This window comes from Taudactylus pleione, unplaced genomic scaffold (genome assembly GCF_031769625.1).
Source record: "Taudactylus pleione unplaced genomic scaffold, aTauple2 ptg000318l, whole genome shotgun sequence".
In the NCBI taxonomy this organism is placed as follows: domain Eukaryota; kingdom Metazoa; phylum Chordata; class Amphibia; order Anura; family Myobatrachidae; genus Taudactylus; species Taudactylus pleione.
The window spans coordinates 1442556-1514644 of record NW_028284719.1 but is presented as its reverse complement, the minus strand read 5'-3'; the positions used below and the strand labels follow the sequence as shown (position 1 = coordinate 1514644).

Here is a 72089-nt window from a genome sequence, read left to right as displayed (position 1 = left end):
TCTCACTGTTATGTGCAGGCTGCTTGTTCGGGTGATTTGGCTGCAGTCAGACTCAGGGCTTCATTCAGAGCCGCTCGTAAGCGTCCGCTCATTTGTTCCGAGCGATGGTCGCACATCTGCGCATGCATACGGATTGTAATACGCATGCACGAACCAGTCAGTGCGGCCGAAAATCATGTGCTCGCTAAATAGCGAATGACTGCTAATTTGAGTGACAGGATGAGGCGTTTGTGGGTGGTAACAGGGGAAGGTGCTTGAAAACGGGGGAGTGGAGATCTGAACGCAGGCGTGCCAAAAGGTCAAAACGGGCGTTTTTAAGGGTGTGCATAATTAATAAAGCAGCGTCATCGATCACGTCACTTGGTTGTTTTATAGTCAGAACTGCTCGCATGATTGCGGTAGGAAAATCCAACCACAAGAATAGCGAGTAGTTCATACGCCATTTGATGTACTCGATTAATCTAATAAATAGCGGACATGACGTATGATGCGAGCGGCCAGGGGGCGTATTTTTCTAAATTACGACAGCATGTTTTGTTCGCTCATTCAGACATAGAGGCGTGAACAGACCGCAAAGAGCGAACGGTTAATTTAAATAGCCACCCCCTTTTTCTGAACGAGCGAGCGCAAATAGCGTCCGGCTCTGAATCAGGCCCACAGGGAACTTGGCAGAGAAAACTCTATCATCGGAAAACACAATTTCAGCAATCACGATTCTTGGTAAATTTAGAGTTTCAGCAGACAAAAGTCTCCCGTGTTTCAGTGATGCTAATCGAGTTTCAACTCTGCCAGTCTTGGACCAGACACGATTCTTAGAAAATTTTCCACCTATTTTATATTCTGTCTTTTTTGACTTTCAAAATCAGTTCTAAAAGGGGTCCCAGGGCAGGAGAGATAATTTGTTAAACGCTGACTGTTCACCGTATCCTCTTGTACCATTATCATTGCTTTAGTTTTAAAGTATAATGTAAAGTGATTTAGCATCATATGGTGTTGACGGGCTTATTTACAAGTGTATACCTACAATATTATTGAATTAACATAGTCAAAAATTAAAAGTGCCATTTTAATTATTGATGATGTTTCTTTTGAAAAGTATTAGAGGCTTTATATTTTTTTAACAACTGTTGTAATTACTCCTGAGGGTTGTTAATCAGTGTTTGCATATTCTGGAAGCAGAGATTGCCCCTAGTACGCTATCTAAGGTTTCACGTGCTGTAAATCTGCTTGTTTCAATAACTATTTAAGAAGAGTTGGATGTATCATTAAGTAACATTTTAGAATGACTTCTGGAATTGATGTTAATATGTTATTTAACATTTTGTAATCAATGGAATCTTTCCCTGCAGGTCACATTACTGGAGAAATTGTTACTGACATAAGTGTTGGTCCCTTCATTCACCAACTCTATTCAGCTTGTGAATTTTTCAAAGAGATCTATGTACTGAAGTGCACTGAGGAATGCACTATGGAGCTGAACCGATGGCTGAACACACGTACAGGAGCCTATGATTGGAATCATACTTCATCATATGCTACAGAGTTAGAAGGAAACTGGTTAAGTAACAAATATCTCTCTTTACTGACTGTAATTACACATTGAGCCCTTTTCCAAATGTGTTACAACAGTGATCCCTAATACTGTAGTTTAAATCATTTGGAAAAGTATCTGGATGTATGGATAATAACTTTATTATACAGAACCCTGTAATTACACATTGACCATTTTACAAATGTGTTACACGCCAAAAATAAAACAATGAGCCCTCATGGATAAGTTTATTATACAGATCCCTAAATATAGATAATCCCTTTTTGTTAGGATGGAATATCCCAATGCCGGCAGCCTGAAGGGAGAAGATCCCAACAGGGCAGGCAAGTACTCTATCCCTACCCCTCTGGACCCCCTAACTCTAACCCTCCCTTAGTGGTACCTAACCCCAACCCCCATTACCACACCCTAAACCTAACCCTCCAGGGGGGGTGCCTAGCCCTAGCCTCCCCCTGAGGGGTGCCTAACCCTAACCCTCCCCCTAGGGGTGCTTAACCCTAAACTCCCCCCCAAAAACCTAACCCTATCCCTGCTACACTCCCTAAAGCTAACCCTCCCCCCCGTGGCTAATGCTAAGGGTGTCCAGACTAACCTCGATCAGTCCAGTGTCCTTCGTCATTCTGCCATCGGGATTAAGATAGGAGTTGGTTTTTCAATGCCTATTTTAAATCTATTGTTGGGATTCGGATGTTGGTATCGTATGTTGGTATTGAGACCGGTGGCCTTTCGCCCGCCGGTCTCATAACTACATCCTGGTTGGGCATTTAAGAAAATGCAGCATTCACACATATCTAAACACCAGTTTATATTATAATAATAATAATACATATTTCATTTACAGTATATAGCACTTTTTTCTCAAAGTTGCTTTACAAGCATCAAAAGATAGCACAGAGGTTTAGTATTACAGTAAGAAGAAAACAAACTACTAAACAATGAGCATAGTGAATTTAATGTAGGGTTGGTGCAGGCATTTTGGGTAATAAATTCCACAAGAGAAGACACAAAATGGGGAAGTTGCAGCATGCTAAAGTTAGAAGCAGAGGCCCTGATTCAGAGCCGGTCGCTCAGACCAGAGCGCTCGCTCTGAATCAGGGCCCACCTCCATTAAAATGGAGCGTCCTCCTGGACGCTCGTATAGCTGTGGGTCACCACCCACAGCATATACGAGTGTCCAACAAGATGGTCGCGATGGTCTTGACCATCGCGACCATCGGACTTGCGAGTGAAACCCTGTGGTCGGGTTTCACAACCGCAAGCCCTGGAGTAATTTTGGCTCTATCAGAGCCAAAATCACTCCCACTGACATCACTAGTGATGTCAGTGGGGCCGGCTTCAGACGGTAGGCGTTCCCATAGGAACGCCTCCGTCTGGCTGGCACGCCCCTGGCACGCCCACCAAAGGGGGCGTGCTGTCAATCAACATCGACAGCACGCCCCCTTTGATGCGAGACTCCGAGCGAAGGAAAGTCCTTCGCTCGCCGGGTCTCGCGCATGTGCACGACGGAGCTCCCTCCGTCGTGCGCATGCGCAGTGGGGAACATCGACCCACTTGTGAGCGTACTGCCGCTCGTGAGTGGGTCTGAAAGACCCCCAGAGTCTTTTCATTGTCATCAGTTCCAAGTATTTTTCACCCCAACCATGGGCATACCAGTTGAGGGTGCACTATGCAGGTTACAATGCCTGATATAAGCCATATAAGAAACTAAGACATATACAGGTAACTGAAACATGTGTAATATGATGTGTACTGAATGAATAGATCCACGTGTTGTTCTTTGCTGCCAAAGAAAACCATTTGAGGTGGCTATCTAGGGTGCACTATGTAGCTCACATCTGGCAGGGTGTGCAATTAGTGGAAAAAAATAAGACAAAAAAAGAGAAGATGACTACAAAGGCAAAAAATGTCAGTATTAAAACAATGGTGACAGCATTATAAAAACTATGGTAAAGTTAATGAGAAATTAAAAATAGAGGAGTAAATTCAACACGCAGCATTACTCTGCAAGAGTAGCCAGCGGGAGAGATTTAAAGTGGAATGCCAGGGAAACGTTGACATGGTTGCCTATGGGGAGAAGCAGGGCGCTGACATCGGGAGAATGGCGAGCAGCACTCTGAACTGCCACCGCACCAGTTGCTTTCTGACAGTGAGCAAAGACAGTGGAATGGGCTGCAGCTGTAGATGATGATCAAGAATGTCGATTTCCCACAGCAAGCCAACATGTACTTCTAACAGGCAAGTGGTGAAGTCTGGTACTGGGGTCTCTGACAAGGGTTGCGACAGTACCCCCCTCTTATGAGAGGCCTCTGGACTCTTCTTGGGTGTGTGACGGTTCTTGAAATGGGAGTTCTTTACCACCTGAACTTTCCAAGAAAATGCAAGGCCTCTCCTCAGGGCATTATCCTCTCCAGTGTAAGAGGTACTGGAGATGACATTAGCATAAACAGGAGTCCAGGATCATCTCTATCTCAAATTCTACACCCCATTGGGTTTGTACCCTGAAGGGATATATTAACAGCTGGGATATCCAATACTGGTAAAGATTGGAATTCTGGAATCCGAGGATGAAGACCAAAGACTGTTTAGAATGGTGTAGAACCAGAAGAGGATTTGTATGTGTTGTTATGAGCAAACTCTGCCCAAGGAAGTAGCTCAATCCAATGATCTTGGGAAGAGGAGATATAAAACCATAGGAACTCTTCCAAGACCTGGTTGACAAGTTCAGTTTGTCCATTGGTCTGGGGATGATAAGCTGTAGAAAAGTTTAATTTGATATGAAGTGCAGAACAAAGAGACCTCCAAACTGTAGCCACAGACTGAACTCCTCTGTCAGATATTATCTCAAAAAGAAGACCAAGAAGCCAAATATCTCAGAGATAAAGAGCTGAGCCAGTCATATAGCTGAAGTTCACCCTACCAAGGGTACAAAATGGTCCATTTTGAAAAATGTATCAATAATTACCCAGATTGTAGTGTATCCTTTGGAAGGTGGAAGGTCAGTGACAAAGTCGATTGATATGTGCATCCATGGATGGGTTGGCATGTACAAAGGATGGAACAAATCTGCAGGAGGTTGATTAGAAATTTGTGTTGTGCACATTTCATGCAAGAAGCAACAAAAGATGGTACATCAGATTTCATGGATGGCCACCAGCAAGATTTTTTGATAAGTTTGAAGGTTTTCTGTACCCCGAGTGACCTGAAAATCAAGAAGCATGGGCCCAGGAAAAGAGTTTCTGTCATAGTTCAGGGTCCACTAAGGTTTTCAGGGTGGAAGATCTTTGGGAAGTTGAGTAGCAGCAAACACAGTTGGATTTAACTACGAATAAGGTTTAGTCTCTATTGAAGCCTTCTGAGCACATTGAGTGAGAAAGAGCACCAGCATTCCTGTTTTGATAACAAGGCCTTAAGATCAATTTGAAGTGGAAGTGGGAGAAGAACGATGCCCATTGAGCTTGGCAAGGAGAGAGGCACTGAGAAGTTATAAGAAAAGTAAATTTCGATGGTCGGTATAGACTGAAATAGGAAAGTTTGCTCCTTCCAAATAGTGCCATTCTTCAATGGCCAAGTTAATGGCAAGAAGCTCCTTCTCTCAAAATTGGTAGTTTTTCTCAGCTGGGGAGAATTGTTTAGAGAAAAATCTGCATGGATGGATTTTGTTGTCACTAGATTTTTGATACAGAATGACCAACTCCTTCTCTAATCCAAATTAAATTATAAGATTCCCAGAGATCCAACTTTGTACAGATGACTGACTCCTTGACACGGTCAAAGAGCTCAGTAATAAGGGGTAACAGATAACTTTTTTTATTGTAATGTCGTTTAAGCCTGTCCCTGCTGGCAAAGTGGATGGTTGGATAAATCCCTTTTCCAAATTTTCTTTTATGTAGACAGACATGGCTGCCATCTCTGGGACAGAAAGAGGATAGGTATGACCTTGTGGCATTTTCCCAGAAATTAAATCAATGATGCAATCCTACTCTAGATGTGGGGGAAGCTAATCTGCCCCTTGCTTATTAAACACATCTAGAAAAGGGTGATATTGAGATGGAAGTGTCTCCTTTATGGTCTTCTCCATGTTGTGAATGGGAATAACTTTTTGAAACAATGACTGTGGCAATATTTGCCTCAGGATATGATTTGCATGGTGGACCATTCAATTTGAGGATTGTGCTTTTGTAACCATAGATGTTAGGATGAGTGGTTTTATTAATGACCAGGAAAGGAATTTCTTCTGAGTGCAGGGCACCAATGAATATCTTCAAAGGAGAAGTTCTGGCAGACACTATACCCTGAGTTATCAAGCTGCTTCCCACAGTGCCAAGATAATGTGTTGGGGCAGATTTTCAATGGGTATCTAGAGTTGATGAATGTAGTCAGAGGTAATGAAATGCTCTGTGGCTCCAGGATCCAGTAGGACAGATATTGCTTTGGTATCTAGATTCCCCAAAGAAACAGAAATGACAGAATCAGAACTATGAGGAGAGCAGGACAAGACTCCTAATCTGGCCTCTCTTTTGCAGATTAGGAGCAACCATTTCCTGGCCACTTAGTACCAATGTCCAAGACATGGTCAGCAGTTCCACAAGAGAAAGAGGTTTGCTTGGCACCATCTAAGGCTTTCCTTAGTAGAAAGCTGGAAGTGATGCACTTGCTTAGGTTCTTTTATAGAAGGAGAAGAAGTTGGACAAAAAGAAAAATTAACCCTGAGTCACTCACTTCTACACTTTTCTGAGGAACATTCTCAGAATCTAAGGTCACTTATATTGCAGAGCGACGGCTGTCAGGCTAGTCTCAGGTGGTCAACTCATCTCTCAGTTTATCTAATAGACCAATCTAGAATGCAGCTACATGATCCTCATTATTCCAATGTAACTCCAAAGCCAAGGTTTGAAACTGGACCATGTACTGACCCACCAATATAGAGCCTTGCCAAAGTCTCATGATTTTCATGTAGGCAGAGGTGGGTGTCACTGGTTCAATGAATATTCAATGGAAGGTTGATACAAAGTTGGAATAATTGTAGAGTAGTGGTTCAGATCTCTCCCAGGGAGGTTATGCCCATTCAAGAGATGAGCCAGTAAGTAAGAACACAATGTTTGCCAACTTGGTCTTATCAGTGGGAAAATTTGCTGGCTTTAGGGTGAAATGGACATCACACTGATTGAGGAACCCACGACACAACTTAGGACTCCCATCAAATTTATTTGGAGTGGGTAGTCATAGGTTAGGGATTGATTAACACAAATCAGGAACTGGATTCCTGGAACAAGATGGTGCAGATGTGGGAGGAACCTGTAAACCTGAGACCTTAGTCTGAAGACTGTCTTGGCAAGCCAAACTATCTTGCAGAACCTACACCAATAGTCACTGAGATGACTTGAGCCCATCAAGGTGACCTACAATTTTTTGTAGGATGTCTTCTCCACTACCAGGGCAGCTTGTTTGACCCATTGGGCCAGTGCAAACTGTCACACTCATGAGATTTGTTTGTGGATCCAGTTGACTGAGAGTAGAGGTGCGAAGTCTAACCCAATGGTGGTATTCACCAGTGACCTCCTGTGGCCGGAGGCCGACCACACGTGATTAAAATGGCTACAAAGGCATTGCGCCATTTTTAAAAGGACAGTGTAAAAGCACACTGCACATGCTTTATAATAAACTGTATTAAAGTATATATGTATTGCTGTAATGCTGCAGCTGATCTGCAATGCATTAGTGCATGATGCAGAGTATATTTAATAGGCTATGCACTATATGGTTTAAATGTATATTTTGTAGAGAAAATGCACTTATAAGGAATGTATAAGTTGTGTTAGAAGGCTGTAGCTATAAGTGAAATGGTTATGAGACCTTCTCACCTCCTGACATAGGCAGTGATATGTTAATCATCCTGCGCTATGATAGTGGCCAGAGCCATTGTGTATTCCAAGTGACCTCTGGCTGGAAGGTTTCTGTGTGAAGGTGTGAATGGTGTCATATAGACAAACACTTCAGATACAGAACTTCCTTTTGAAAAGACAATTTGTTTTTAAGGAGATCCTTTTGGATGCCACTTCTAAAAGCTGAATGTGTTAAGGTTGGAAATGCCAAACTGATAAGGATGAATGTCATTTACCATTTCCTGTGACATGTTATATCAACATTTTAGGAGACAGTATAATGTATGATAAATCAGTTTTGTGTTGGTGGATTAGGAAGGAGGATATTGAGTGACTCCTTTGAAATGTAATATGTTGTTAATTTATGTTTTCTGAGCTAGAATGATTGGCTAGAAGGAGCACAGGGTGGATTTGCCCCCCTGTGATGATGTGTGTAAGAATGACATAAAAAAGAGGGACTGTGAGCCCTGTATGTGTACAACCCTGTAACTTCTGTGTGGAGAAGACCTGCTGATAAGATTCCTGTATGTGGTACATCTTTGAAAATCCTTTGTGGAGAATTGCTGTTTGATTTCTGTGTGATATTCCCCTTCAGATGGAAGGGAGGGTCTTCTTTAAGACTGAGAGCAAATAAACACTGTTTGCCTTTTACTTCAATTGCCTCAATCCTGCGACCAACAGAATTGCGCAAAAACGCTATTCCGTTCTCCTGCTGTTCTGGGTAAGCGCTCCGTGTCTCCAAGTTCGAGCCCTCTGCCAGCTACCGTGCAGACCTGGTCCATTGCGAGGGATCAGGTGGGAACAGCCAACACCAAACAGGAGGTGTGTCCGCAGTTAGTCAAATGCATATGCAGCAGAAGTGGTTCCAGGTTCCGAGGCAGGAGCCTGAGTGTACCTAATAAGCGGTTCCAAACGCCGATGGTAGAGTTTGGTGGTGGCAGCATTGTTAAACGCCCACGGTGCAGTGGGCGGAGTCAGTGACAGGCGGTCACTGACGGTGAGTGGGAGTCCAAAAGCGCTAACCCATGACCAGGGACGGCCTAGGCGAAAGGCGTCCGGTCACACCTCCGCAAGGGGATTTTGGCTTGACTGCGCACAACAAGCAGATTGCAGTCCACTACTTAGGTTTCCCTGTACTGGTGGATGATAATGGAATTCGGAATGAAACTGGACTGGATTCACTGGAATAGAACCAGACTGGATTCACCTGATTAGAACTGGACTGGATACACCAGAATGAAACTGGACAGGATTCTCCAGAATGGAATTGGACTGGAATCTCTGGAATGGAACCAGACAGGGATTCACCGGAATTAAACCGGACAGGAACTGAAGCAAGCGGTGCAGCAAGATGGAAATCTGCACTAAGAACAGAGAATACTGCAGGAACTCAAATGGAATCAACAGGTAGACTGAAGACAACATTGCACTGGCAGCTTGCACATTGCAAGTGACTTCCTTAAATACCCTGGGCTGGCCTGGGATTGAAACACAGAGTCAGTTGATGGTGGTTGGCATTTTGATTTGACTGACAAACAGGATATGAGTTCTAGTGATGGAATGCAATTCGTTTTGGCACCATTATTAAATGTATTGCTGATAAATGCTGGGGCCTAGAGAGGCAGTGCTGTGAGGATTGTTTAAGCTGGTTGTCTGGTGGATTGCTGTACAAAATTAGTTTGTTTGGGATATCTTGAAAAAAGTTAGTTTGAAGAACCAAAATGTTGACAAAGCCTTTGTCTTGCTACGACTTGTTTGAAATAAAGGAAAATGGGGGGGGGAATATTGTGCACTGGACTGGAGATAAATGTGCGGGGTAGGCTGCACTTATAGAAGGATGTCTGACCTTCTGGGGTTTGGAATTTATGGTATGGTAACTGTAGTACCAATAAATGTGCTCTATACCCCTATTGGTGATAATATGTGCCAGGTATCAGTTGGTATCTGGCTGCAAAGGTGTAGGTGTAAATATGGAGCAACTCGTGAATAAATGATAGAAGGCAAAACTTTACTGATAGATGACAAAATATACAATAAGACATATATACGATGTAAGCAGAGCTGGGGTATTGGGCTAAAATCAATGAGTCAAGAGGAGGAGACTGTACTCAATATATAAAGTGGACTGTAGCAAAATGAAACTGTAAGTTTCAATAGATCAGACTCAAAAACAAAAACAAAAATCAAGTCCAAAGTAAATAGTCAATGAGAAAGTGAGGCCTGGAGACCCTAGAGTTCGTTATGAGGGTAATTACAAAATGAAACTGTGTGTTGACTAGTGCTGCGTCCCGCACTAGAGAGCTAATAGATGCTGCAGAAGTGTATGTGGTTGTCGTGATCACCCTACAAGCATGGACAAGTGGAAATTCAAAAATGGCTGGCAAATACTGGATGAACTCACTATTGGAATACTTGCAGCAGGGCAGGTGACTTCTGGCAGGACAAAAGCTACAGTATAACCGGCAATGCACCAAGGCCCTGACTATGCTTTAACTATTCGGGGAGCCAATCAGAACCCAATAACAGAGAAATGCCAGTTCATTACACTGCATTTGGGTAGCCTCACACAAAGAGACAGGACCCTTACAATAAAATACACTGCAGCTGAGTAGCAAGAACCAACAGGCAGTATAGCCACAGAGTGTCCCAGTTGCCTAGCAACCATAAGAACCAAAGGCCATTGTGGCTGGCATGACACAGTGTCCTGGATGCTTAGCCATGACCAGGACCCACCAGACCTAGGAGCCACAGCGACTGGTCCTAACACATGGTCTTCATGTACCCCACAACAATGGCATATTCCAGCAGGATAATGCATCTTGTCACATTGTGTCCCATGTTGCCCAGAATTAGTTCAAGGAGCATTCTGGAGAGTTCCAACGAATGGTGTTGCTTACATGTTCACCCTTCATGAACCCAATTTAGCATTTATGGGACACGGTGGAGTGGTCCATTAGCAATAAAGATCCTGCACCAGAAATATTATAGAGCACAATATATATATATATATATTATATAAGTTTTCTTACTAATCAAATTACAGTTTTTTATTTATTAGGTGTCTTTAAACCTTAAGTTGGCAATGCATTGCAATATACACTACCTCTGTTATAGACTTGTCCTTTATAATTAGTTGTGAGAGTGATGCAATGCCTATGAGATGGTCAATGTAGACAGAACCTGCCAGGGTACATATGGAGTAATTTTTCACTACTGTAGACCTACTCACTGACATACACGTATATGGGGCATATTTCTTAAACAGATGTTTTGGGGGGGTACCCACTAAATTTGAGGATCCCTGGTATTTAAAATGGAGGTACTGCAGCAGATATCTACACAGCAGATATCTCCACAAGGCCTCTGAAGGTGTCCTGTGCTATCTGGCACCAATATATTAGTATCAGAACATCCTGTAAGTTGCAAGGTGGATCTTTTATTGCTTTTTTCAACATATCCCATAATTGCTTGACTGGATTGAAAGTTGGGGATTTTTAGGCTAATTCAACATCTTGAACTCTTTGTTATGTTCCCCAAACCATTCCTGAACAATTTTTGCAGTGTGATAGGGTGCATTATGCTGCTGAAAAAAATAATACCAATCAGGAAATATCATTGCCATGAAGGGATGAACTTGGTCTGCAACAATGTTTAGGTAGGTGGTATGTGTCAAAGTAATATGCACATGAATGCCAAGATCCAAGGTTTCCCAACAGAATATCACCCAGAATATCACAATGTCCCCACCGGCTTGCCTTATTTCCATAGTGCATCCTGGTGCCATCTCTTCCTCAGGTAAATTATGCACACACACCCAACTATCCACATGATGTAAGAAAATGTGATTCATCAGACCAGGTCACATTCTTCCATTGCCCCATGGACAAGTTCTGATGCACACATGCCCATTGTAGGTACTTTTGGCAGTGGACAGGTGTTAGCATAGTCAATATGACTGGTTTTGCAGCTACAGTACACATACGCAACAAGCTGTGATGCTCAGTGTGTTCTAACACCTTTCTATCATAGACAACATTAACCTTTTTCAGCAATTTGTGCTACAGTAGCTCTTCTATGGGTCGGACCAGATGGTTTAGCCTTCACTCCAAACACTCATCAATACACCTAATAATGTCAGCAATATCTATCCCTCTTCAAAACAAGTCCCAACATTCCAGGATAAAGGCAAGCTGTGATAAGGCTTAAGACACCATCAGTAGGTAGTCAAAGTTGAAAGAACACAAAAAAGTGTAGTCTATCAACTGTTCCGTCCCAATTTTGGGCAACTGTCCCTCCGAGACTCCCACTTCTCTTTACTCCAATGTATCCTCATTGTTGCTGCTCGGCTCATCTGCTTGTAAAATGTTCTACATCTGCCTCTCCTCTCCTTCAAGCACTGCACTGGCTCCCCTCATCAAGGCCCATCTGCTCTCACCCTAACCCACTATTACATGCCCTTTCCTCCCTGTCTACCCCATCTGTGTGAAACATGTTTGTCTGCCCCCCTTCCCCTTTAGAATGTAAGCTCTCAGTAGCAGGGCCCTCTTCCCTCATGTGCTTCTTCTTATACTTTCTTCTACTCCTTACTCCCCACGAGGGCACCTAACACTTGATTGCTGACTCCCTGCTGCTTAATTTGAGTGTTATGATCGCTAATGCAGAAATAAGTACAAACCATGTCCTTGTCCTGTATTGTATTGTACTGTAAGTCACTGGTTTATTGTTCACTTATTTGTTTATGTACTGTACTTTGTAAGGCATGCGGAACCCTTGTGCCCCCATATAAATAAAGGATAATAATAATAATGTCTTTTATGTTAACCCCATGATCTCCTTGTAATATATTTTCACCCACCATTCTTCCTTTGATATTGGTGATAGGGGAACCCAAGCTTTAATGGGCTGATTTTGAGTTGGACATCACCAAGGCCATCTGTGCGTCTATTGCTGGTCGCATGTTAGCAACTTTATGCTAATGCCTCTACAAAGCTCTTCCTTGGTGTACAGCCATGTGTCTGAATGTTCAAGGATGCCCACTTCCAGATGTTGCAATCGTGCTTGATGTATCTTTAGTTGCCACTATTGGTCGCACCTTTGTAACTTGCACCCCTATGCTAGGAGCTTCATTTATAGTATAGAAAAAATGCTTAATCTTCATATTGTTTGACAATTTTGACAAGAGATTGTCCTTGTATTCCTAGGAAAACAAAGGATGTCTCTCTAAATGTGAACGCTCCACCCTGTAAATGGATTAAATAATCCTGATCCACAAAATGAAAATGTATAACAAGTAAAAACATTCCCAACCACCAATCTCTCCCTTCAGAAGATAGAACATGTTTCACTGCCACCAACTTCTAAAAAACCTGTACATGGCTCTACATTGGCAAATTTGTGCAAAAACAAGTGCATAAAACTTTGTCAATGTAGGACCTGTACTTTTAAACATTTTTAAATATATTGTCCATTGTGTTTGTATTTTTCAGTGGCCAGCATGAGGAGAAAGAAATAAGGCTGAAGTCAGCAATAAAACTGATTGTGAAATGTGACCTTGAAAAGGAAAATATCACAGACCCAGTGAAGATACCACTAGCAGACTGTGTCATCAGTGCAATGCTCCTGGAGATCACCAGCATAGATGAAAATAGTTACATAAGAAATATAAAGAAAATGATTGGACTGTTAAAACCTATGGGAAATTTGATATTAGGTGCTATTGTGAATGCAACTTATTTCACAATTGGGCCGGACCGATATAATGTATTTAAATGTGATGAGGAATATACAAAAAAGATTCTCATAAATGAAGGATTTACTATTGATTACTGTGATGTTCTCAGAAGAAAGTCAGTGAGTGACCTTATTGACCATGAGGGAGTTATGATTATGGTAGCTCACAGAGAGAAATAGGGATGGGAAGAAACTGAAAAATTACAGATCTCTATATCAATTTGCTAAATTGAAGCCTTTCGAAAACAATTTAAGAATGCGATATAACTGAAAATTTGTGTTAAACTGATCACTATTGGATTCTTTTCTGAAAGTTGGGTTTTAAAAAAGCTTTAGATTAAGATATCGATTTAGAGTAGCTTATAAGTGCAATTGCATAATGTAATTTTATGTCACATATAACTGACGTGCAGAATTATTATTATTATTATCCTTTATTTATATGGCGCCACAAGTGTTCCACAGTGCCTTACAAAGTACATAAAGAAATAATTTGACAACTGAATTACAGTACAAAATAGGACAAGGACATGGATAATATACATTGATACATAAGTGCCCATAACACCTAGATATGCAACAGAGCTTAAGCAACCAAGTGTTAGGTGCCCTGGTGGGGGGTAAGAAGTAGGTGAAAGTAAAGTAAGGAGAAGCACAAGAGGGTAGAAGCCCTGCTTCTAAGAGCTTACATTCTAAAGGGGAGGGGCAGACAAACAGGTGTGACACAGATGGGTTAGACAGGGAGGAAGGAGCATGTAGCAGAGGGTTAGGATGAGAGCTGGAAGGCTTTGATGAAGTAGTGGGTCTTGAGAGCCTGTTTGAAGGATTGTAAAGAGCAGGAGAGTCTGATAGGGAGAGGGAGAGAGTTCCAAAGGTCAGGAGCAGCACGGGCAAAATCTTGGAGGCGGGAGTGGAGGAAGTAATCAGTTGGCATGAGAGGCGGCGTGCATTAATTATGCTCTAGTAGGAAGATCAGGATTATTCACACATAAGTGTCATGACCTGCATAAATTCTGTGGTGAGTTCATTTCAGTTACTGATGTAATGGTTAATGATGATGATTGTCATGTATTTACTGCAAACACTTCTATTCACTAGATTTAAGGATGAATAAATCTTAAGATGCATGTAACTCAAAATACAATTACTTTTGGCTTTATTTATAAAGCAGCAGACTTTGCAAGCAGGTGCTTCCCAGTGGGTTGCAGGTAAAAATGTAAAAAGTTACCTGCAGTCAGTGTAAAGCACGTCGGGGTTTACACTGACTGTGGGTGCTGTTCTATAGAGAAATAAACTCAAAGTTTAAATACTGTCACATTCACAATGAAAAAAATGAAGTGGAAAATCCACTAATTAATCACATTTTGTTTAGCTGTGCGAAAGATAGATCAATAATACAGGAAATGTCTACAGAGAGTGGGAGAGTTGTATCAAACCTTGCAGGGAGTTAAATTGGAGAGAGATAATGTTCAACAAATCAGATCCTAACTGTAGTTTTTCTAGCAGCCTGTAAATGGCATTTAGAAGCTGATTGGTTGAAACATTAACTTTCTCCATTTTATATCTCTTCAAGGTTTGAAACATCTTCCCCAGAAAAAGGGGTCAATTTGAAAAACAAAATGAAAAGTGTCACAAAATAATTGCCACATATCACTTTGGGGTTGAATCAGCAGAGGACGGAATTGCAGTGTTGCAAACAAGCCTCTTTTCAATTCCATCCTTGCAAATAGGCAAATGAAACAGGAGGTGTCCAACACCCCCTGTTGCATTTGTAATCCCACCACTGCAACCAAAGTCGCAGGCTGGGATAACCATTGTGACCATTGGTCATGATGGTGGACGGTGCTGGCTGGCTTGCAAGACCTGGAAACTGCAACTGTGGATGCAGATCTTGGCCTGGCCACTCCTAGAAAATAGGGGCAATATGCCCCCATTTTTGGAAACAACAGCAGTCCTCATCCCTGCACCGCCCTGTAAATGACTCTGCCTGTCAATCAGGCAGAGGCATAGCAGGGGCTGCATATGATCATTCAGATCCTGTTTTGCATACGCGCAGAATGGGTAATGAGTATGTGCAGATTCCCAATAATCAGGAGTCTGTGTTTAGCACTGTACTTATGTGCAATGCTGAATTAGCCCCTTTGTCATTATCTCCATATTTAGATTTTTAAATGCCAGGACAGCCCTTACACTGGAGTTGGGCAGTGAGCTCAGCTCCAGCACTGCCCACATGTGTTGCAGTATCTCAATTATTCAAGGCATTATTGTGCATGATTGTGATGCACTACATCCCCCCACTACAGCTCAGTGAGTGTCCATTTTAAATAAAAAGTGGGGGTGGCATGTGAAAAACACAATGGTGTTGCAACATTTACAGGGCATGTCTCAGCCTGTTACTGCATCTGTGTACATACTTGCAGAAGTACTGCCGGCTGACTACCATTGGACATTCTGAGCAACGATACAATAGTTTAGAGGAACGATGGTGTGGCCAATGTCGACCGATGTTGAGTTTATTGCCTGAATCAGAGATGTATGCCAATCCAATGTTTCTGGATCTATGCAAGTGCAGAATGGGTCATGCAATCATGCTAGCACACTCTCCAAAGCCACAGCATGGTTAACATGCTGCAGCATGTGGGGGAGTAGCGGGGGCATACCTGGTCACCATTCCCACAAATGGGGAGTATCACTCCCATTTTCCAGGAGGGATGAGGCCAGATGCAGATTCCCAGCCTTTCAAGTGACCAGGACCCAACCATACTTCAGGAAGCTTCAGCTCCCACAGCCTGACCATAGGAGCAGCCATTGCAACCATCGGTCATGTTGTTTGCAATGGTGATCCATGGCTGTGACCTCGGAATCAGGCCCTATGTATGCTGGATGGATATCTCTACAATTCTCCTCAGCCGTGATATTGGAATATTTTGGCAAATCCGCTGTGTACAAAATGGCAGCCATGATGGGATTTCCATGTACCTCTAAATTAGGCTCATATCTCCCACAAACCAGATCCTATAGAAATCATAGGTACTTCAAACCCTAGTTCCAACCATCATGGCTACTGAGAATAACAAGATACAGTTCTTCTTACTTTCACCCAAATTTAATACATTTATAATTTACTGGTCCTATGGGTTCTATTACCTCATAGGCCCTTTGCCAGTGAGACAAATCTTATCTCCTGTGTTGGAAGTAATACATTTGAGGAGTGGTGTCCACATGCATCAATCCAAAATTGCACCAAATGGCCCATTGGGCACACCATGGACTTTGCGATTTTGCTGCATGAAACTTGTCAGAGATTTTTTACTAAATATATGTCTTATTAGCATAACTAGTGTGACAAAGTACAATGCAATGGTACACTAAATACTGATGCTGCAATTTCATGTACTTCCATGTGCAACTCATCTAGGTAAAAATGTAAAGACAGAGGTTTGGTAGAAGCGACCTGCACATGCCTCATGCCAAGTAACTTTATGCTTAATCTGCGACTTTACACCAATTCCTATGTGACAAAAGTACTATTTTAGGGCCTGATTCAGTACAGATCACTATTGCAGCTCCATAATCGCATGCAGGTCTGCTGCAAAAATATGCTAAAGTTTGAAGGGAGTTGGAGTATGTATGTAGTTGAAGGCAGGGAAAGGAAGATTTGATTAGTAGTAAATTTTATAAAAAAAATTTATTTTGAAGCAAATTTTTGAGGGAAGAGGAAGGCATTTACAAAAAAAGTTTAAATCATTTACATCAGTCCTTGCCCCAGAAGAATTCTTGAACACTATGCCTGCTGCTGAGAGTGGAGTTTTATCCCAGAATGTGACCAGGACGACTACTAGTAGTACTTTAAAAAACAATTGACTATTAAACAATCCTTTGCAAGGGGGAGCAAGTATGACAGCAGTCACGCAGTTGCACAGTGAATCACTGATGCCATAACATTGATGCTGGTCTTAGATGTGCATCCAATATCCACCAATAATGCAATGGGTTTTAGACAGTTAATTGAGGTCCTGTGTCCCCACTACCAAATCCCATCTAGATTCCACTTCACTAGAAAAGCCATTCCCAACCTGTACAAGGACATTAATAAAAACTTAGTTGCTACCAAAATACTGTTTTATCCAATGTCCACTTAACCACAGATATGTGGACAAGCTGAGAGAGCAAATGTAAGATTTAAGATTTAAGGTTTAAGTCATATGTTGTGTCTTTCTTCCCATTGGACATAGATCTGAAGAGATACAAAGAGCTGTTGGTAAGCAAATTGTCAGGTCAAGTGGCACGTGATGCAGCAATGGCTTCTCCTTCAGTTTCTCCAGCAAGTGCATCTGCCAAGAAAAAACTAAACTTTCCTAAAGCACACACAGGTGGTGGAGATGAGTCAACACAACCAAGTTTTGACATCTGGTTGGGTCTAAAAGAATTGCCTACAATTAATGAGACCTCTCCCTTGACTCCATCTGATATGGTCACCATTCAAAGAATGTGTCAGGATTCAAGTGGGGTTTCCCCTGTATGATCAAACTTGCATTAAAAAATGCTTGATATAGATGAATTAGTAAGATTTATTGTCATACATCGTGGTGCAATATTTAAGCAGGAAGATAAGCAAACAGGTAACAATGTTCACATAGGCATTTCTGAGTAACTGGTATGCAATGGCAATACAGTCCAGGATAATGCAGGGAATAGAAACAGACTTTAGTATGAGGACAAATGATGGATGAAGTATACAGATACACAATGTCCTGGTTGACAAATAAATAGAAGTGTTGACTGAATTGTCCAGAATATACTGTAAAGTGCAGGTACACTAGGAACTTGACTAATCAGAATGCACACATGAAAACATATGATTGAAGGCTCTGATCTAGAATGCTGCAGAGTAGTGCAAAGAATCTGGAAAGCACCAGTAGTTCAGAAGATTATGCCTTGGCAAACACACTGGATAGCAAAACAACACAGTCCCGGATTGTAAGTGCAGTTTGTCAAGCAGGTGAAATAATAACTGGACAAGTCCTGGATAGCGGAGCTCTGGTGAAGCAGATAAATGTTACTCTGACTTTACAAAGGGTACAGATGGCTTGACAATTGTTGTCTGGATTTGGGTAGAAATAATTCCACACATAAGAAGTGGATCTTTTTGGGTTGTGCCCAAGCATGACAATGGGCTTTTCCTTATCATGGGCAACAACTGTTTCTTCCACTGGTGCCTGATTTACACAAACAACATCTTCATCAACAACATCCTTACAACAACATCAGTTACACAAATATCCTGCTCATCCTGCTGCACCCACAGAAGTATCCTCGATTTCTATGTCAGCATGTTCACTTGTGCTTCCATCATCATAAGAGGCAGAATCACCAGTCATAAATAAAGGCCCATGGCCTTAGCCTTTCCTTGCCACTTTGTGTAGTGAAAGCCATATTGCTAATTTTATGTCTTTCTGCAGCTAACTTTCACTTTGTTTGTTTTTTCTTTACCACTGTAAAAGATTGGTTCTTGATTTTAGATGCCCTGACTTAAGTCCTGTATGCCCTTGGGCACCGGCTTTAGTAGATGATGTAGATGAACTGGTATGTGGATCCTGCTCTCCTCTCAACTGATCATTTTCCATATCAACAAACACGAATGACGTGGGGTACAGCACACTTGTCAATTTGTACCAATTTTAAATATTACACTGTGGTATCAATGACCTACAGTGTCATAATATTTTTTATGGATAAGATAAGAATAACACATTGTGCTACCACTTACAGTACAGTGCCATGCGATTTTTTATGAATAAGAAAATATTAACACTCTGCGCTGCCACTTACAGTGAAGTAATTATATTTTATACAAATTACGCTTTTTATTTAGCACTTTGTTGTAGTCTTGTAGTCGGCGTGTAGACTAACCATTTATTCATGATTGAGGAAAGAAGTGAAAAGTTGAATATTACACTGTGCTGCCACTTACAGTGTCACAAGATTTTTTATGAGAAAAACACTGCGCTACCACTTACAGTGTCACAAGATTTTTTATAAATAAGAAAAGAATAACACACTTCACTACCACTTACAGTGTCACAAGATTTTTATGAATAATAAAAGAATAACTCACTGCGCTACCACTTACAGTGGCACAAGATTTTTCATGAATAAGAAAAAAATAACACACTGCGCTGCCATTTACGGTGATGTAATTAAGTTTTATATATTACACATGTTATTTTGCACTTTCTTGTGGTCTTGTAGTCGACGTGTAGACTAAACATTTATTCACGATTGAGGAAAGAAGTGAAAAGTTGAATATTACACTGTGGTGCCACTTACAGTGTCACAAGAGTTTTTATGAGTAAAACATTGCACTACCACTTGCAGTGTCACAAGATTTTTTATGAATAAGAATAACACACTGCACTATGACTTGTAGTGTCACAATACATGGAAGATAAACTGCGGTCTGGCCGCCCGTGTCACTGAACACTAACAGTGCAGCTAAGTTGCTAACACACACACACACATAAAAAAGAAAAATATATTTATTTTTTATTTTTTGAGGATTGATAATTTTATTTAACTTTTATTTTTTTTACACTGGATGAGGCAGCAGCCTCTTGATGAACAATACAGCACCTATTTATGGACAACAAAGCACCCCTGCGGAGCAGTGGAATGTGGACAGACCACATGCAGAGTCACAAATACGTGGATGATAAACTGCGGTCTGGCTGGCAGTGTCACCGAACAATAATATCATAACTAGTAACTACCTAGCACACACACACAGAAAAAAGAAAAATAAAAGAGATTTTAATTTGAACTTTTATTTATTTTAACACTGGTAAAGAGAAACCCCTGGACAACACAGCACCTCTTTATATACTGCAGCCCTAGCCCTTTGATGGACAGGACAACACAGCACCACCCCTTTATGATATACACAAAAATAAGTTGGCAAAAGGAGCTACACCTAGGCGCTAGAATGTACACTTCTTAAATGTAATAAAAATGTAATAAAAATGTATACGTCCCTTTAAGAATTGGAAATTTTCTTGTTCTTCTTTTCCAAGCAAAGTGGGGATTTGGTATTAGACTATCTTCTCCTCAAAGGTAGTATGACATATGAAAAAGATATATATCCATGTGTAAATACTCAAATGTATGTATATTCTAATTATAACTTTAGAAAGGGAAATCAATCTCCCCAAAACCCTCGTGACATCAGCGTACCCCAATCACAGAAGGGACCCAATGTATAATCCTCAAAAGGTATCTCTATGAAGTGCCATCACCAAGAGTTTTCAAAGAAATAGAAACACAGAGTATGTCCTGCTTACCATAACTCACATTGAGTACAATGACAACACCACATATAAAGGTTTCTTTAGTGGAAAGCTACAAAGAGCGTACCAGGACTCACAATCAGGGATGGTGGTCATATGCCCATAACGGTTTCTTTTCCTCGTGATTTCACACATGTAGAATATTCTACAAATGATGGAATTGGTAAATACCAGATCATGAAAAAATATTTATTACAAAAAATTAACAAGTATAAAAGATGGGGCCTGATTCAGAGCCGTTCGCTATTTGCGGTCGTTCGTTCAAAAACAAGGGGTGGCTATTCAAATGATCCGTTCGCAAATTGCAGTCTGTTCACACCTCTAAGTCTGAACGAGCGAGCAAAACATACGCTTGTTTATTTGTTAAAAACGCCCCCTGGCCGCTCGCACCATACGTCATGTCCGCTATTTATTAGATTAATCGAGTACATCGACCAGCGTATGAACTGCTCGCTATTCTTGTGGTTGGTTTTTGCTACCACAATCTTGCGAGCAGTTCTGGCTATAAAATAACCCAGTGACGCTGCTGTATTAATTATGCACACCCATAAAACGCCCGTTTTGACCTTTAAGCACGCCTGCGTTCTGATCTCCACTCCCCGTTTTCAAGCCCCTTCCCCTGTTACCACCCACATACGCCTCATTCTGTCACTCAAAATAGCAGGCATTCGCTATATTGCGAGCACATGAATTTTGGCCGCACTGACTGGTTCGCGCATGCGTATAACGATCCGTACGCATGCGCAGATGTGCGAACATCGCTCGGAACGAGCGTACTGCCGCTAGCGAGTGGCTCTGAATGAGGGCCATGGTTCCAAAAAAAATACATATATGTAAAACACAAAAATTGTGAATAAAAAACAAAACTGAAAAAACTACAGCAATGGAGTAAAAGATCCGATCCCCCTTGTGAGAAATGTCAAAGTGAAAAATGCTTTTAGCTAAGTTTTTTAAAAATTTATTCCAGAAGTCAATTAAAACATACCTCAAAAAAGGGGATCAAAAAAGAAGTCACACTTCCTGCTGGAGGACGCGTGTTTTGGCTCGTACAGAAGCCTTTGTCAAGACAAGTCCCTTTAACAGCACAGGAGCAGTCCTTTATGTACTGCAGCCCCTTCCCCTTTATGAAAAACACAGCAGCACCCTTTATGTACTGCAGCCCCTGCACCTTTATGGACAACACAGCAGCACCCTTTATGTACTGCAGCCCCTGCCCCTTTATGGAAAACACAGCAGCACCCCTTTATGTACTGCAGCCCCTGCCCCTTTATGGACAACACAGCAGCACCCTAAGGATATTGAATTAGAACCTCTATACCCTCCTGCCTATACCTTTGTAATATCCTGCCTATACCTTCTAATATCCTGCCTATAAACCACTAAGGGTGACGCTATTTTGCGTATGCAGTCATATAGTAAATAGAGACTCCAGACCTTTTACCTGTGGTTCCAAAGCACAAAGTGATATTTCAAGTAAAAGTACAGTCAGTTACACGCTATGATCTAAGTACAATTTAGCGCAAAGAATTATACAGACCCAAGTACAGTTATACATACGCAGCGCTCTGGACCAGATGGAGGCTTCAGCAAGAAACCCTCGTCTATCAGCATTCAGCAAGAAGACTCAGACTGGGGTCACAACACACACGTTTATACTCTCACAGAAACAGACAACACAATAGAGAGGCTTGTCGCTGATGCCATTGGTTCCCAGGAGGATGCATCTGTTGCAGAGAATTTAACAGGTTGATTCAAACAGACACAGTCCAGCCTCTAACAACTGGTTGTCTCTGGTTTCCTGTTCATGCACATCCTAACAGTTGGTCATATAATATAATGGTCATATATATATAATGTACATTTCGGTGCTACTGACGTGGTCAGTTTTGATGCGAAAGCAGCCACCTATACTTCAGCTGTCAAGGTGCGACCGCACCATCCGGCTGTATTTTTGAAGAGAAAATTTGTTCTACACATGTGCAGAATGGATTTCTGACTACCTGGACTTTCCTGCAGACCAGGCAATTTCTGACCGGTTTTGCTGGTAAAAATCGTCAGTTAAGTGGTTACGTCTCTGCGGTCCATAAGTTGAGAATGCATGTTGTGATCTTCACACTGACGATATCAAAATGCTGTTGAAAGAGTGTAGATCAGGTTCCCAGGAGGATGCATCTGTTGCAGGGCATTTAAGAGGTTGATTCAAATAGACACAGTCCAGCCTCTAACAACTGGTTGTCTCTGGTTTCCTGTTCATGCACACCCTAACAGTTGGTCATATAATGTACATTTTTATTTGCTTTAAGTCTCTGCGGTCCATAAGTTGAGAATGCATGTTGCGATCTTCACACTGATGATATCAAAATACTGTTGAAAGAGTGCAGATCAGTATAATATCAAACATTACTTACTTATCATGTATTAAACCTTAGCTACCAAATAACCTTTATTTCTCAGCAATTATAATAAATGAACAAACTTGAATCTTTTACTTTAAAGCTTATGAGACCTTTTATGTGAATATGTACTGTGTAAGTATTTGGGGTTTGATATAAAGACGCTAGTTAACTTGGGCGTGCGCATGAAGCTAATAAACAGCTTTTTCAAACAGGATCTTATGCATTCGCTAATATGGGACTAGTTAACAGCGCAATTGTGCGTATTAATGTGTGTATGAGAAATGGTGAAAGATGCAATCGCATGATGCTAATAGCAATTTCGCCATATGTGCTTAAGTGTGAGTTTACCTAAAATGGTGCTTGGACGGTCATTCGCAAAATGGCGTCTTGCAATCTCATTTTCTAAAATGGCGTCTTTATGATCTAATTTTAAGCTGATCTTGTCTCAGCCAACTATCCAGCTTCGACAGTCCACCCTTTGATAGCGAACAACATGCTATCACAATCTGATTTAAAAAATTAATTTAGGCTTACATTTATATATTATTTAGTGTATTATGGGATGGCACAAGGTGGTTCTTAATCCATCAATAATGTGTCTCTGAGTGGGGACATAAAACTACTATTATACGCACACCGCGGATCTTGGAACATCATGTGAAATGTGTGGGGATACACCAGTCCTGTAAAGGCAGTCTTGAAGGGGAATTTGAGACTACATTATCTGAGGTGTTTTAAAAATAACATTTCAATAATACATTCTATGCAGGTCTAAATATAATACATTAAGTGATGGTATTTCCTAATTCAGGGTTGTAATGCAGTTCTATATTTACCTCGGTATTCATATTGTCATTACTGACCACCATCATAATTTCGTTCTTTCGTTTTACTTTATTTTTACATTTTCCACACTTCAACACAATAGGAACACACCGGACACATATGCCAATTATTATGATGACAATCAGTATAAGGATCAAGAATTTGCCTATGCTGGCAATTACTTCCTGGACCCATTCCCCTAGACCTGAGAACCATTTCACTGGGTTCAGCCATGAAACCCATCCTTCTATCTTCTCCCCTACTTCAGCCACTGAACCATTATGGTTCTTACGAAACTCCCATTTTAGCTGCAGAATTTCATCCATCTTCCGGTCTATCACCTCCTTGGGGTCGCTGGTATCATTGGTGACATAGGTGCAACATTTTACTCCAAATTGGGTGGCCAAAGTTATGCAGTACCCTCCAGTAACAGCAGTTAAATAATTTAACACTAGCCTGTGTTGCACCAGTTCTTTCTTGTACGCTTGCAATTCTCTCCCTGTATACCTGAATGTGTCATCATACATCTCGGTGATATTATCTATCAATTTAGCAAGTTCCTGAATATATCTAAAATTTAATGTACCCTGAGCGATCCTGGTGGGATCCAGTGCGACTAAAATTTGGAAGCCAGTTGTCTCACTACTTAACTGAGTGGCTTTATGCACGTCACCAGGTATCATATTTTGTTTGCCTCTGTGTTCATACTGCATGTGAAGATATGGTGATGGTGTGTTTTTATGGATACCGAGCATTTCAACATGTGTGAGGGTCATAACTTCTGGGACTACTCTTCCCAGGTAACACAAACCTTCAGAACTCAGGGAGAGCCACTTATATGCCTTTCTTCCACATATAAAATACACATTATCGGGGAGAACATAAGGGATTGTATGCATCATTATCATTAAACACATTTCCCTTGCAAACAATCCTATCTCAGGCTCTTCCATCTGGTATATGCAAGTTTCTGGTTGTATTATTTTAGCACAATAACCATCTGGTACCTTACCAATAATTTATTTGGTGGAACTCAATGTATACCGGTACCTAAAATGTTTCCCACTAGATTTAATTGAGCATAACAGATCATGATTTACGGACTCATTAACAGCTCTCTGTGAAAAGGTCATCATCTGATTATTCCCTGTCACTTCCCAACTCCCAGGTTTATTGGGTTTGGTTATGTTCAAACACAAAAGTGATCTATCTACTGGGAATTGATAGAGTTTAAAATGAGGTGGTTTGGATGAGAGGAATTTTCTATCCAATGTTTTCCCTTTTTGCAATTCTAACATTTCCGTGATATTCAGTGGAAATGGCACCAACCCTACATTATGCTGTCCCTGTGGCACATGTGAACACACCCAGCAATCAGTTTGATTTAATACTTTGCCTACCATGCTATGATAATCCTCTAAAGGATACCCACCCCAGTATGGGTTATATTTAGGCTGGCACCTTTGAATACAGTTCTCATCAACTAGGGACCCACAAAGCTCATAAATACAGGAATCTTCAGACAATAAACTTCCAACACCATCCCCGAGTATCTTGAATAACAGCTCTCTTAACAACAACAGTACTAAGATTGGTCAGACAGTCCCCTGATTGGCATAGCACTCCTCCTGATTCCACTCCATCAGCACTGCCATCAGCTCCCATCTCCTCAAATGGTCCCCCATCACAGAAATTGGATATCCCAGAACCAACCAGAATGGTGAACACTCTAAAAGAGAATATGAAAATGAACACAGCAGGCCTGTCCATTGCCACAAGACCTGCAAATTTCTTTTAGTTCAGGTATCTCACTACGACCTTTTCAATCCTCCCGGAACAAGTTCGTGATCGACAGGTCCACGCTATCAGCCTTGTCTCTGACTTGTTTCTCCACTGGTTGATTGACCTTTTTGCAGTGAGTGGAATGGACCCAGGTATCTCTCTCAGCCACCTTCATAGATGTAGTACTTGTCAGCAGCACCTGGTACGGACCTTCCCACCGATCAGTCAAATGACCTAAACGCAAGAAATTTGTGATCATAACATATTCTCCTGGTTCAACATCATGACAGTTAGTTTCAGGCATATCATTGGACAACAATTTCAGTTTCTGATGTTGCTGTTTTAACTGCTTACTCATTAATATAAGATACCTTACAGTTACCTCGTTGTTACCTTTCAAGTCTTCCTGTGGACTTATAATCAAATGAGGTTGTCTACCGAAAAGTATTTCAAAAGGAGACAGATTTAGAGGGGGTCTGGGAGTGGTCCTTATACAATATAGAACCAATGGTAACGCTTCTGGCCATCCTAGTCCAGTCTCTGCCATGATTTTACTTAACTTATTTTTAATAGTCCCGTTCATCCTCTCTATCTTGGCGCTGGCTTGCGGTCGGTAGGGGGTGTGAAGTCAGCTATTAATACCCATCAGTTTACACATATTTTGAAAAACATCACCTGTGACATGAGTACCCCTGTCACTCTCAATGATTTTAGGGATACCGTACCTGCATACAAATTCCTGAACTATTTTCTTGGCAGTAAACGCAGCAGTATTAGTGGCCGCTGGGTAGGCCTCAACCCAATTAGAAAATACGTCAGTGCACACTAACACATACTTAAGGTTCCTGCAGGGTGGTAATTGGATGAAATCAATTTGTATTACCTGGAAAGGTCCATCAGTCAGTGGAATGTGGGATGGTTCAGTAGGGATCGCTGTCCCTATGTTCTCCCTCAAGCAGGTCAGACAGGAAATAGCTCTTTTTTCTGCTTGGGAAGAAAAACCTGGTGCGCACCAGTATGCCCTCACCAATTTACACCATGGGCTGCCTCAGCCAGGCTGGGGTAATATGCTTTGGGGGCTACTGGCTTACCTGGTCCATCCCTCCAGAGCCCGGAGGACTCTTGCCCACATCCCTTGGATTTCCAGTTGGACTTTTCCTGGATTGAACACAAATTTTGCATCTCAATTAATTTCAGCATATCAATTGTTTGGAAAGACATAATTTGTTCAGTTGGAGAAAACATTTTTAACCCTGCTGCCCATTTTGCAACTCCATCAGCTCTGTTGTTTCCCAGTGACACCGGATCATCCTCACATGTATGGGCTTTACACTTAATTACTGCCACCACTTTGGGCAGTTGGATTGCTTCTAAAAGATGTTTTATGTGTCGGGAATGTACAACTGGTGTGCCTGCTGCTGTCATAAAATTTCTCAGATGCCATAGAGCCCCGAAATCGTGCACCACCCCGAACACGTACCTTGAGTCAGTGTAAATGTTAGCAGACTTGCCAGCTGCCAGTTCACACGCTCTAGTTAGTGTACTAACTCTGCCACCTGGGCTGAGTGAGGAGGACCAAGAGGTTTAGCTTCTATGATGTCTGTGTCATTTACAACATCATAACCTGTACATAATTCACCTGTGTCTGTTTGTCTATGACAACTCCCATCTGTGTAAAAAGTTACATCTACATTCTCTAAAGGTGTGTCATGTATGGCAGGTCTAGCAGTAAAGGTCTGATTCAGATATTCCATACAATCGTGTGCATCATTATGTCTGCTGAACTCACCTCCCACCAGAAACTCATCTCCTTCCACCCTTTGTACATCATGTTGTACATATGGTAAATAAGTTGCTGGCTTCAGCGTGCTGCAACGTTTAACAGTGATGTTTGCAGGTGCGATTAGAGCTAGTTCCCATTTGATAAACCTAGCTGAAGAGACGTGTCTGGTTTGAGCAGAGTTCAGCAGAGCAGATACAGCATGGGGAGTATAGACAATCATATCATGACCCAATACTACGTCCTCACTTTTACTCACCAATAGAGCAGTAGCTGCTACACTTCTCAAACTGGTGGGGAGTGATCTTGCCACAGTGTCCAATTGGGCACTGTAGTATGCTATGGGCCTACTGGCATCACCATGTTTTTGTGTGAGGACACCTGCAGCACAACCATCGGCTTCCATACAATACAAATCAAAAGGTTTTTCATAATCAGGTATTCCCAATGCAGGTGCTTTTGTCAGACTATCCTTAAGATTAAGGAAAGCCTGCTCTGATTCCTCTGTGTGTATGACACAATCGGGCTTTGAGGAAGAGACTAAGTCCTGCAAAGGCAAGGCCAAAATAGAAAAACCTGGGATCCACATTCTACAGTATCCACACATTCCCAAGAAGGTACGAATTTGCTGTTGATTCTGCGGCAGTGTCATGTTCTGTATGGCCTGGATTCTATCATTTGTGAGATGTCGTAACCCCTGGGTTAGGCTGTGTCCCAAATATTTTACTCTGGATTGGCCTGGCTGTAGTTTGTCCTTAGCAACCTTGTGTCCTGTATGCGAGAGATGAAGCAACAAAAGTTTAGTATCATTCAAATATGACATAAACAAATCAGAACATAGCAATAAATCGTCCACATATTGAATTAGAACAGATCCATTGGCAGGTTGAAAAGATTGTTAACAGTTGTGCAAGGCCTGGGAGGAGATACTGGGGCTGTCTATGAAACTTTGGGGCAACCGTGTCCATGTATATTGTACACCTCTGTATGTAAATGCGAATAAATACTAACAGGGTGGAGAGGAACAGAGAAGAAAGCAGAACAGAGGTCAATGACAGTGAAATGGGTTGCGTTTGGAGGGATCTGCATAAGAATGACAGCTGGATTTGGCACTACGGGGAATTGGCTCTCTACTACTTTATTAACACCTCTAAGGTCTTGTACCAGCCTATAACCCCTCCCACCACTCTTCTTCACAGGGAAGATGGGACTGTTGGCTACACTAGCTGTACGGATTAAAATTCCCTGTTGTAATAATCGCTCAATTATTGGAAAGACCCCTAATTCTACCTCCTGTTTTAGTGGGTACTGGGGAATTTTTGGAACTTGCCTACCACCTTTTAAATTTACCATTACTGGGCTTACATCTGCCATTAATCCAGTGTCCTGTCCATCCTTAGTCCAAATGGAATCTGGAATTTGGGACATTTGATCTGCCTGAGATGGATTTTCATTTAAACTTGTAGAGTGATACATTATCCTTTGGGGAGTGTCCAACATATCCAGCACCTCGTACACAACTCTCCCTGGAATATCTAGAAATACACCATCAGGGGTGCAATATATAACACATCCCATCCTACATAACAAATCTCTACCTAGCAGGTTAGTAGGAGCCAAAGCAGCCAGAAGGAAAGAATGCCTGGTATGCAACGGCCCAATAGTAACCTCTGTGGATTTTGTTAAAGGATAACGTTCCACTTTACCTGTTACACCCATTGTTGGTATTGTCTCATTGGTCACCTGTAAATTAACGGGAGATTTTATCACTGACCTGGTCACCCCTGTGTCTACAAGAAAAGGATATTCAGTACCAGCTGCATCAACCATCATGACCGGTTCTTCCCTAGTACTTCCCGTTAACCTGACTATCTGTAGACTAGAGGTATGACCTGACCCTTGGCGTTGGCTACCATTCTCCAATAAAGCATTAACAGCCACATTTGGAGCTGGTGCTTGCTGGATATTTGCTGGCCTCTGTGCATATCCCTTATGGGGATATGCAGGTTTTCCCTGATTTGAGGGTCCTACCTTTTTTACTCTGCAGTTTCTAATTAAATGTCCTTGCTGGTTACAATTAAAACATGTTTGTGGATCGGATGAAGACACGGGTTGTTGTGAAGTTTGAGCAGGGGGAAAAGGTGATGGATATGGGTAGGGATATGGAGGACAAGGGTATTGTGGGGGTATGAAGTTTGTGAGTAGTATGGGACCTGTGGTTATGTAGGGTTAGTGGAATAGAGCTGTGTTTGCTGTTGCATGGGATTAGTGAGGGCATATAACTGTTCAGGTGTAAGTGTGTGTGTAGATGCAAGTGTGTCTGCTGGCCGTGATGTTACCGTCATTCCTTCCAGAGCCTGGATACTGACAGCCATTAGTTTTTCGCTCTGGGTCTCCCTCTTCTTTGAGATGTTTTTATCATGTTGTATGGCAGATTCTATGAGTGTATCTATTGTGACTCCCCTCCAGCCAGGTTGTGAGGTCTGAACCCGGGTCTTTAAGTTCTCTTTAGACCATCCATAAGTACCATGACTATAATTCCCCTGTGGTGAGTGCTATCTTTAATATCTTCTATCCCAGTGTACTGGGTGATAGCCTGCAGAGCCCGGTCACAATAATCTTCTGCAGATTCACTCTCCTTTTGCTTTATAGTGAAAATTTTGTTCCAGTTAACTACTCCTGGGAAATATATACCCAATTGAGTTACAATGCGGGAAATATTACCTTGGTTTACTTGGTCTGTTAAGGGAACATCACCATCCAATACACAATCCGTGATAAATTTTGTCACATCGGTATTGCGTGGTAGACAGGCCCCTTAACACCACATGCCAATCTTTATTAGTTGGCTCATGAAAAGTACCCAATTCCTTAAAAATCTCAGACATTTGGCTAGTTCCTTATTAGGATCGGGGAAATCATTTATGATGGAATTCAGTTCTGCTCTTGTCCAAGGCCAATGCATTACCACTTCCCTCGTGGGCACTACACCGTTCGCATCTGCATTTCCATTCGGAACAGTTATTGTCCGAATGGGATGCAGACCGGTAGCACTGCTACCTTTGACCTTGTTACCTGGCTGGGGGTTTAATCTGCTGCTGCTACGTATGGTATTAATGACTTCCTCTACGGGTGCAGAGGGGGCTAGCACTTCCCTTACTGTTACCGATAGAGATGGTGGGACTCGTGATTGTTGTGGTGCAGCATCTATCATCTGCACAGCATGGGAAATGGCAGACATTACAATAGGCTCATCATCCACATCATAAACATTTTCTTTATGGTTGCTTAAGAGAGGGTACAAATTGCTTGTTACATTTTTATGTGTATTTTTGATAACTGTACGTGCGTGTGAACTGCTGGCAATACCTTCCACAACGCTACCTTGCTGCACGTGTGCACCATTTTGCAGCTCGCCCGCATTGCAATTTAGCGTCGCGGATGTATTCTCTGGCAATGCGCTCGCAATTTTAGTTTGCATCGCTTGCGCATTTTTAAGCCACGCATCCCCTTCATGCTGCCACAACTTTAAACATTCATAATATTTGACCTTTTTCTCTCGGGAGCGCATCAGACTGATGTGATCCCTGACATTATCTAATACATCTTTATCAAAACTACCAATTCTGGGAAATGGTCTAACACTTTTCATCGTCATTTTGAACCATACATCACAATACCTGTTGGCATAAGTACCATACTTAGTATGCATAATATGACAGGCTGATCCAAGCGGCGCTTCCATTAGCAGCACATCATTGTCTAACATCTCTATTGTTTGTATTGCTCCCATTCTGAGACAACTCCTACATTTTTCAATAACAATTTAAACTGGTGAAAGACAGTCAAGACACTTTCACTTACCTGTGGATGATTTAAATGGTAGCGCCTACACACACCTGTGAAGATTTGAAGAAGGCTACTCCAAACACCCGGATAAGATTTATGAAGGCAACTTCCACACCTATGGAAGTTTAAGTTGGCTACTTCCATGCAGCTCTCTACAACAAAGACAACATGTACACCTGCTACTGTGTATAGAACGGTAAGCTGCTTACCAAGTGGCTAGCACTTAGCCATTAAAGGTCATATGGTACCTCTAACTTTAGGGAACAAGTTACCCCTACCAACAAATACTCACTGTTACACACTTTTTTCCAGCGCAGATAAGTACACGTTAACCCAGATATTGACAACAATTAAAAAGAATGTAAACCTCAACGGCTTTGTTTAAACACGTGGCAGCACAACCGGAAGTACGTATACACTATTGTGCGACCAGTCGCATACACAATAATGCGACTACCACACAACCGTATGACAACCTTTAGCTGCATACACAAAAGTGCATCTTGACTGTGTGCAAAACTGCGACTCAGCTGCGTGCTCAATACTGCGGCACCCCTCTAAACATAAGGTTCTATCAACAAAGGAAAACAAACTTTTTCCTCTCTTGTCCCTGGATTCTAGTCAGCGTCCCTGGCTCACACGAAAACGGGTAGCGATTTCTCAGCACCGAGTGGTTGCAGGTAAACCCTGCATGTGGCCACTCCACCCTTTGGTGAGATTTCGATAACCGTATGTATCGTGTGAGTAGGTATGTGACTTCACTATGAGCCCCCAACTAAGAATATTGAATTAGAACCTCTATACACTCCTGCCTATACCTTCTAATATCCTGCCTATAAACCTCTAAGGATGACGCTATTTTGCGTACGCATTCGTATAGTAAATAAAGACTCCAGACCTTTTACCTGTGGTTCCAAAGCACAAAGTGATATTTCAAGTAAAAGTACAGTCAGTTACACGCTATGATCTAAGTACAATTTAGCGCAAAGAATTATACAGACCCAAGTACAGTTATACATACGCAGCGCTCTGGACCAGATGGAGGCTTCAGCAAGAAACCCTCGTCTATCAGCATTCAGCAAGAAGACTCAGACTGGGGTCACAACACACACGTTTATACTCTCACAGAAACAGACAACACAATAGAGAGGCTTGTCGCTGATGCCATTGGTTCCCAGGAGGATGCATCTGTTGCAGAGAATTTAACAGGTTGATTCAAACAGACACAGTCCAGCCTCTAACAACTGGTTGTCTCTGGTTTACTGTTCATGCACACCCTAACAGTTGGTCATATAATATAATGGTCATATATATATAATGTACATTTCGGTGCTATTGACGTGGTCAGTTTTGATGCGAAAGCAGCCACCTATACTTCAGCTGTCAAGGTGCGACCGCACCATCCGGCTGTATTTTTGAAGAGAAAATTTGTTCTACACATGTGCAGAATGGATTTCTGACTACCTGGAGTTTCCTGCAGACCAGGCAATTTCTGACCGGTTTTGCTGGTAAAAATCGTCAGTTAAGTGGTTACGTCTCTGCCGTCCATAAGTTGAGAATGCATGTTGTGATCTTCACACTGATGATATCAAAATGCTCTTGAAAGAGTGCAGATCAGTATAATATCAAACATGACTTACTTATTATGTATTAAACCTTAGCTACCAAATAACCTTTATTTCACAGCAATTATAATAAATGAACAAACTTGAATCTTATACTTTAAAGCTTATTAGACCTTTTATGTGAATATGTACTGTGTAAGTATTTGGGGTTTGATATAAAGACGCTAGTTAACTTGGGGAAGATGCGTGTGCATGAAGCTAATAAACAGTGTTTTCATACAGGATCTTATGCATTCGCTAATATGTGACTAGTTAACAGCGCAATTGTGAGTATTAATGTGTGTATGAGAAATGGTGAAAGATGCAATCACATGATGATAATAGCAATATCGCCATATGTGCTTAAGTGTGAGTTTACCTAAAATGGCGCTTGTGCAGCCATTCGCAAAATGGCATCTTTACGATCTAAATTTAAGCTGATCTTGTCTCAGCCAATTATCCAGCTTCGACAGCCCCTTTATGTACTGCAGCCCCTGCCCCTTTATGGACAACACAGCAGCACCCCTTTATGTACTGCAGTCCCTGCCCCTTTATGGACAACACAGGAGCAGCCCTTTATGTACTGCAGCCCCTGCCCTTTTATGGACAACACAGCAGCACCCCTATATGTACTGCAACCCCTGCTCCTTTATGGACAACACAGAAGCAGCCCTTTAAGTACTGCATCCCCTGTCCCTTGATTGACAGGACAACAATGAGTGACACAGCAACACCCCCCACTTTATGTACTGTAGCCCCAGCCTGACAACACTGCACCTTGAACAAATACTGACAACAACACACAACACTGACTGCACCCTAGAAGAACAGAGCATGTCTGCTCTGTACACTCTCTACAGCAGGAGTGAAAATGGCCCCAATCACTGGGACCTTTATACAATCCAAAACCCGAGGGAGGATGACGTTTTGCCTTGTTTTCAGATCCAAGTCACTCAGGAAACCCAGAGCTGGACTCGGAATTTGCCTCGTATCACAAAGTTTGGGTGTGTCCGGATCTCGGAGAATCGGACCTGCTCATCTCTATTTTAAATGGACTGGCATGCCTGTGTTTCTCTGACCACTACCCTGTCACCACCCCCAAATGCTGATATCCCATCACTCACTCTGCGATGGCTTTCTGTGTGCGTGCGGGATCACACGGTTTTATTCAGCAGGTGCATGACCCATTCTGCGCATGTGCAGAACAGGTCTACTATTATGCATGGAGACTAGCCGCAGACTGTCAGTGATTGACATTCTGCTGCTGTTTGTGGGTTGGGAGGGGGCAGCGATGCCCTCCTTTTCCCAAAAACAGAGGCATGTTGCCACCATTGGGGGGGAAGGAAGAAGCCAGGATGTCCGTTGGCTGAAGAAGATTTCCTGACTTCTTCCTCTCATCTGCAGCGGCCGGCTGTGTGACCCCATGAGTCACCTTAGCCAGATGATGTTCCACAGATTATCCAATGCTGCATCTGACAATGCAAAAACCAAGCCCACCCGAACTTACCTTGAGACAAGACTCAAATCTCCCAACAATTTTCAGATTCCAAAACGTGGCAAAACATCATATTCCCAGCATTGGGTCTCGCGTGTTTTGGATCCAATATAATTCCCTCCCATAGTGATTTGGGAGCTATTTGACAATGGACCTCCAGACGTGTTGGATGATAGATAGCCAGAGTGGGGACCTAGATAGGAGGATAGGATGTGTAAGGACCCATATTTTTATTACTGGCTGGTCTAGTTATTGATGAAGTAATATAATAAATTATTAGTACTACTACTTGTTGTCAGTGTGACACTGATGGTCTCAGTAACTTTACTTAATCAATAGCATTAACCTTTGGTACACAACTGCACAGCACAGTAGTGTGCTTTGTTACTGCCTGCAGTGCAGCATTAACCCTTTTTCCACCACATCAATTATTATCTACACAGAGCATCACAGTTGGTAGGCAGTTTGTTTTCTAAAAGTGTAAAATTTTTGTGTGTGTTCATAAAACTTCAAGCCGTGATATTGTATTTAAGAACATTAATGGTCAGTAGGTCAAGGGCCACCACCTTAATATTATCTGCACAGTGCATCACAGTTGGTGGGCATCTTGTTTTCTAAAAATAAAATGTTATCTATGTGTTCAAAAAACTTCAGGATGTGATACTGTGTTTAGGAACACAAATAGTCAGTAGGTCAAGGGCCCTGACTTAATATTACCTGCGCAGTACATCAATATGGATCATGCTGAAAAATCGATAGAACAGAAGGAGCAGCAACCGAGTACTAGCATTGAAGCTGCTGCCACATGTCATGAAAATATTAGTCCTTGAACATCATCTTCTAATGATGGTGCTCAAAGGCAGAGAGGGCTTAAGTCAGGGTATCAAAAATAAAAATTATATTTTGATTTATATTGCTAAAGAAAAAACACTTCTAATAAAGGGAAAGTTTCCTGCAGAAAAACATTAACTTGCCAACATAACATACTTGACACACAATGGCAAGGAAAGGCTTAGGCATTGGCCTTTATGTGTGAGTGGTGGCACTGCAATTGCTGCCAGTCAGGAATCTTCTTCTGCCTCACTTGGCATTGCAAGGCTGTCTCACTCATAGTGTAGAAGAGGTGTCAAAAACTTAAAATAGGAAAATCATTGCTGAAAAAACCACCATGGCAGAAGAACAAACTGTGTGTTCAGATATGTCACAAATCCTTAAGGAGAGTCTAGGGGTGTCCACAAGTGCTATGCGTAAGCCTAAACTTTATGATACAGGACACATAGAGAAGCCTTCTTCCACCATGTAGGCATCCTCTACAAATGTGTGGATGAGCAGAACAAGTACAAATGCTGAGATATAACTTGAGGATGCTACTAAGGAAGTGCAACAGGATAAGGGGGGTATTTGTGTAGCTGACACTGTTAATGAGGATGTTTATGATGAGGATATTGTTTTTGAAAGTCAGGCACCAGTGGTAGCAGTTATTGCCCATGATAAGAAGGTTATTGTTATGCATGGGCATAAGAACAAAAAATCAACCTCTTATGTGTGGAATTATTTTTGCCTAAAGCCTGATAACAGTTATCAAGCCATCTATATCATTTGCAAAGCCAAAGTAAGTAGAGATAGAGATGTTAACCATCTAGGTACCTCCTCCCCATTATGTCATATGCAGTCTCCTTAAAGATGACATGAAACTAAGTGATTTTGCTAAGTATGTTGGACTTGTACAGTATATCAAGTCCTTTATTTGCTTTGCCAGGATCCACGGGTTGTCAAAGTCTTATAATTGGATCACTGCATTTTGTCAACTGTGCTTGAATCTAGGTCTAAGTCATATGTCATGTCTTTCTTTCCAACTGTCACAGATCTTAAGAGATGCCAAAAGCTCCAGGTGAGGAAGTTGTCAGCTCAAGTGGCTCATGACACAACAATATCTCCTCCTTTTCTCTGGCAACTACGACTGCCAGGAAAAAAACAATTTTCCCAAGAGACCCACTGGTGATGCAGGTGAGTCAACACAACATTTTGACATTTGATCAGGTCTAAAATAGTTATCAAAAACTAGTGACACTTCTGCTATAATGCAATCTGATACAGTCACCACCCTTAGAATGGTTGTGGATTATTTTAATGCCAGTGTACAAATAGACATGTTAGACAGTACTTTGTACAAACTCTTCTGCAAACTGGCTTTGCTTTACTTAAGCTGTACACTCTCCCCTGTGTACTCAGAAAGATTTTTCAGTACTGCCAGGAACCTTGTCAGCAATCGTCATTGGAGGCTACTTCCTCAAAATGTGGAAAAAATTATGCTCATCAAAATTAAATTTTAATTCCACAAATAATACCTTTACCGCCAATTACATCAAATTACAGAGACATCTGTTGGTGGATTACAGTGTTAATGTTGTGTGAAGATGATGTGAACACTGATAAGGGTGAGGAAGACGATGAGAATGATGACATCTTGCCACTGTAGATAAGAGATCATTAACAACACTGTTAGCTGCCTTAAGCTGATTAATAACAACATTCTTAGTTGGCATAGGCCCATTAGTAGCTTGTCTTGTGGGGGCCCAAATAAATTAACCTCTTCAGCCACAAAACTGTCAGTCTCTGTTGCTGAAGTGATTGATTTGTTAAACTTTGCATGTCCTTTTTTAAAATACAACATATTTAAGGGAATCGGTATGAAATACCGCCAGCCGCATGGCCGGCGGTTCGATTCCCGGCAGCGACAGCCCGACATCAGCAGAGTTTCCGGCAGCGGAAGCCCAACAGCGCTGGAAATACTGATCGTGGATAGGTAAGTATTGTCTAACCTAACCCCCCTAACCCTAACCGTCCTTAGGGGTGCCTAACCCTAACCTCCCCCCCAAGTGCCTAACCCTAATCCCCCCTCTAAGTGCCTAACCCTAACCACCCCCTTCCCCGCTGCCTAAACCTAAGTCCCCCGGGGGGTGCCTAACCCCAAGTCCCCCCCCCGGGGTTGCCTAACCCTAACCCTCCCTCCCCTAGCCTAACCCTAACCCTCCCGGGGGGGTGCCTAACCCTAAGTCCCCCTCAGGTGGTCTAAACCTAACCCTCCCCCCGCGGCGCCCGGCATCACTACGATCGGGATGCCAGGCACCGGTCTCCCGGCATCAGGGAAATGCCGGGCGTCTACATCTAGACACCTGGCATTTCACCCTCGCCGGGATATGACAGTCGGGAAGCCGGCTGCCGGTATTAAGGCAGCTGGCTTCCCGATTGCATACCTATTTAAGGCCCAAGAACAATTCCATCTTGCACCTCTTTTCTTTACATTATGCTCTGTTTGGGGAATTGGTGGCTATCTTTATGCATAGACAACAAGTATTTTTATAGTTTATTAAAATGCCATCACACCTGCTGCTGATCTGTCTTTTAAATTTGCCAGACATCTTTCAACAGCCTTCTATATCGGTGAAAAGTGAATACAATAGTGTGAGCTGTGAGGTGGTCAACACTGACTGGAAATGATTGGAAATTAAAGTTATTGAGGTTAATAATACTTTAGGAGAAAAACAGACAACATTTATGATTTTAGCAGTTTTTGTCATTTTTTTATTTTATATAATTTTTGCAGGGCAGGTGTCATGGATTTTCCCAGACCATAAAGGTAAACTGGCCGTTAAAGTACTGTGTATTATAGCCGTGGCTTTTTTTTATATATATCTCACCTGCCGTCCAGCTCACAGGTTATGCCATTTTAATGAGAAGAGAATATAAATAAAAAATAATTTTCTCAATATAATTTTTTGGGGGGATAAGATGGTTTTATTACCATATCAAACTCTATGGTGAAAGTAATTAGTGCAATCTCTCAAAACAAAATTTAAACATCCATCTGATAAGCTTTTCATCCAACTTTTTCCCAGCTCTATGCAGTAAGCTTGCATTCATATACTATGCTGCTTCAGCATTTCCTACTGGGTATGTTTTTTTCTGGCTCAGTTTTATCCCCGCTGGCCATTAATCTCATTCTCCTCCTCCAGGTGCGTCATTCTTGACTTGTGCTTTAAGATGCCAGCCTCTGCTGTATTTTGCCTCTTCAGCGTTAGCGGTTATTTAAATGGCTTTTTATTCTAGCTGCTCCTAACACTGTGACAAATGATGATATTGACTACTGCTGCTTCCTCTGATTAAGATGGCTTACATCCGGTTTTCTCACCCAGTCTACCTTATCTGTTTTGCATGTGGGATGCCGCCTCTGTGCTGCAGTGTTAGCGGCGTGTGACGCGGTATCACAGGTCTGACTTCCAGGTTCAGTGCTCAGAGGTGGCTGGGGGATATCACGCTTCCCTTGCTTGTTCATATCCCTTCCTCCAGCAGCTTACAATATACAAGCCATTCGGTCTCCCCCACGGGATATCAGGGGTCAACCTAAAATGTACCCTCTTCAAGAGGCCCATCCCCAGGAAGTCAAGTCAGAGCAGCCATATCTTTTTTTACATACACTTTACACAATCATCCTGGCTCCCACCTGCTAAGGGTGCTTGGATAACCCTGGGCTATCATCCCAGGCCTGTGGTGCCCTGGAGAGGAGGACCCATTTATTGGGGGGTCCCCACCTCCCAAGGGATCCCTGGCCTGGTCCGAATAGCTGTCAAGTGTAATGCTTTGGCCGGGGGACCCAGTGAAAGGATTCCCCTGGCTGTAGCATTACACCCCCACCAGAAAGAGTCTGGTGCTTATTATGGAAAATACAGGGGACCCCTACTCATTTTATTTCCTGTATTTCTAAAACAACGACGGGCTCGCTAATCCCAGTGCTGTTTGTAAATACAAGTGAGTATTTTGTCCTCTGTATTTACACAACCAGGACTGGGTCTGAAAAGTCTGTTGCTGGTTGTGATTTTATGGGGGACCCCAAGTCATTTTTTTTTTTCATTTTATAACTTTAGAAGCTTTTTACACACAGAGGCATGCACGGAGCTCACTGATCTGTGCATGCATCTGTGTCAATCAGACCTGCTCGTGCTATAATCGAAAGCATGAATCAAGTCTATTCATGTGGGGATTTAAAGTTCGTTTTTATGTTCGATTTGGTGTTCCTTTTCAAATTGAACCTTAGTAAATGTGGGATTTGTATTAGTCTATGTAAAAGTACCAATGTTTTTCCGATGTTCGATTTTGAGTGGGATTTGAGTGGGATTCGGTTTTTTGTTCGATTTGACATTTGATTTTGCCTTTAGTAAATCACCGAATGCAAAATCAAATGCAAAATCAAATGAAAATTGAATGTCAAATCACACTAAAATCAAAAACGAACATTAGTAAATATATCCCTAAGAGTGCAATGGAGCAGCTTAACCTAAAAGATGACTGCCAATCCTCTAAAGGTAACCAAAATGAAAATAGAAGCACAGGTGGTGCTTGATGGCACAAAAATAACACATTAATACTATAAAAATGTAATTTTACACATTTATTACATCCAAAAAATAATAAATATCCAGGGAGTTGAGTACAAAACAATTCAGCAATCAACATACAGTTTCCTCCCACACTCCAAAAATATACTGGTAGGTTAATTGGTTCCCCCAAAAAAATAATTAACCGTAGTGTGTGTGTGTGTCCATGTGGGAGGGAATACAGAGTGTAAGCTCTACAGGGGCATGGACTAATGTGAATGGCCAAATATTCTCTCTGTAAAGCACTACGGAATATGTGTGCGTTATATAAATAACTGGAAATTATGTAGATTCTCCTATGTAGATTCTCCTTTGATGTAAATTATTACCAACTAGCTGAAGTACCAGACATTGCCCAGGTTTAAATCTAAAAGTCATTAAGTTTTAATTGGTGGTGTCATCCAAATCCATCCAGTGGAAAGCCTAGAACAGACTCCCTGGGTCAAAGTGCTGCACCCACTCCATTAGGCATCTCAGATTAATTGCTACCACTCTGTGTAGTTGTCATCCAAAAGCATCCAGTGGAAGACACAGAACAAGCTCCCTGGGTGAAAGTTCTGCCCGGCACACTCCATCATGACATCAGACCAGGACTCTAACCACTGCTTTAGGCATCCCAGACCTATTGCCATTCCTCTGTGAAGTTTTCATTCAAATATATCCAGTGGAAGGCCCAGAATAGGCTCCCTTTGTCAAAGTTCTGCCCAGCTTACACCAACGGGAGGTTTAACCTCAACCTCCTAATTTGTTTTCTGGGATCCAATTTTACCATTCTGGGAAGTGTTTGTCCAATTCCATCCAGTGGAAGGCTCAGAACATGCTTCCCAGGTCAAAGTTCTGCCCAGCATACACTAACGGGAGGTTCAAGCGGGATCCCCACCCACCTTCTGGGATCCAATGTTACCACACTGTGAAGCTTTTGTCCAAATTATGTGATGTTGTCTAAATCTACCTAGTGGAAAGCTAAGAACAGGCTTCCTGGGTCAAAGTCCTGCCTGGCGCACACCATTGTAAGTTCTGACAGGGATCAAAAACACTCCTAGAAAATCCCAGACCAATTGAAACCCCTTTGTGAAGTTTCATTCAAATCCATCCAGTGGAAGGCCCAGAACAGTATTCATCTATTTATTGTAAGTGCAAATCTGTTATTAAAACCATCATTTCCAACAAGGGAGACTGAGCAGAACCTCCTCATAGAGGCATATCAGTGGAATCCAGAAATCAGAATTACCAAGTCTAACTATATTTGGTGATTATTGTTTATATCTTTGTGTGAAAACACATTGGTGTCCTATCTGTATACATGTTAAGTTGGGGAGCGCTTTAAGGTTTTTTGCACTACTTTCTGTTTCATGTATGCTAAAGAGTATTGATGTGGGTGTATACTCCTGTGCATTGACCTAGCTGCACCCTATTTTTTATTGCACAAATATTTCCTCATTTACTTTCTTCAATACACAATGGGCATGATTCAGATCCACATGCAAATGCTATCATAGCTGTAATTTCTCATGGAATGTTATTGCAAAAATATGCTTATGACTCACCGTCCTGGGCTAAGATACACCCACTGAAAGTATCTTAAATCCACCCCTCATGCACAAAACTGGAAACATCAAATGCAGATCAGGCGGCCCTCAGCCTTCTGAGTAAGTCTAAGGTACCGCATACACCGCGGTACCTATATGATTAGTTGTGAGAGTGATGCCATACCTATGATATGGTCAATGCAGAAAGAACATGTCAGTATACATATGGAGTAATTTGTCACTAAGGGCCTGATTCAGCAGCGCACAAAAGTGCACTGCTGATCGCAGATACCTGACTATTGATAATCTGAGCATGCGCAGGACCCATTCTGCGAGTGTGCCGAATGGGTCCTGCATATTTGCACGCAAACCCTTGAATGCCTCTGTCTGATTAACAGGCAGAGATATTTAAGGGGCATGTGGGGGCGGGGTTGGCCACCATTTCCGGAAATGGGGGCATGTCCACCCCATTTTCCGGGAGTGGCCAGCCCAATATCTGTGTTAATTGCAGTGTCCTGGGCTCGCAAGATGGACTTTCTGAGTAAGCTGTGGCTTACTCAGCCGGCCGGAGGCCCGGTGCCATCCATCATCGTGACCATCGACCAACAATGGTTGTGATGGTGATCCCAGCCTGCGACCTCCATTGCAGTGCTGAGTTCACAATGCTTGTTGAATCAGCAATTGAGATCCTTGCTGTATCAGGCTTTAAGTCACCACTGTAGACACACAAGTGTACAGGGCATATTTAGTTGGGGGGGACCTGCAAATTTTAAGTATTAAACATGTAGGTCTGAAACCCTCAATTTGTGACTCAAAGCTGACCAGACAGGTTCCTATGGAATCTGCTGTGCAGTCGGATTTACCAAGCTCTGGAAAACAAAACATTCCTGAGCATGGGTGCAACCACTAATGCCATCTGAAGGTGGTATCAGACTTTAGTAGCCTATGGAATACTACTTCAAAGTTTTACTGGAACCTTCTCCATCAGCCCCAATGACGCAATCACCAGAGGATGACTTTGCATGCACATCAGTGCCGAGGACCTGAACCAGGAAGCAAACTGATAACGTAACCTATGACTCTGCTTCCAGCTCTTCATTGAGATGAGTTCTTATAAGAGCTCAGATCTCTACCAAAAGATTCCTACTAAAGTTGCATGAAAATATTAATGTTTACAATATGTCAATGAGAAAATATAAATTCCCTTAAGATGATGAGCAAATCCATTTGTATGAAGTGAATTAAGCTATTAAACTAATCTTGCAATTATTGTAAGTGATAAAAAAATATTGATAGGCAATATTAACATCTATCTGAACTATGATTAATATGTTTTAAGTTAATAAAAATAAGCATCTAGAAAATTCACATTATAGAAATTCATGTCTTTTAAACTTCAAAGAAGGTAAGATGCCAAAAGGTTTGGATGATTATATACATGTATTTTTGAGGCTTACATAAACTTGTTCAGTCTGAGGGCTTACAGATAAGAACCAAGATGGCCGCTGCTAAGTAGTTTACCAGGTTGTGTGTAGAGATAATGTTAAAAGCAGACATGTGGTGTTTAAAATTTATTTGAGAATTTTTAATTTATGAATACTGGACATTCTACTCTTGTTCAGAGCAATGGCAAGTATTGGAGTGTATCTATGAATGAAACCATCAAAGGGATAACAAACTTGTGTTTCTATTGTGGTGGGTCTAGACATTTCCCACTCGCAAACCTAGGAATGGTGTTCAACACCCTGCTGTGGGTCCTGCTTCTGTCCAGTATGGCCTCCGTGTAGCCACAGTTTCCACTGTCAGAGTGCCAGCTTGATTCTTCTGTGTTGCGTTACAACCCTGAGTCCCATGTGTCCTCAGACCTGTAGTTCTGGTCTCCACCCAAACTGGGGGTTCTAAGTCTGCTGGTCTCAAGGAGGGACATCTTTGTGCTGCCCCTGAAAGGAGATCAGAGCCTGATTTGCCACACAGGAGTGTAAAACCCCAGAAGGGGTCTTTAGTGCCTTATGCCCAGGAAGAGTCACTTGTGCCACAAAGCTAGTAGGGGTCCAAAGTGCCAAAGTTCCAGGAGTAGTCTCTAGTGACAAAGTCCCAGGAGAGTTTTTCAGTGCCAAAGCTCCAGAAGGGATATCTTGTGCCAAAGATCCAAGGGGTTTCCATCCAGTGCTTTGTCCAGGTGGGGGCTCCAAGTGCCTTGCTCCATGAAGGGGCTCCAAGTGCCTTGCTCCAGGGAGGGGCTCCAAGTGCCTTTCCCCAGGAGGTGGCTCCAAGTGCTTTGCCGCAGAAGGGGGCTCTAACTGCCTTGCCCCAGGAGGGGGCTCCAAGTGGTCTGCCTTTTCCAGTCGGGGACTCTCATCTGCCCATATCTGTAAGGGTGTCATCCTTTTAGCATGCTGTCATACCTGAGTTACCTCATAGTTCGTTCCTTGGCCATAAGGCCCAATCTGCCCTTGCCCTCATTTATGAGGACCCAAATGCCCTTGCCTTTGGGCATGAGGACCCATCTGCCCTTGCCTCCAGGCATAAATTTTCATCTACTGTCCTGAGTTCCACTGTGTTGGCCATCAATCTATGTACTGCTTTATCTGCTTTGTCTTCCAAGGTCAACTAGTCACTGAGGGTTCCAAACATGATATAAGTCCAAGAGGTGTCCATATTGCCAGAGGTCCAAGAGAGATTGGTCTCCTTGCTTAAGATTAGAGGGGTGCCAGATTTATGTTCTAAAGTTCCTGCCCAGCCAGGGCCATCCAAGGTTCCTGCCCAGTCAGGGACCATCCAAGGTTTCTGCCCAGCTGAGGCCATCCAGGGTTCTTACTGGGGGATCTGAGGATCTTGTCCAGCTATCTGTGAATCCAGACCAGCCAATATCAGCTGCCCTATCGTGGTCATCTGAATCTTCTAATCTTTCAGGGTTGTCTGAAGTTCCATTTCAACCTCAAACTGTCCAGCCGATGCTCAGCCATCCATCTGCTTGTGGGATCTTGACCTGTTCAATGCTATAGTGCATCAATCCACCAGGTACTTCCAAGAACCATCCTTGGATCCTGTCACTCCAGCTCAGATAGTGGGATACTTTCTTTCAGCATTAAAAGGGAAAGCCATGGAGTGAGCTAATCCATGAATAGGGTCAAATGATCTGATGCTTCATGATCCCCTAGACTTCTGTAATGCAGTACTTAAGAATATTGGTTCACCTGATGGTCCGTCCTCTGGGTGTCCATATGTAGTCCAATCTTCCAAGTGTCTGCCAGCTGTCAGGTATTCCAAGTGTCAATCTGCTTCTACAAAATCTCCCAGATACTACTGTTCTAAGCCTGTAGAACCTGTACAGTATTCATAACTTTCTGTGAAAATCGGGTGTGCCTCATTAGGTTTCTCTTCTGACTGCTTGGTGGGTTCAGATTCTGCAAATATGCTACCTGGTCCTAATGCCACCTGAAAAAGTAAGAGGACAATGCTGATGATGGATTTGGATTCTGACTCTGCAGGTAAAATTTTGGATGATCCTGGTCTCACAATTGGGACTCCCATATTTCCAAGTCATGTCTTCTTCCCTAAAAAAAATTCTGACACCCCTAAAGGGGTCTAAAAGGTTCTCAGACTTGAAGAACAAACAGGAGGTAGTAACTTGTAGAGCAACTGGAATCTGCTCCTAGGGGAGGGAGTAATGTCACAATCCATGTAGTTCCTCCTCCTTGTTGCTCTCTGCCTGAGGTCTGTTTTGGCCATTCCACCCTGGCTAGTCTGTGATCTTGAAGCCAGATTATCTAATCTGGGTTGCAAATGGGGACTGGCTATTTATTTCTGCTTTATTTTGTAATCAGTTGCAGATCATCAGGTCAACCACCGTGACTGTGCTCCAGGTTACCAGCTTTCCAGGATATTCTCGGTCTGTCTGCTGCTGTTGGATCCTTGCTCCCTGAGACTAAGTTTCATTTGTGTCTCCCAGTGTAAACTATCTGGGACATTTATACTTCATCTAAAGTATTTTCATTTCACCAGCTTTCCAGGACTTGGTCATAAACTTCACATCAGTTATTTGGGACCTTGTCATTTATCTGCATTTACTAGATCTGCCTCACATTGACAAATGTAATATCTAATAATGTGATACATTTCAACCTTTGACCTTGGCATTTACAGTAGGTCTGCTGTATGTATCCATTCCGGTTCCATCCAGTCCAGTCTGTATAACGTACACCTGTGTTCAAGCTTTGCTATGTGTATCCACTCCAGTTCCATCTGCCTAACCAGCATAAATAGCCTTTGTACAAGAATGGCCTGTGCTTATACACATTCAGTACTCTGTTTATCACCACTGACGGTTTATCGGCTTACTCCAGAATCCGTTACATGAAATGTTGTGTCAGTATTGCGGCATTTAAACTTTCCCTTCCTGATTCCTGTATCTCACCCTGTGTGCTTAATAAATCTTTTTTAATTAAATCTGGCAGCAGTGTTAACCTCATTTTGAATTATTCATGCATATACATTTTGGAAACTCTTGGGAATCGTGACACATCATCTGCATTCCCATGACTGATCAACTGATGAAGTAGACAAAGAATCCTGTTATAATATTGATGTTTCTGCTGTTAATAAAATCAAATATTAAAATTTTCACATATATAGACAGAACTCCATGGACAAGCCAATAACAACAGTGACAAAGACGTGAGAGTCCTGTGTCTGTAATACAATAATACAAGATGGATTCCAGCTTCTGTAAGCGCTACCATGTACACGGTATGGATTCAAGAATGTTTCTGGACACATATTTTTCAAATAAACCAGAAATGGTCTTTGCAGATGAATCAATGAAATATCCAATGGATGAACTTTATAATGTTTTCAGTAAAGGTATGTATACTTTATTTTATTTTACTACTAAGATTACATTTTCTCTTTATTAGGTGTCTTTGTTAAAGGGAAGAAGGCATTATACATTTGTCTATACTTTAAGATGGCAATTTAGTACATGTTGGTGCACTAAACTAAGTAGAATAAGGAATCAGTTTACAAAAGGGTGCACTATCTTTCTAGGTACACATCTCAATTTAAAATAAAAAAAAGTTTTCATTAGGTATACCAGAAAAAAACAGGTATCAATACAATATATTCTGAACATTTTGTTATTTTTATACATATGCCGTCATGGCTTGCATTCTCTAAAGTTTAATAAGTAATCACATCTATATGCCCTGTAATAGGCTCTATTCAAAGCGAAGTATAAAATCAAATAGTATCAAAAGATTAAGTGATAACAAAAAGAAAAGATTTTAATTGTGAATAAAACAGATTGTTAAAAACAAGGCTATGTGAGGCTTTTATTCTGGATGTAAGGCTTGTCTCTTATGTGTGTGAGCACTTGGGTATATATTTACAAATGTGCGGGTTTCTAGAAGTGGAGATGTTGCCCATAGCAACCAATCAGTTTCTACTTATAGTTTATCTAGCACCTTTTACAAAATAATAGCTAGACTCTGGTTACTATGGGCAACATCTCCACTTCTATAAACCCGCACTTTAGTAAATATATCCCTTTTGCTACAACAGATGTTAAATTATATTCAGTGTGTCAATTGTTTCTGCTCGAGCTGGAAATAGTCTTATACCACAGTATAGTCATCAGCTAGTATTAAGTAGCTTAAATTTGTTCCAGCTATGGCTGGTAATAGTCTTATACCCAGTATAATTACCTCAATTATAATATAAGGGGTTAATATACATGGTATACTAGTTCAGAAATACTAAGCTTGCTTGCAATGATTCTCCTGCGCTTCTTACAGAAACTAGAAGTCAATATGACAATAATTTGATTGATATATTTGCGCTGTTTAATGCTTTTTTTTACAAGTTCCATATCCCAAAGACTGTATCCTACTGTGCTTGTCATACAAGCTAAATATTGTCCTGTTTGTACAGGTTATGTATTTCACAGGCTTGTAATTATAATACAACCTAGTGTTGTTTAATATCTATATGTACTGTAGTTTCTTTAAAAATTAAATATAAGTTTGATACATCGCAAATGTGTCCTAATGTATGTTAAATCCAAATGACACTATATATGTAACATTTTAAGGCTAGAGAGTCCAAATTGTTCCCTAATAAATCAAAGTAAAATATTATAACTAGTGGTGATAATATCTTAAAATCAATAAATCATGTGTGTGAATATACATACAGAAATATGTATTATATATCTTATATATCATTTTCAAAGAAAAGAAGCCCATTACCTCTATTCTAAACCTGTGTTATATGATTAGTTGTGAGAGTGATGCCATGCCTATGATATGGTCAATGGAGACAGAACATGAGAACATACATATGGAATAATTTGTCACTAAGGGGTCTATTTACTAAGCAGTGTTAGGAGACAGAGTGAAAAGTGATAAGAAAGTGATAAGGTGCCAGACAATCAGCTCCCAACTGTTGTCTCACAGGCGGTGTTTGAAAAATGACAGTTGGGAGATGATTGGCTGGCACCTTATCACTTTTCACTCTGTCTCCTAAAACTGCTTAGTAAATAGACCCCTAAGTCACTAATGTAGACACACAAGTCTAGGGGACTTATTTATTAAACAATATTTGAGGAATTTTACAGAAAAGCAGTCATATATGGAGGAGACCTGCAATTTTAAGGATTAAACATGTAGGTCAGAAACCCTCCATTTATGACCCAAAGCTGACCCAACAAGATTCTATGAGGGCTGCTCTGCAGTTAGATTTACCAAGCTCCAGATTGTAAAATATTTCTGAGCATGGGCACGACCACTAATGCCATCTGAAGGTGGTGTTAGCCTTTGGTAACCTATGGAATACTACTTCAAAATTTTACTGGAACTTTCCCTATCAGCCCCCAATGACGCAATCACCTGAGGATGACACACATCAGTGCCGAGGACCTGAACCAGGAACAGAATGATAACATAATCTATCACTCTGCTCCCAGTTCTTCACTGGAATGGGTTAATATCAGAACTCATGTCTCTATAAAGGTTCCTACTAAAGTTGCATGAAAATATAATTTTTTACAATTTGACTTTAGGTGTAAAAAATGTCCCACATCCACATTGAAAATGTGTTAAATTGGGTCCTTATTGAGAATGGAAGTAGAAGGATTGGTACGAGATGCCAGCGGTCAGGATCCTGGTGGTTAAAATCCTGATGCCGGCATTCCAACAGGGTTAGGATACTGACACCTGTCGTTTGGTATCCTAATCCTCCCCGTTTCCATACCCTAACCCTTCTTCCCCAATTATTGAACCTAACTTCTCCCCCCTAGTACCAAAACCTTTCCTCCCCCTCCCCACACCCTAAACCAAACCCTTCCTCTTAATGCCTAACCCATAACCCCGATACCTACCTTCAGCATGCCAGCGGTTGGGATGCCAGTGGCAGGATTCTGATAGGTGTCGGGATTCCAGTGCCAGTATTCTAAGCACCGGCATCCCATGTCCCAGGATACTGACCATATCCTAGAAGTAGGCTGTGTAATCAGACTGTCTTATGAGAAAGACCAGATCCATCCTATCATCTTTAAATAGCTTGCTCTATCTTGCACACATTGCAAAGTCACAGTGCTCATGTAGCTTTATTGTAAATATAAAATCAAGCAATTCAAACAGTGGTTCTCATGTATTAAGTTGTAAAATAATGTAAAGATAACATCCAATGGATAATGAAGCAAACAGGTACAGTAGAGTCTCAAAGCATTATCCTTTATTACAGTATATTAGTTTAAGAAACCTTATTGCTACTACTAAGGTGTTTCAATAACAATTTATATCCCCCATACATTAAAGCAGTATTGGTTGGATGTATCATTAAAATCAAATTTTAGAATGATTTGTGGAATAGATGTTAAATAAATAGTAACATTTTGTAATCAATGGAATCTTTCCCTGCAGGTCACATTACTGGAGAAACTATGATTGAGATCAGCATTGGTCCCATCATTCACCAGCTCTATTCTGCATGTGACTTTTTTAAACAGATATATGTACTGAAGTGCACTGAGGAATGTACTATGGAGCTGAAATGATGGCTGAACACACGTACAGGAGCCTATGATTGGAATCACACAACATCATATGCTACAGAGTTAGAAGGAAAATGGTTAAGTTTCTGCACAAATATCTTTCTCTACTCGCTGTAATTCATACATGCCTACCCTCCCGGTTTTTGCGGGATACTCCCGATTTTTCGGGTAACCCACCACACTCCCGGAAGGGTAGGCATTTCTTCCGCATTCTGTGGGCAGAATTAGGAGAATTTCCACGGAGATCGCGGGTGTCCATGCAAGGGGCGGGGCTTAATGACGCAATTCTACATGAATCACATAATTTGACTCCAGCCCTATTTAAATTTAAGCCCTGCCCCCCCATCTCCACCCACCTGCCTCTCCTCCCAGGGCTTCTCCCAGGGAAGAGACAGCAAAGGTAGGCAACTATAAAGTAATTACACATTTTACACATTGACCCTTTTCCAAATGTATTAAAACAATGAAACCTAATACTTTAAATCATTTGTAAAAGTATCTGTATGTATGGATAATAACTTTATTATAGAGGAACCTGTAATTACACATTGACCCTTTTCCAAATGTGTTACACACCAAAACTAAAACATTGAGCCCTCATGTATAATAAGTTCACTAGGGAAGCAGTTATCCGGTGGTCACAATCTCGACTGCTGAACGCCGGCAAAGGATTCATAATAGGAATCAAAATACTTATGCTTATCATAATCCTGACACCGGAATCCAGGATAATGCATGCCCGAACAAGGTAAGTACGGGCCGTGTGTCCTGTTAGCCATGGGGGCTAGGGTTAGGTTTAGTGTATTTAGCAGGGTTAGTGTTAGGTTTTTTTTGGGGGGGAGGTTAGTATTAGGCACCCCTGGGGGGAGGGTTATGGTAAGGCACCCCCAGGGAGAGGTTAGGGCTAGGCACCCCCTGGGAGGGTTAGGTTTAGGGTGTGGGGAGGGGGTGTTAAGTTTAGGCACCCCTGGGGGGAGGTTAGGGTTAGGCACTAGGGGGGAGGTTAGGGTTAGGCACCCCTGGGGGGAGGTTAGGGTTGGGCACTAGGGGGGAGGTTAGGGTTAGGAACCACTGAGGGAGGGTTAGAGTTAGGGGGAGGCAGGGGAGGTTAGAGTACTTACCTGCCTCTGTTGGGATCTTCATTCTGTAGGGCAGCCGCTGTTGGAAGTTCAATCCCATTCTGTTTATTACACAGATCCCTATATATAGATAATCTTTTTTCTGGGGGGGGCATTTGAGAAAATGCAGCATTCACATACTGTATATCTAAACACCAGTTTATATTATAATAATAATAATTTCATTAATGTAGCACTTTTCTCCAGCAGGATTCAAAGTTGCTTTACAAGCATTAAAACAGTAAGAAGTAAACAAACTAAAACACAATGAGCATAGTAAACTTAATGTAACCCACGCACAAAAGAAAGACATAGGTTACCATGGGTAGAATGAGCAATGCTTAGAAGTGAAGAAGCAAAATGAGGACATTGCAGCATGCTAAAGTTAAAAACAGAGACTTTTCATAATCATCTGTTCCAAGTATTTATCACCCCACCCACGGACATACCAGTCGAGGCAGCCATCTTGGGCGCACTACTAAAGTTACAATTCCTGATATAAGCCATACAAGAAACTAAGACATACAGATGTGTCCACATACACCTTTCTGAAAATTGTGCCATGGCTCTCAATTTGGCATGACATCAATTCTCATATGTTGTTGTGCCATGCTGTCTGCGGTGCATCAAAGGTGCAATTCATACTTTCACCACTGGGTGGTCAGTGCATCATGTAATGTAGCACTTAATAGTGTTCCACCTATGTAGCAAAGATACAGTAGTGGTCTCCTTTGGATTTTAATAGAGGGCAAATGAGGAGTGTTTATGTTAAGGTGCAATATGCATTTGTAGCTAAATCACTGTACTAGCCATTGAAACACTGTACTAGCAACAAATTAACTGTCATCAGTTCCTGAAAAGATGGATTCTGTACTTCCCATCCACCGTTATTGTGGCATATTGGTAAAGTCACTGCACATCACACTTGGCAGTTAGAGTTTGAATCCCAGTGTAAACATTTCTTTTTGCTCCAAAAATAAATTTATACAATTCAGTAATATAATAATATCAATAATATTATTGTAATAACAATAAAACTTTTTAGAATAATATCATATTTCATTTAGTGGGTGTGAACACCATGTACACTATGGGGGATCTGAGTCAGTGAGCATGGCGTGTGTGTAGTGATTTCTTAGTGTAGAAATTCCCCCTTGAAAATATGTCTCCATATTTCATATACTGATACATAAAATCACATTTCAGATAAACAGAATTTTTTTTTGTAAATATGGCTCCATAATTCATATACAGTACTGGTTCTAGACATACAGTATAATTCAAAAACTGGCCATCAGTAATTTATTGTATGTTCATGTTCTTTTTCAGGTTAACCCATTGCTTGTCTCAACACAGAGAGGGGAGGAGGAATTCATTTGTTAAGGCTGCACATTTTCCATAGACAACAAATCAAGTTTTCATTAGCCCTCCCCCTGTGTTTTGTTACTACTCATTAATGCTGCCCTTTTTGTCTAGAGACACTTTTGTACTTTTGGTCCCTCCCTTCCTCCCAAAACAGTCCTCATTTTCCATGGTTATATTGTACACTCCTTGACCAGTAATGTAGCTGGAAGCACAAAGTTTTGTTTTCCACTTTGTTATTACAGTAAAGTATACACAGTATGTCAGTTGCTATATATACACATATATATATCTATATATATATATATATATATATATATATACATCCATGAAGACAGCACTCTCGATGACTTTAAAGCATGACAAGAACCCCATTGTATCAATCAACTTTTCAGGGTCTTTAATGGCACTTTCGACAGGATATAAACTGATGAAAGGGCCATTAAAGACCCTGAAACATTGATTTATACAACGGGGTTCTTGTCATGCTTTAAAGTCATTGAGAGTGCCACCTTCATGGATGTGCATATGTCCTCACCTGCTTAGGAGAGGTAACACGGAGGCACCGGATGCAATTTACTATTGAGCAGCTTGGGAGTGCCGGCTATCTGCATACTATATATAAACTTTTATTGATAGGGGCCCCCCACAAGTGTGTTGCCCAGGGGCCCCCACAGACCTTAATTTGGCCCTGGGTGAGGGGGGCACACATAGACACCACTGCTGTGTTCATAGAGGGGAAAGTAGGAAGTGAGCTGCTGCTGTTACACTGCTGTGGGTGGGGGAGGGGGGCACACAGAGCCAGAGATGCTGTTATCAGGAATGGGGAGAGGGGGAGAGCTGCTTGGAGTGTGAGCACTAAGGATAGGACATAAAAAGACAACATGAAAGTATTGCACCAATGTTTTTAACATTAATTACAAAACATTGTTTAGACCTAAACATTGGTTCTGAAACATCGATGATAACTGATGTTAACCAATGTTTCTATTTTATAAAGGAAACTACTGTACCTGTAGGTGCTTAAACATATAATACACTAATAAACTTCAGAAATCATACTTATTTTATGTATTTTTTATGGAGGCTTATAGTATGTATAGTCCCACATATATCAATCCCTTGGAATGGCGCTCTTTGGGCCTGATTCAGAGATGTACACTAACCCGATGGTTAGCGCACATCTCCAATGGTGGGAGGACTGTGCATGCGCAGGAGGTGTACTGAGCATGTGCAGCCCTCTGACTGCGAGTCTGCTTAGAGTTCTCATGGCCGCAGCCTGATTGACAGGTTGCAGTATTTTGGAGGTGGAGTGGGGATGTTCCCTGGCAGCGTTCCCAGAAACAGAGGCGTGTTGCCTCTGTTTTCCAGGAGGGACGAGGCCAGAGTCTGTATGGGTGCATGCAGACTTTCTGGTCTCGCAAGCTGCCAGGACCCAGCCAGGCTGTGGGAAGCTTTAGCTACCGCAGCCTGGCCTAAGGAACATTGGCAACCATCAGTCGCAATTGTTCTGATGGTGACACCAGGCTGTGGCCTCGGTCACAGAGCTGAGATCACGCAAATGCAGCAAGGAAGTGTGCGACACCTCCTTCTGCATTTGAATTTTAAATGGACAGAATTGCACAGTCGCTTGTGTGCAGTTTTGCAATTCCATCCAGGCCCTTTGTGTCCTTATATTTACCTCAAAATGATGAGAACACAAAGAAACAATCAAAGGCCCCCATTTATTAACGAGTTTTATCAACAAAATGAGTGATAAATATCACTGTGTATGATAAATGTTGCTCCAGCCAATCAGCTCCCAACTGTCACTTTTCTAACAGTTGACTGCTGGGAGCTGATTGGATGGAGCACCATTTATCAAACACAGTGACATTTATCATTTGTTTTGGTAATAAAACTCGTTAATAAATGAGGCCCATAGTGTAGTAGTTTAAAATGAGTGGGACACCGATGATGATGATAAAATGAGGACACCGTTAGCAACCACCACACTTCCGACACAGCCAGCAAACTTGCACTAAAGACACCGCTGGCACCCCCGCACTGACGAACACCACTGGTACCCTTCACTGAGAACACTGCCAGCACTGCAGCCCTGCCATTCCATGTACTGAGGACACCATCAGCAACCCCTGCACTGCCGACACAGCCAGCAAACCTGCACTGAAGACACCACTGGCACTGCCAACATCGCCCGTACCCTTCACTGAGGACACTGCCAGCACTGCCATCCCATATACTGAGGACACTGTCAGCAACCCCCACACTGCCGACACAGCCAGAAAAACTGCACTGAAGACACTGCTCCCACTGCCGACATTGCTGGTACCCTTCACTGAGGACACTGCCAGCACTGCAGCACTGCCATTCCATGTACTGCGGACACCATCAGCAACCCCTGCACTGCCGACACAGCCAGCAAACCTGCACTAAAGACACCACTGGCACTGCCGACATTACCTGTACCCTTCACTGAGGACACTGCCAGCACTGAAGCACCACCATTCCATGTACTGAGGACACCGTCTGCAACCCCTGCACTGCCGACAGCTAGCAAACCTGCATTGAAGACACTGCTGGTACCCCCACTCTGCTGACACTGCCTGTACCCTGCACTGAGGACACTGACACTGCCTGTACCCTGCACTGAGGATACTGCCAGCTGGCAACTCCTTCCACTCTCGCATTGAGGACACCGCCAGCAACCTGCACTACCGACACTGCTGTCACAGTAAGTGCACTACTGGTGTATCCAATCCACACTGTATAACACACTGTATGCATGTTGGAACTTGGAAGCTGAACTGCCGCATGTTAGTGCCGCCCACTGTGTAGCTTAGCTTAGTCAGCCAGCTAGCTGGATGTAACCTTTTGCATACCTCCCAACTGTCCTGCTTTAGACGGGACAGTCCCATTTTTCTGGGAATGTCCCACCCGCGGGCCACAGTGTCCCACGGTGAGGGGGAAGTTGGAGAGAGCACACACCACTGCTCTGCATAGCAGAGCAGCAGGTGTGCAGAAGGTGAAATGATGCTTTGTGCATGCGCACGGCATTTGTTCTCCTGTGTAGTGAGAGCCTGGGGGCTGCCCAGCATCTTGGAGAGTGCTGGGCATGCCCCCTATAATGCCACAAATGGGGGTTGTTGCAAGGCTCCACCCCATTTCCTGGAGGCGGCACCCATTCTAGTGAAGTAGTCAAAATTGATTGGAAATGACTGGAAATAAATGTTATTGAGGTTAATAATACTGTAGGACCAAAAACAGGCACATTTTATGTGATTTTAGCTGTTTTTATGATATTTTAAGAACAAAACCAGATCCAGATCCAAAACCAAAAAACAAAACACCAAGGAAAAAGATCCAAAACCAGATCCAGACAAAAACCAGGGGAGATCCAGATCCAAAACTAAAGCACAGGGGGTCGGCGCACATCTCTAATGAAAATGTGATTTGTTGTCTGTGGATAATGTGCAGCGTTTACAAATGAATTTCTCCTCCCCGCTCTGTGTTGAGATAAGCAATGGGTTAATCTGAAAAAGGACAAGAACATACTGTAAATTACTGGCCAGTTTTTGAATTTTTGAATTATACTGTATGTCTAGAACCAGTACTGTATATGAAATTTAGAGCCATATTTACAAGCATTATTTTCTGTTTATATAAAATGTGATTTTGTGGCCCAGTATATGAAATATGGAGCCATATTTTCAAGGGTAATTTTCTACACTAAGAAATCACTACACACACATGCCTTCCTCTCTGACTCAGATCCTCACATACTGTAAACGGTGTTCACACCCTCTAGATGAAATTTGATTTTATTCTAAAAAGTTTTATTGTTATTACAATAATATATATTGAATTACATACATTTATTTTTGGAGCAAAAAAAATGTTATACACTGAGAACCAAACCCAAACTATAATGCCTGTTTGCTGTTAAGTGCAGTAACATTACCACTACACAACAATAGTCACAGGTGGGAACCTTTAGTCCTTTAGCTCTTAAATACAGTATGCAGGGCATTTTGTAAGCCTGTCTGTCACTGCAATGGGAGGCAGCTTACTGTACAGGATCTTCCTCTCCAGCTTTGAAGTTACGCAGCTGCAGTATACTTTTCTAAAAATGCCACCTGTCTGAAAAGTGGTACTACACTATATTTCAGCCTCCTTACACATGTCCCGACAGTTATATCTTGGCGGTGCTGATTATCTGATGCCATGAGTGGCAGGCCATGGCTCAATTTTCAGAAAGGTGTATGTGGACACATCTGTATGTGGGTGACTGAAACGTGTGTAATATGATGTGCACTGAATGAATAGATCCATGTGTTGTTCATGCTGCCAAAAAAAAAGACCAAAAGAAATAAAACAAAGAGAAGGTGAATACAAATGCATAAAATTTCAGTATTAAAACAATGGTGACAGCATTATAAAAACTTTGTTAAATTAATCACAAATGAAAAAAATGGAGTAAGCTGCACAAGCGGCTTGATTCAAGCATCTCCCTTGCACGAGTGTGCGGCAGTTTGTTGAGCGCGATTGTGCTGCAGCATGAGATTTCCCCAAACCAAGTCAGTGGATTTGAATGGAGGGTAGAGTAGTAGCATTTCCTAGCTATTGTTAGGATCGCTTTAATTACCTATATTAGCGCTGATATTTCTTCCTTTTTTGTACTACCTATTTTTAGGATCTGCAGCAGCGGATCATCTTGGTGGCAAGGCCCAGCCATACTTGTGACTGGTACACTGCATCATGTCTCGATTCATGTTCCAGCTGTTGCAGGCAGCTGGAATCCTGTCTTGTCTGTTTGCAGCTCATTGCTGCATACTAGCCTGTGTTTAAGGAGGCTCTATGCAGGGATTGCTCTGATTGGTCCCTGCTCCTGATAAGTTACAGCCAGCCCTACAGTCTGTGCCAGTGAAATTGTCTGACATACGGATTAGGGCCCTGATTCAGAGCCGGACGCTCTGACCAGAGCGCTCGCTCTGAATCAGGGCCCACCTCCATAAATATGGAGCGTCCTCCTGGACGCTCATATAGCTGTGGGTCACCACCCACAGCCTATACGAGCATGCAGGATGATGGTCGCGATGGTCTTGACCATCGCGACTATCGCCAGTGCGAGCAGAAGCCTACGGTTGAGTTTCTCAACCGCAAGGCCTGGAGTGATTTTGGCTCTATCAGAGCCAAAATCACTCCCACTGGCATCACTAGTGATGTCAGTGGGGCCGGCTTCTGATGGTAGGCGTTCCCTTGGGAATGCCTCCGTCTGGCAGGCACGCCCCCGGCACGCCCACCAAAGGGGGCGTGCTGTCAATCAACATCGACAGCACGCCCCCTTTGATCAGACACAATGAGCGAAGGAAAGTCCTTCGCTCGTCGCGTCTCGCGCATGCGCACGACGGAGCTCCCTCCGTCGTGCGCCCATCGACCCACTTGCGAGCAGACAGCCGCTCACGAGTGGGCCTGAATCAGGCCCTAGGTTTGTACTGTGCTCAGAAGTCTGAGGGCTCGATTCAGACCTGCTCGCTAGATGCGGACACTCGCTCTCAGCGTATGAAAATTCAGCTAAGTGTCGGCAAGGCAGGTGATCGCAGGGCAAGGCATAAGCACGCCAACTATGTCTTGGCATGCGATCGCTTTGTGTATCCAGATGCCCACCAGCCTGTCTTAAGATGCCCAATTGCACACCTCATCTCCAGGAAGTGTATGCAACCATCGGTATATCCAGTACCATTGGATACATTCGCAGTGCTCTAGGTGACTATACCCTACCGCAAGAACTGCGAGCACTTCAGTGTAAAATTCAACCAGGTGATGTGTACTATGATGCTGTCTGTTAATTATGCATGCCTCTAAAACGGCATTAAGACACTCAGGCACACCTGCGTTCACACCTCCACTTCCCCGTTTCTAGTGGCCAGCCCCTGTCACCACCCACAAACGGCTTCTCCTGTCTATGCTTGGCTAGCGAATGCTTCCTGATCTCTTGCACTGATTCACGCACACACACTGCGATGCATACGCATGCGCAGTATGCAAAAATTGGCCGCCTATGAGAGAATGCTTCCTAGCGAGCAGGTCTGAATCAAGCCCTGAGTTCTAGCCGGTCTTCCTAGTACTACATTTCCTGTGTCCTGTGCCTGCCAGTTGGATCTGTACCTGCCTATGTGTTACCAGCTGTGATTCTATCTGTTCATATTCTCACTGTTTGGACTTTGCAGCTGCAGCCTACCTCTCTGTTGCCCATGGCATTACCATACCACAGTCTAGTCCTGCCATATCTGTCTTTTTCTAGCAGATTCAAACCTGCAGTGTTCTCAACCTCACTGCCTCCAGCCTGCATACCTGCTGTGCCTGTGTTCACCTGTCTGCTGTGTTGTTCTAGTCTCACCATGGCCTTTAAGGCCACTCTGTCTAGTTCCAGTCTCACCTCAGCCCTCAAGGCCGCATTGGCTTGTTCTAGTCATGTCATGGCCCTCAAGGCCGCTCAGTCCTGTTCCAGTTGCACATTGGCCCTCAAGGCCACTCCATCTACAGTAGTTTCAGTCTTACCTTAGCCTACAAGGCCGCACCAGCTTTTTCCAGTTACGCCATGGCCCTCAAGACCACTCCATCCTGTTCCAGTCGCACATCAGTCCTCAAGGCTGCTCCGTCTAGTTCCTGTCAAACCTCAACCCTCAATGCCGCATCGTCTTGTTAAGGTCATGCCATTACCCTCAAGGCCACTCTGTCCTGTTCTAGTCGCACACTGGCCCTCAAGGCTGCTCCATCTAGTTCCTGTCACATCTTGGCTCTCAAGCCACACCACAGCCCTCAAGGTTGCTCCATCCTGTTCTTGTAGCTCCTTGGCTCTCAAAGCTGCATCTTGGCTCTAAAGGCTGCATTGTGTTGTTTCAGTCACACATTGAACTGCAAGGCCATACCTTGAACTTTGTCTGCTCCTTCAGCCTATGGTCCTACCACATTATGGTGCCCTGTTTATGTCGTGTCTGTCTAGTCCTGTTTGTATCTTGTCTTTCAAGTCCTTGTCTGTATTTTGCCTGTCTAAGTCTTGTCTGTTTACCTGCAAGTTCACAGTCCTGGTCATGCCTGCCCTGCAGCTAGTTATCATTGTCAAGCCACTCCTTGTCTGGCTTCCTAGCTGCACCATAGTCCCATAACATTTCTTAGGCCATATTAATCTATCTGTTCTAGTGTCATTCTTCTGCAGCCTCACTCCAGCTTGTCTCAGTAGTTGAAGGACTGGCACTCCTCATCCCTGTTTAGTTCTCGGTCAGCAGTCCTGTGGTCTCATAATCGTGTTAGAACCGTACCAGCTATAGTGTTAGAGAAATTGTTTAATTTGAGCTTCAAAATAAAGGCCAAAGTCCAAAACCAGTTCACAGTCCAGTTCTAATTCTATTCTTTAAATGACATGCTTACAATGCTGGCTAAGATGGCAGGCCAAGCCTGTGTGAGTATGCTTTTAAATAATTCACTCACTGGGTCAACTGGTACAGGGAGAGGGGATATTGAGCAGTTAATTCTACAAGCTAATTAAAAGTGGGGGGTAGGGTAGTTGCAGCCTCACATTTTAAAAAACACTCTTTAAATACAGACTATATGTAATGAATCCTGGGGAGATTCACTGTAAGAATGATTTTGCAATCAGAAATGAGAAGCACAACAGAATAGAATAAGACAGTGTAAGAAAAGTAGCCTAAAGGCCTGCAGTAGTAAAAATGGTCTGATGACAACCAGGTAGAAGATGCAGACCTATGGCCGGGTTGCAGCCTCAATTGCTGATGTGTACAAAGTTTGAGATGTGAGTAGAATGATAAAAGCAGCCTTGAGGGCTAGTGTGCACTTGACTGGAGAGCTACCTTGAGGGCTGATGTGTACTTGGCTGGGATGCGGCCTTGTGACCAAGTTGCAGCCTTGAGGACTGATGTGTACTTGGCTGGGATGTGGCCTTCTGGCCATGTTGCAGCCTTGAGGGCTGATGTGTACTTGGCTGGCATGCAGCCTTGTGGCCAAGTTGCAGCCTTGAGGGCTGATGTGTACTTGGCTGGGATGCGGCCTTGTGACCAAGTTGCAGCCTTGAGGGCTGATGTGTACTTGGCTGGGATGTGGCCAAGTTGCAGCCTTGAGACTTGAAATGTACTTGGCTGGGACGCAGCTGAGACAGTCGTGATGTAAGGTTGGTAACAAGTCCACTGCAGTGGGGCCGACACTGCCACAATGAATATAACCCGAAGTCCACTCAGATGCCGCAGTGTGGCTGAGGCTGAAGAGACACATGCTGGACAGGAGGTACTGGAACACACCACAAGAATGATCTCCACACATGGAACCAGAAGACATGTAATGAACGCTATAGTCGGCATCCGAGCAGAGAATCAGCAGAGGTGAAAAAGGAGAGGGATCCAATCAGGACAGGGCAGAGATGACGGAGCAGCCATGTAGAAGGACCTCACGGAGTAGCAGCCCAGCATCTTAGTCTCTTAGCAAAGGGCCTGAGTGGGCCACCCAGAGCACTGTTGTTAAACAAGATGCAGCAGCGGCTTTTGACACTATTCCTGCATTGAAAAGCATCAGGTATGCAGGATGGAAATAATATACCTTTAAAAGGATTAGAGATGGTAATAAAACTTTGATGGCAGGCTAAGCCTGTGTGTGCAGTATAATTAACTTTTTCAGGATATGATCTCTCAGCTGGTACAGGGGAAAGTAGTATTTGATTTTTTTGTACTAATAATCCAATATTGAGCATGTGACATCTGAGTCTTTGCATATAGAGCCATTATGGTTACTTTGCCTATACAACTAGCAATTATTCATCCCTATAATCCTCTGTCTCCCCTTGTAAGTAAACTGGCTTAGAAATATTATCTGCCTCTTTATACTGGTTTAACCTACTGTGATGTGATCTGTCTGACCTGGCTGTGCTCTCTGGGCCCTCCAGGCTGACCCACATTCTGCTAAGTGGAAGCGGTAGAATCAGCTGACTGTAAGTTCGTTGATGGGAGTTCAAACGAATGTAGACTTATGACACAGCCTTTGCTGTGATACAACTTCTTTGAAAAAAATTGTCTGATTATAAAAAATTCTGGATAGTGTGACTTGTTCTACTATAGTGGAATTAGATGCAGTTATATATAGACCTTCAGTAATGGATTCTTGGTAAGCACCCCAGTGGATATGGAAAAATATATGGAGTGAGTGCAGACCTTTACTAATATATATATTGTATTATCTCTCTATGGCTTGTCTGTGATTAAATGCTTCTGATTTACAAGTCTGGTGAGTGCAACATTTTTGGATTTTTAAATTTGGAGCTGCCATGCACTAAACAAGCAACACTGGTTTAAATCACATCCACATCCAATGCAGGAGGTGCCAGATGCATATGTAGCAAGGCAGTGCAGCATTCTTTAGCTTCCATGGGATATAAGAGCAGAAGAACCACCAGAGTGCCCCTGTTAACACCACAACACAAAACACAGTACCTCACCTGGGCTTGTAACATCAATAATTGGACCCTAGAGAACGGACAACATGTGGAGTGGTCCGATGAGTAACAGTTCCAGCTGTTTCAGACTAATGGTTGGGTTCGGGTATGGCACAGATGTCATGGAACCCAGTTGTCAACAAGACACTGTGTAGACTGGCATGAGTTGGGACTGCTGATCCATCTGAACACATCATTGAGTGGTAACCGCTAAATTGCTTGATCACCATTTGCAGTCCTTCATGGTGTTATGTACACCTAGATTGTCAGGATCCTGCAAACAAATAAATGTGTTCACAGCTTTTCCCAGTTGAGTTCACCCATTACTAGGATACCAACAGGTGTTAACTTGGGTACAAAGAGTCCATGTGGAAACCAGGGAGCACAAGGAATGGGCTGAGGTGGAACCAGGACAATATCAAGGTCCAGGAAAAGGTAGATTACTAAGCAGATGCAGGACTGGCAAAGACAGAGTGCAGGCACTGATACCTACAAGCAGTAACAAGTAAAAATTCAAGAATGGTTGTCAAAAACTGGCAGAAACTACTACAATATTTGAAGCAGGGCAGGTAACTTCTGGCAGGACAGTAGCTACAGTATGCTTGCAGCACTACAAGTCTCAGCAGGTAGCACTTCACATTGTGCTTAGGGTGTGCAATTTAGGGCCCCTCTCCCTATGTAGCAGTAGCTACAGTATAACTGGCAATGCACCAAGGCCCTGACTATGCTTTAACTACTCAGGGAGCCAATCAGAAGCCCAGAACAGAGAAATGCCATTTCATTAAACTGCTGCTGGGTAGTTGCACACACAGAGACAGACCCCTTACTATTAACTACACTGCAGCTGAGTAGCTACAGGTACAAAGAAAGCATCCCAGCTGTAACAACAGTCAGGAACAACAGGTAGTGCAGCTACAGAGAGTCCCAGTTGCATAACAACTGTCAGGACTATAGGCCATTGCAGCTGGCATGACACGGTGTCCTGGATGCATAGCCAGGCCCCACCAGACCTGTGAGCCACTAACACATTGCCTTCATTTACCCCACAACAATGGAATATTCCAGCAGGACAATGCAAATTGTTACCTTGTGTCCCAAGTTGTCCAGATTTGGTTCAAGGAGCACTCAGGAGAGTTATTATTATTATTATTATTATCCTTCATTTATATGGTGCCAAAAAGGTTCCGTCGAATGGGGTGGCCTCCATGTTTACCCAACATGAACCCAATTCAGCATTTATGGGACATGGTGGAGAGGTCCATTTGTGCTACAGTAGCTCTTCTATAAGTCAAACCATATGGGCTAGTCTTTGCTCCAAACACTCATCAATGCACCTATTGATGTCCACAATATCTATCCTTCAAAACAAGTCACAACATTCCAGGATACAGACAAGCTGTGACAAAGACACCAGAAGTAGGTAGTCAAAGTTGAAAGAATAGGTAGTACAGAAAAGTGTAGTCTGCCAACTGTACTGTCCAAATTTGGACAACTATCCCATGAAGCACTCTGCTCTTCCAATATACCATACAACATTTCATTGGAGATGTTTGGGGCACATAGGACCTGAGAAGAATTGTGGGGAAGCATACTGTATATGACATGGGAATAGTGAAATGGTCATAAGTCTTACTGAATATGTTATCCCCATGATCTTGTGTAATATATTTTCACCCACCATTCTTCCCTTGATATTAGTGATAGGGGAACTCAAGCACTGATTTAAGGGGCTGATTCTGAGTCGGACATTGCCAAGGCCATCTGCGCATCCTTTGTCGGTCACATGTCAGTAACTTTATGCTAATGCCTCTACAAAGCTCTTCTCTGATGTACAGCCATGTGTCTGTATGTACAAGGACCTAGATACCCACTTCCAGTTGTTGCCATCATTGCTGGTGCATCTTTAGTTGCCACTTTTGGTCCCACTTTAGAAACTTGCACCAATCATATGCTAGGAGCTTCAATTATAGTATAGAAAAATGCTCCATCTTCATATTATTTGGCAATTTTGACAATACAACATCGTTGTATTCCTTGGAAAACAAAGTATGCCCCCCTAAATGTGAACAGTCCACCCTGTAAATTAATTAAATAATCCTATTCCATAAAATGAACAGCTATAACTAGTAAAAATCACACCTAGCAAACAACTTCCCCAACCACCCATACAGTATCTTCCATCAGAAGATGGAACCTGTTTCATTGCCACCAAATTATTATATCTAAAAAACCTGTACATGGATCTACATTTGCACATTTTTGCAAAACAAGTGCCTGCAGCTTTATCAATGCACTTTTATACTTTTTAAATGTATTGTCTATTCTGTTTGTATATTTTAGTGGCCATCATGAGGAGAAAGAAATAAAGCTGAAGACAGCAATAAAACAGATTGTGACATATGACCTTGAAAAGGAAAATCTCACAGACCCAATGAAGATACCACCAGCAGACTGTGTCATGAGTTTATCGCTGCTGGAGACCATCAGCACAGACCAAGATGGTTGCATTAGAAATCTAAAGAGAATGCTTAGGCTGCTAAAACCTAAAGGACACCTGATATTAGGTGGGCTTATGAATGCAACTTATTTCATGGTTGCGCAGGACCGATATAATTTATTTAAATATGATGAGGAATATGCAAAAAAGATTCTCATAGATGAGGGATTTATTATTGATCACTGTAAGGTTCTCAGAAGAAAGTCAGTGAGTGACCTTATTGATTATGATGGAGTTATGATCATCGCAGCTCACAGAGAGAAATAGGCCTGGAAAGAAACTGAATCTGAGAATAAATATTGATCTCTATATTCATTTTCTAATTTGAAACCTTTATAAAATTATAGAAGAATGCTATATAACTGATAATTTGTATTAAACTGATCATTATTACATTAATTTCTGAAATTATGATTTTAAAGAAGCTTTAGATTAAGATGTTAATTTAAAGTTGCTTATAAGTACAATTGCATAATGTGATTTTATGTTGCACATAACTGACATGTGCATGTTTTATGCTGTAGTAGGAGGATCAAGGTTGTTCACACATAAGTGTAATATAATAAGAGCATGGAGAGACAAGTTAAGCATGACCACTGAAAATGTGTCTTATATTATATTATCATTCTTATATTATATTGTATACTGTATATCTTATATTATCATTCTTATATTATATTGTATACTGTATATCTTATATTATCATTCTTATATTGTATTGTATACTTTATATCTTATATTATCATTCTTATATTATATTGTATACTGTATATCTTATATTATCATTCTTATAGTATATTGTAAACTGTATATCTTATATTATCATTTTTATGTTATAATCTCTATGGTATATTTTATATTATCATTCTTATATTCTATTCTATACTGTATATCTTATATTATCATTCTTATATTATTTTATATACTGTATATCTTATATTATCATTCTTATATTATATTCTATACTGTATATCTTATATTATCATTCTTATATTATATTCTATACTGTATACAGTATCTTATATTATCATTCTTATATTATTTTATATAATGTATATCTTATATTATCATTCTTATTTCGTATTATATACTGGATATCTTATATTATCAATCTTATATTATATTCTATACTGTAAAGTATATCTTATATTATCAGTCTTATATTATATTCTATACTGTATATCTTATATTGTCATTCTTATATTATATTCTATACTGTGTATCTTATATTATCATTCTTATTTTATATTATAAACTGTATGTCTTATATTATCATTATAATATTATATTATATACTGTATATCTTATATTATCATTAAAACACATTCCTATACCTGCATAAATTCTGTGTTCAGTTAATTTCAGTTACTGATGTAACAGTTAATGATGATGATTGTCATGTATTTATTGCAAACACTTCTATTCACTTGATTTAAGGATGAATAAATCTTAAGATGTAACTTAAAATACAATTATGTTGGGCTTTATTTATGATGCAGTGGATTTTGTAAGCTGCTGGATCTCTGTGGGTTGCAGGTGAAAATGTAAACGGTCACCCGCAGTTAGTGTAAAGCACATCGGTCTTTACAATGATTGTGGGTGCCGTTTTTAATTTTCACCAGCAACCTGTCAGGAAGCAGCAGTATACAAAATCCTCTATATTATAAATAAAGCCCTTCATCTGTAAACTACCTCCAAATGTATGATTTGTGGGTGGTTCTGGAGAAAACAGGAAAAAATGTTTTTATAAATAGGGCACACTTTCTTCTATAGTAATATGTATTCTTTATTAAACACTCACAAATACAGACTAACATAAATAAATTATTTAAATAACGCTTAATGGGAAAGCAATTAGGCAGCCTAGTTAATTGGTCAGGAGCATCTGCATAACCTTAGGCTGATTACCCTAGAAGTATAAAAACCTAGTTGTCAGAGGCAACATTATGGTAGAGAAAATAAAGGTGACATATGTAGGTATGGGAAACATTATTGTAGAGAAATAAACACACAGTTTAAAATATCACCACACTCACAATGAAAAATGTGTAATGGAAAATCCACTAATTAGTCAAATTCTGTTTGGATATGCGAAAAATGGATCAATAATATAGGAAATATCTACAGATAGAGGTATCAAACCTTGGAGAGAATCAAAGTGAAGACAGATAAAGTACAACAAATCAGCCTATAATTGGTATTTAGAAGCTGATTGGTTGGAACTTTAACTTTCTCCACTTTATCTCTCTCCAAGGTTTGATATATCTCCCCCAGACAATGGCGTCTATTTAAAAAACAAAATGAAAAGTGTCACCAAATAATTTCTTTGTTACTATCTACATATTTATATTTTTAAGTACTAGGACTGTCATTATGCTGGAGTTGGGCATTGAACCCACTTATGTTGAAGTAGCTCAATTATTCAAGGCATTAATGTGATGCACCACCTGCCCCCACCACAGCCCAGTGAGTGTCCATTTTAAATAAAAAGTAGGTGGGGTACAAAACACAGCTGCTTTGAAACCTTTACATGGGCATCTTAGCCTGCTACTGCATCTGTGTACACTGTTTCAGAGGCTCCGGTGGCTGACTACCAATGGACATTCTGAGCAACCATATGGTTGTGTACAGCACAAGTTCTTAAACTCGGTCTACAGGACCCCAAACAGTGCATGTTTTCCAGATCTCCTCACAGATACACTATTGAAAAAATTAGCTCCTCCTGTGGATCTTTAAAAATGTGTCAGTGAGTAATGAACACACCTGTGCACCTGCTGGGTGACATGGAAAACATGAACTGTGTGGGGTCCTGAGGACCGAGTTTGAGAACCACTGGTTTAGAGGCTCAATGGTGCAGCCAGTGTGGCCGATGTTGAGTCTATGGACCTGATTCAGAGATGCTTACTAGCCCAATGGTTAGAGTACATCACTGGTGTTTTCGGGTAAGCACATGAAAAAGGTCAAGGGCCACCAGCTAAATATTATCTGCATAGTGCACCATAGTTGGTGGGCAATTTGTTTGTTTTCTAAATAAAAAAATTAAAGTTATGTGTGAACAATAAACTTGCTATGGACCTGAACCCTGGATATATTACAACAAATATCCTAACAACATTTTCTCAACTGCTCACACTATAACGGATGTAATTTTATCCATACATAACTGAATGTAGGGATCTGCAATGACTCCTAAATAATTGAAGACAATTAAATTATATCCACTGTACTTATAAAAATGAAATAGATATTTCACTGGTCTTTTTTACAAAGACGGAATAAAAGTTATGTTTTATATAGTAGTAACAATTTTTTTGAGCAATATATATTAGTATGGGTCACCAAGAACTATATACTTGTCTATTGAGAAGAGTGATTACAAGTGATCAGTTTGTGAGAGACCCATAATAGGAATACTTTTTCTTTTTTTTGTATTATGTATGCCGGTATTTATTTCTGTGTGCACCTCCCCTTTCACTATTGTTATCATACACAGATTGTATAATAGTGGATAGCACAGTTATAATTCTTATGTCAGTGTGGAAATTTATTCTTTGGTGCTAAAGTGATAACAGCAAGCAGTCCAGCGTCAGTTAGCTCTTATCTCTAAGCTAGATCCTAGCACCTGCAATCTCCTCCACCAACACCTTCATCAACAATCTCCTCATAGATGATCGGAGGTAGTCCTGAATAAAATTTGCTAAGGCTAACTGAGTCCTCCCCTATCTAGGATTCCTTAGAAGAATCCTTGATAGTTAGGCCTGCTGATGATGATACTGGGGATGGACCTTCATCCCGAAAGGTGACCAGTAGTAGTTTCAAAAACATCCTTTACAAGTGGAAGCAATTATGACAGCTGTCACTCAGTTACACAGCTATGCTAGTATTAGATCTGCATCCAATATCTGACATTAATGCATCTGGTTTTAGACAGATAATTAAGGTCCTGTGTCCCTGTTACCAAATTCCATCTCAGTTCCATCTTACCAGAAAAGCAATTCCTTGACTGTACCAGGACAATAAAAAATATAATTCTTGTCCTATAAAATGCCATTGTACCCACTGTCCACTTAATCACAGATATGTGGACAAGCAGTACTGAGAAAAATAAAGATTACATGACTGTGACAGCCGCAGCAGCAGTAGGTAATACAAAATGCCAGCTCATTCTCAGGCAGAATACTCTCTGTAACATTGGCTTCACTAAGGGGCATACCAGTGTCAACCTGTTAGAAAACTTAAAGGGTGTCATAACAAAATGGCATACCACATTTAGACTCTCCTCAGAATTAGACATTTCTGATAAGAACACAAATATTGTGTGAGCCTTACAGCTGGGTGAATTTGAGCATGTCCCATGTTTTGCTCACACAATCAACTTGGAGGGGCAGATTTAAAAAAAAAATGATAGGGGCATGCAGAAGATGCTGTCTGTGGACCAAAAACAATTGGGACATTTTCACCATTCAGCAACTACACGTAGAAGACTGCAGTGCCTGCAAGAAAAGTTTAATTTGCCATGCCACAAACTAAAGCAAGAGATAATAACAATGTGGAATTTTACCCATTATATGATTTAGTGAATTGGGGAACAGCAACAAGCTATCCAAACCTACACAACAAGCCATGACATAGGGAAAGTAGGTGAAATGTACCTTTGTCAGGTGCAAAGGATAATACTTTCTGTGTTCGGCAAGGTGCTGAAACCATTCGATGTAGTTACCTGTAAAGTAAATTCAGACTCTGCCAGCTTAAGTCAGGTGATTCTGCTAATTAGACTTTTGGAAAAATAGCTAGAGAAAGTGAAGAAGTGAGGTGATTCAACTATGTTGGACTTGTAGATGAAGTCTTTATTCACTTCGCCAGGATCTAATAGTTGTCAACATCTTTAAATTGGAGTACATTTTGTCAACCATGCTTGATCCTAGGTTTAAGTCATATGTTGTGTCTTTCTTTCCAACTGACACAGACCTTAAGAGATGCAAGGAGGTAGCTCAATTGGCTCATGACATGACAACATCTACTCGAGCTTCTCCAGCAACTGTGACTGCCAAGAAAAAACTGATCTTTCCCAAGAGACCCACTGGTGATGCGGATGAGTCAACACAACATTTTGACATCTCATTAGGTCTAAGAGAGTTGCCCAAAATTGGTGACACCTCTGCTGTAATGCAGTGTACAAATAGATATGTCAGACAGTCCCTTTGACTGCTGGGAGAAAAAAGGCAATTTGGAGGCCCTTGTACAAGCTGGTTTTGCTTTACTTAAGCTGCCCAGTCTCCAGTGTGTACTCAGAAAGAGTTTTCAGCACTGCCGGGAACCTTGTCAGTGATTGGCATAGGAGGCTACTTCCTCAAAAGTGGAAAATATGATGTTCAACAAAATTAACTATAAATTCCATGAAGAAGGCCTATACTGCCAATTACATCAAAGTAAAGAGACTTCTGTAATGGTGGATTCCAGCGGATATGAGTTAATATTGTATGAAGATGATGTTATCACTAATAAGGTGAGGAGGAGGATGATAATGATGACATAATGCAACTGTAGAGAAGAGATCTTTAACAGTACTTTTAGCTGCCTTAAGCCAATCATTAACAACATTGTGATCTGCCTTACACACTTTAATAGCTTCTTTGTGGGGGCCCAAACAAATCAACAACTACAGCCACAAAAGTCAAAGTCCCTGTCGCTGAAGTGATTACAGTAGTTTGTTAAACTATACATGTAATTTTTAATATACAACATAAGGGTTAGGGCCCAAGAACAATACCATCTTGAAGCTCTTTTCTTTGCATTATGCACTGTTTGGGACTTTGGTGACTGCCTTTTTGCATAGACAACAAGCCTTTTTATAGTTTAGTAAACTGCCATCCTGTTTGACACTGCTGTGTGGCAATGTTTTATAGATGTCCTATATTCTTTTAAAGTGCTGTGTATTTGTGGTGCTGCTCTGTTGCTTAGATTAGACAGCCAGCTCACTGCAGCCTTTGCCTATATTGGTGAAAAGTAATAACAATATTGTGAGGTGGTCAAAATTTACTAGAAATGACTGTAAATTAATGTTATTAGGGTTAATAATACTGTGGGAAACTGACCCAGATGTGTGATTTTATCTGTTTTTATCATTGCTTTAAAAAATACAGATCAAAACCAGGGTGGTTTTGGCAAAAGGATCTGTTGACTTAGCTGACAAGTAATAACGGATTAGTCTAGGTTAATTTAGAGGTCTACTCTTGCATGAGGACCATGTGGTAATGTAAATTTCTAGTGCATTCATAGAGGTCAGTGACACCTGGAAGGCTCATGGTCTGTCCCTGGAACCAATTGAGTGGAACTCAATCCCTTACCCTGAATATAGGGATTAGGGGCTAGAACCAGTGTTTGTGAACTCAGAGAACACATCAGCAAGTAATACAGTTAATCAGTAGCCCATCTGGAATCTGCTAACATACGCTGCAATCCAAATATTAGCGCTGGATCACTGGAGCCTAAACCCTCAAACAGTACAAAATTCTAACATTAGGCTCCTAACCACAAAGTGGATTCTAGATGCCTTAAGGTCATATATTCTTCTTCTTGCTTGCTTTCTACTTTGGAATTCTCAGACCATTCTGGGTTACACGTGGCATCCAGGGCTGCAAGAACAGATGGTGGACTAAACCTGTGGAATACTGCCCTAAATAATTCATGAAGATCTTGCAATGCAGGGTGTTTAGTATCAAGATGTGCCCCATTGACAAAAAGGCTATTATGTTCAGACAAGTTATATTAGACCAGGGGTGGGGAACCTTTTTTCTGCCAATGGCCATTTTGATATATATATAACATTATTTGCGGGCCCGGTGCAGGCCATGCCCCCTCCGTGTTACATCACACAGGGACAGGGTCACAATCACTGGTGATTACAGTGATGCCCAGAGGATCCTGAGGATGCTCCGGGGAGCTGTAAGGGAAGCATTTTGACCATCTGAAGCATCCTAAGAATGCTACAGATGGCACTGTTGCATATAATCTGGCTGCAAGGTGCCATTCTAGGCACCCTTCAAGCCAGATGAGGCTAGTAGAAAAATGCTCAGAGGGCCAGACCAAATGATTCCAGGGACCTTATACGGCTCCCGGGCCTGAGGTTCCCCATCCCCGCATTAGATGAATCATCATATTGAGTAGTCTGTTGCTCCAAAGCCATAAAATTAGTGATATCACCATTAACATAAATAGGCTAACAGCTGGAGGGTTCATTGGCTTTAGTATAAGTGACCATAACCTCCTCAGTTTGGACAGAAGTCATCTCTGGGACTCTGAACTGAGCAGACACAGGAGCCACCAGACTGACAGCAAAGAAGACTGAAACTATTGGACTGGTGGCAGATGATAATAGAACCACTGGACTTATTGCAGAAATTGTTGGGACACTGGACTGGGCAGCAGTCGTCCTTGGGACATCAGACTGGACACATGACTTGCTAGGAAGCCTGTATCATGCACATGACTGGACAAGTAGCCTGCTTTGATCACACAATCTTGCAAGAATTAATACAGGGCTCAGGTCCTCAACAGGCTGGATGAAAGATGCAGAAATAACTGAAATGGTGGCAGACCTCCCTGGGACATTAGACTGGGCAGACACATGGACCACCAGATTGGTGGTAGACAAGACTGGAGTCAATGGACTGGTAGCGGGCAGCCCATGGACCTCTGTCAAGGCAGCAGGCACTTGCTGGAGGAGGGTGTCCATGTGCAAAAGACATCAGTTAAATCATTAGTATATTTCCACAGAAATGCAGCATATGGGTTTGCAGAAGCAATGGGCATTGCATGCTTCATTGAATTGAGCCTTACTGATATTCCAATATCCTAATCTTCATTATACAAAGTAGTGAACTATAATAAACCCTACACTATAACAATTACTAAGAGATTCAAGAACATTGCTAGTGTGATAATAATATATAGAATTGGCAAATTGCCAAGGAAAATACTAATATATATGGCTTGGTTGAATATAAAAAAAACTATTTAGTATGTCAGAGTAAAAGAACAAACAAATGTATAGTTATAAATATAAAAATTAAGAGGATCCATCTTTTGAATTGTCAATGGGTAATGATCATGATCAAACAATAAACAGTCTATTATGTGCCCATAAATAATATTATCAGTCCATAATTCATAAAAGTCTTGCAAGATGGTGAATGCCTGATTGGAGGCATGGGCTGAAACGGTATGTAGTCAGGAAGCCAGTGGTTGAAATGCCAACAGCTGGCTTCCCGACTGTCAATCCTGGCATAGGATTAATGATAGGCATCAAAATCCCGACGCCTATCATTATCCACCCGCCGAAATCCCGATGCCCGGCATACC

General features: G+C 41.7%; 1 protein-coding gene and 1 pseudogene across 1 annotated transcript in view; both read left to right on the top strand.

Moving 5' to 3' along the window:
* LOC148509618 (indolethylamine N-methyltransferase-like) overlaps nucleotides 1–13344 on the top strand; it is a 20255-nt gene extending 6911 nt beyond the window's left edge. Inside the window, exons 2-3 of the mRNA XM_088442881.1 lie at nucleotides 1350–1557; nucleotides 12921–13344. Coding sequence (XP_088299007.1) covers nucleotides 1350–1557; nucleotides 12921–13344 — 632 coding nt within the window. The remainder of the gene's footprint in view (nucleotides 1–1349; nucleotides 1558–12920) is intronic.
* Nucleotides 13345–45914: 32570 nt separating this feature from the next.
* On the top strand, nucleotides 45915–63995 carry LOC148509617 (indolethylamine N-methyltransferase-like; annotated as a pseudogene).
* The last annotated feature ends 8094 nt before the right edge of the window (nucleotides 63996–72089 follow it).